The sequence below is a fragment of the Sminthopsis crassicaudata genome, chromosome 1 (assembly GCF_048593235.1).
Source record: "Sminthopsis crassicaudata isolate SCR6 chromosome 1, ASM4859323v1, whole genome shotgun sequence".
Lineage (NCBI taxonomy): Eukaryota > Metazoa > Chordata > Mammalia > Dasyuromorphia > Dasyuridae > Sminthopsis > Sminthopsis crassicaudata.
The window spans coordinates 666558627-666630715 of record NC_133617.1 but is presented as its reverse complement, the minus strand read 5'-3'; the positions used below and the strand labels follow the sequence as shown (position 1 = coordinate 666630715).

The 72089-nt window shown below is 36.8% G+C and overlaps 1 protein-coding gene across 4 annotated transcripts; it reads right to left on the bottom strand.

Moving 5' to 3' along the window:
- Positions 1-40374: 40374 nt before the first annotated feature.
- Positions 40375-70770, bottom strand: LOC141551467 (uncharacterized). Of its 4 annotated transcripts, none has more exons than XM_074283150.1 (4): positions 70495-70770; positions 52195-52321; positions 50620-50730; positions 40375-46230 (listed from the first exon to the last, which is right to left on the bottom strand). In XM_074283150.1, exons 2-4 carry the CDS (start codon positions 52226-52228, stop codon positions 44771-44773), a joined length of 1605 nt encoding a protein of 534 aa, XP_074139251.1. In that variant the 5' UTR covers positions 52229-52321; positions 70495-70770; the 3' UTR covers positions 40375-44770. The 4 variants fall into 4 exon arrangements, with proteins under 4 accessions (XP_074139251.1, XP_074139252.1, XP_074139249.1 ...); XM_074283151.1 differs by having other exon boundaries at positions 50620-50795; positions 70495-70769; XM_074283148.1 differs by lacking the exon at positions 70495-70770 and adding an exon at positions 62555-62950.
- Between the last annotated feature and the right edge of the window lie 1319 nt (positions 70771-72089).

Below are 72089 nucleotides of genomic sequence, written 5' to 3'. Positions count from 1 at the left end.
AAAAACTCCAGCCGGAACTGCTAGTACTCTCCCTTATCTTGAAGATTTCCTCGGTTCTAAAAGTATCTAATAGAGCATATTGTTGTCCCCAGAGCTTCATCAATTTTCAGAAACTGTTCTTAAAATATCTTTAAAACCACATTGAATTAATAGAAAGTTCCACAATCTACCAAGTAGCCTTAAAATACAAGTGGGATTACTATATTGCTCCCATACTGCAGAAGCCTGTAAATTGGAATGTGAATGGTTCCCTTTTGTATTCAGTTTCCTTGTCTGTTAAATTGAGGTTATTGAATTAGGTCTCTAAAATCTGTTCCAATTCCCTATAATCCTATGAAAAGTCTTTTTTTTTTTTTTTTTTTTTTTTTTTTTACCATTTATTTCATTTATGTTAAATTCCCACTGAGTTAGATGCTGGGAGAAAGTAGAAAGTTTAAGTAAGATGGAATTTCAAACAACTTTGAAAAACTTGGGAACTTTGATCAACACAATGACCAATTGAAGTCTCCAAGGACTCTTGATGAAACATGCTCCTTAACTCCAGATAGAGAAGGAATAGATCAGAGGGCAGACAGAGTTATTCTATTTAGATCTTGTTATACATAGTTGCTTTCATGTTATCCCCCCCATTAGATTATGAGCTGTTTAAGGGGATAGATAGGCTGCTTTTTACCTGTCTTTGTATCCCTAAGCACTTGGCACAGTGCTTGGAATATTATGGGAGCTCAGTAAGTGCTCTTTGACTTGAACTTTTTAGAAATGAGAAAATGGTTCATAGAGCATCAAGTAAATTAATCCGTGTGTAGAAATATGCTATAAATAAGTTTTTCAACATAGTAATCAAAAATAGGTGACAGGAATACACAGATTTTTAAAAGTAGTCCTTGTCCTCAGAAGGTTGAGCTTCTAGTTATAGATATTTTAAGGAACCTGTGTGTCCTTGGTGGTTCATTTTTTTCTGAATGATTTTTATAGCCTTTTTTCTTCCTTAATTGTGACTGTGAATACAGTACTGTGACTTAAGTATTCTTGATTATGAGCCTGGATGCCCAGAGTGGACATACCCACTTTGCCACATTAACAGTGATTTCCAGTCTCTCATTAGGTGAAATCAGTTCTGTGGAGAAACACAGGGAGAAGTTGAACATGAAGTCAAACAGTATTTAATCTGGAGGAAAAGCCTACAACTCAAGGAGGCTACCACTGAATTAAAAACCATGATGATCACAAGAGAAACTGTCTTCTGGGATTCACAGGGCAGAACGAGAATGTAGATCTGCAGGGTCAGGTTTACCTCACACATAAATTTTTCTCTTTCTTTGGCTCCCTATGTTTTTCCCCTTCCCCAAAAAAGAGCAATTGCAGGAGACCAGACAAATTCCAGGAAAGTGCCTGAGTGAAGGTGTAACTCCTTCCTGTCAATCCTGCATTTTCAGTCCAGTGACTTCTCTTTGAGAGAGATCTGAGTCTCTCCTCACCAGGAACCCAAATCTTCTTACTAGATATGAAGCTCATTATAGGATATTTCATCCCCCTCTTTTGTTGCCCAGCCCTCCAATTCATTGGGAGCTATCCCTTTTTCCTTCAGCTCCAGTGGAGTTGTATTTAGGTATCAGGAATGTTATTTCAAGATTCAGTAGTGTTGGAGGGTGGAACCACGAACTTCACCCAGAATAGAGGACATTCAGATGCTGATGTTGGAGCTTGACAGGTGTATGTTCTCCTTAGGGAAGCCCCACCTTCAGCACTCATACTTTGCTCTTGGTTTTATTCTTCTTCATAGATCTATGGCTCCTGATAAACTTTCAGTTTAGATTTCCAGGTCTCTTGTCTGTTTCTAGTCCAAAAACCTTCAGACTTGTTTTTTCCTACATTTCTTGCATAAATTTTCCTGGCCACTGAGGGACTCTTCTCTGCTTTCTGCAACTGGGCAACATGTCTAGGCCTTCACATTCCCCATCCTTCAGTTCTTGGAACCAGAACTGAGGAACCTGCTGACTATTTATGAGACTTAGTCTTGGGTTTATCCTCATTTGGCCTGTAGGTCACATAGCAATTAGAGAAATCAAGTTGACAAGTATTTATCAAATATCTTCCCTAATCATTTTCATTACATGGTTATACATAGGTATAAAAAAGAACATTTATACACATATTTATATAGGTCTTTCTTGGCAGGATTCCCAAGGACCAAGGAATTGTCTTCCATGAAAATATCATATGGGTCTTAATACAGAACAATCTAAAATTAGTCATCTTTGAAGGGGAATAAGATAGATATGTATATGTATATGTGAATGTATATCTTGAAAAATAATAATTCACAATTACCATGAAAGTGTGGAGATTAAAATTATCCCACCTACAATAAGAGAGACTGAGGCAGAGCTAATGGCACTTTATTAAAGAATCCGTGGTCCCCTTTAATGAAGTGGATCTCAAATTTTTCTCATGATCTGAGATGTCTCTTTCTTTCAGGGTCCTATTTTTATAGGGCTTGATATTTGGTCATTCTGGAATAGTTATAACAAATATAGATACCATTGAAAAAGTAAAATAATATGTCATCAGGGTCACAAGTTGGGTGAAGCAAGGAATATTCACATAAGCTGGACAGTGTCCTGTTGGACAAATGATTGGTCCAGAGGAACAAAAATATTTTGGGGGACTTTCCATGTAGTATGATCTTTGCCACCCTGGTCTTAGTCACAATGATAAGACAAAACAAGGATGGAGGGTCTTTAACTAATTTCTTATAGTTAAGCAAGTGAATTTAGAATCTGCAGCTTACGGTTCTGGGACCTTATATACAGAATTTTGATATGATGCTATCAAATTGATTAATACTTATTGGAATAAAGTCCAAAATATTTAATTTCTCTCATTCTTCCCTTCCTTTGATCCACAGAAAGACATGTCTTTCTATGAGTCATTATAATCTAAATGCATGGAGGCCATGCCATGAATAATACAAAACCAGAAGGGTTTTCTAAGGCACAAAGGTGACATTAGAGAAGAGAGAAATGGGCACAATTTATAACATATTGATCATGTTCTATTTGATTATATAGTAACTCATAATATCCTAAAGATACAATGAATATCTGAGGTGACTCACTAACAAAGAATCATGAGGAAGAAGTCCCTCTTATTAAGACATGCTTATAAGATATGAAAATTGGGAGTCCATAAGGCATTGCTAAATATGAGGTCTGGAAATCTGATTTTATGAAAAAGATTCAAGCAATTTTGATAAATAGTCACTCTCTTATGATTAATTTAAGGCCTCTGAGCCTATCTTATGGTCTTCTGGTCCATGGGAGATCTGTCCTCTTAGGAATACTGGAAGGAGTGGGGCTTCAAGTTAGCCTTATAGTGCATTTGTTTTTACAATTCAGGTCACTTGTAGAGGTCTGTTCTCTTCTGTTAAAAATTTCTGACAAAATGGATCTAAATACAATCCTAGTTTGCTATTACAATAACCAGCTCAAACCTTAATAGTACTAATATGAACATCATTAGAGCTGAGAATTTACATTTTATGTTGGCAAATTCAAATAATAACTGAAAAATTAAAAAAAACTCAACCCAGATTTTATATTTAGTATATATAATTAGCTAATCCTGTTATAACTCTTTATTAATATCAATTGAAAAAATTTCACTCTAGCTATTTTCTTTTAACTGCTCATCTCTTTCCTAGGAGGATGAGATTTTGCTAGGATATTATTATTGGAATACTTTTAAAAAATGATTATGATCTCTGATACACAGCTGAATTCATTTTAAAATTGCCAAAATAATATTATTTGTTGCAAAAAGTTCTGGGACATGGTAAATAAAAGTTTTGAGTAGTAAATTTCAAGAAGCATACAAAAATGTTTGCCTTTATAAACACAAATAAAGTTGATTTTTCCCATTTAGGTAACATAAGATATTCTGTCATTCTTTTTATTTAAAACTGAAACTAAACATGTTTCTGCTAAATAAATAATAGAACAACAATTTGGTCTCATAAACTGTTCCATCAATACTCATTCACTCTCACATTAATTTTAGGAAGAAATAAAATTTTAGGCTAATTGTCTCACAACTTATGTCTTTTTCTTATTGTAATAGTTCAGATATGCTCCCATGTAAGTATCATGTAACCTTGGTGCAGACAAAAATTACAAAGTATTTAATTTTATATTCCTAAAACAAGCTATTTTTCTTAGATAAGCTCTATTCTAAATCTGTCTTAGGTTAAGCCTTAACTCAAACTCAATATAAAAAGAGTTGTAAGAACAATAAGTATATTGAAAATACAAAATTCATGTAAAACTATAAAATTTTATTTTAAGTGCCTGAATTAGAAAATGAATCTTTATCTCAATATCATTAGGTAGATGGTTCAAACAATATTTTATAAGTAAAATTATTATTCTAATTTTGGAAGTTATGTTATATTTTTTACTGTGACATCTCCAACTAATTATATTATTATAATGAAAGAATGTTATAGGATGATATTTTATAAACTAAATAACCTACCAATTGTAAGACTTCATGGTCTTGATTATCTATGATTCAAATGACAATTCAAAATGATCCTTCACTATTCTAGCATATATCACAAATTGTCAATAGGCTTCATTTTTTTCCTCATTTTTTTTTTATAATTTTCTTTATCAATGAAATTAGCTGTGTGAAGACAAAGGCAAGGACATAGCAGCATTAGTTCTGTTTGATTTCAAGTGTGAGTTATAAGCAGCTGATTGTATGACAGGATGTCTTGGCAAAGTTCAAAATTAGCCAGGTGGAAAAATCTTCTTATTCACCAATATGAGGAGAGTTAAAGAGAATTCTATCTTCCCCTTCACAAGGTCATTCTCTTGACTGTCTCAGAGACAGATATCCACCTGCAGAAGTCCTCAGACTGCAGGGGCACATGTCATAACCTTATGCAGAGTCAAGACACTTTTATGCCAGGATTCAAGACTACCAGATTAGCAGCAAAAGCCCTGAGAGATTCTTCCTCAAACAACAAAATTTCACTAATTATAATTTAGGACTAGATAATTGTTTTTCTCACATATTAGCTTCAAAATCTCATCTAGAAATTTTTGAAATTATCATTCTTCATCTTAGTCTGCAGACAAAGCCAAAGGTAGAATGTTGGACCATTTCTAGACTAGATTTAGGATAAGACTGTGATGAGATTCCCTCAGTAGAGTCCATGTAGACAAATAGGACATACCCAGGCACAATTTCCTTGGTGAAGGCATGGTATCAGAGGGATCTTTGGCTTTAGAAGTAGAGGATTGTTCAACCTTGCTCAAGGATTGACTTGGGCACAGTCATAACCTTCTTCTAGAAGTGCTCAAAGGGGTACAAGCTAGCCCAATGTGAATTGAAAGGCAAGATGATTAAAAGCTCCACAAAGCTGGACAAGTGGATGTTGTGTGAGTTGACACCGGGACAATTATCTAAAATAACTTAATTTTGCTTAAGTCTATTATCCCATATGTGATAAGAAAACACTTTTTTGATGAACTAAAAAAGTATAGCTGATGATGGAAGTTCTAAGAAGGATTATATTACTTTCTCAGTCACCCAAATCCAAGAGACCTGTTTAGTATTGTACTGCAGTTCCTACTTCTTCAGTACAAATTCATACACAGTAAATCAAGTGATTCCAAATGACATCCATTTTATTATTCAAAAATATAATTTCTTCACTTTGGGTAGGAGAGGCCTTAGTTCCTCAAATGGCAGTGCTGTATTTTCACAATACCTTGCCAGTAGGGCTCATCCCAAGGAACAAATACGTCCTAAGAGAATTTTACCATGTTTTTCTCTTAAAAGTAAGTCATTTATTATTATTATTATTTTCTACTTTTTAAAAATGTTCTCCAATAATCAAATAATAGATATATTTAAATGTAATAGTATTCAAAATGGAAAAAGGAAGGAATTTACTTTAGTAGCTTTTCTTAACCATCTTGTTTTTAAAACATCACCAAGAATGTGATAATAATTTAATTAAAAACCTTTTAAATTTATCAATTCATAGAAAGTCACTTATCTTATAATTCCCCAGCATTTTTATGCTAATCATAGTGATTTATGCAACCATATGGCAGGCTTTTTCTATGCCTTGGAAGTTGCTTAAACCTATTTTTAGTAATACTTTAATATGTTTAGCCCATATTTTCCCAATTTTGTTAATATTCCGTAGCACTTAGAAAAGGTACCTAAAATGGGATAGCATCTTGCTCAGTTGTATTCCCACAAAGTCTGAATAGTATAGCTCTCATTCTTTATATTATAAAGCCAGATACTGTGTTAAGCACTTCATAACTGTGTGTTTCTCCCACAGTCCTAGGAGATGGGTGTAAATATTTATTATTCCCCTTGTACATACAAGGACTTATTATATTCTTTAATTTAATATCATTACAATATCTCCAACCCAGTCAATTTTGAATTATAATGACTAATGACAATAACTGAATTTCTACAAAGTTTCATTATTTTTAGTTGGCTTATATTTTAAAAATTCATGATACCCCCAACTTTCCATTACTGTTTCTTTCTTTCTTTGAATTACTCAAAGACCCAAATTCCTTTAAATTTTCTAAATTACTAATTTTAGTGTAACTATTAAAATCAGACCACAGAAATAATCCTTTCTCTAATTCATCAATACACATTTTATGAAATATATTTTATAGTCATATATTGGCTGGGGAAGCAACACATGCATGAACTATCAAAGGGTCATTGCTAAGGAATATTCTTAAATCTGATTCAGGTCAGTTCCAATGATCTTGTGATGGAAAGAGTCATCTGTACTTGGAGAGAGGACTATGAGGACTGAATGTGGATCACAACCTAATTTTTTCCATCTTTTTTTTTTTCTATTGTATTATTGTGCTTGCATTTTGTTTTCTTTCTCATTTTTTTCTTTTTTGATCTGATTTTTCTTGTGCAACATGATAAATGTGGAAATATGTATAGAAGAATTGTACTGTTTAACATATATTGGATTACTTGCTGTCTAAGGGAGGAAGGGAGAAGGGAAGAAGAAAAAATTTGGAACACAAGATTTTGCAAGGATTAATATTGAAAACTATTTATGCATGTGTTTTGAAAATAAAAATAGAAAATAAATATAGAATATTCCTAAATTTCTTCTATTTCAGTGGGATTAAGACTTGAAATTTCCTTTTCAAAACTCTAGAACCCTTTTCTTTCAAACCCTGAATTTACACTGTCAGTGCAAACTCCCAACTTTCTTTACCCATCAACCCTTAACTTTTCTTATTTCCTTATGCAACATTACTCTTTCTTTCTTCCACTTAATCTCTCTAGTAAACCAATATCTTTAAGGGCTTTTAGGCAATCAATTACAATCACAAAATTTTGTATTGTTTTATTTTTTATGTGATAGGCAAATAGACTCAGAAACAACTCACTCAGCATAAGTTCCTCACTGCAGGGTGTCGCAGATTTTAGCTAGCAGGATTATATTAGAGAAGAAAGCATCTCCTCCAAATTAACCTCTTTTATGCTGGGAAGATATTCAGCCATCTATTTTGGCAATGCCCAAGGTATTCAGCTAATGTCCCACTATAGCATAGGAATGAAACAGGGTCCAAAATGAATTATTTCTCTCACAAGGAATACCTTTTTATTATGAGAGATTTTTTAAAAAAGACATTTCTTTTCATTCAAGTAAATATTTCTGTTAAATTTGCCATCACTCTAGTAATCAGTTTTGTTGTTCTCTTCCTAAGATAATGATTACAAGTTGCATACTTTGTGCAATACATATTTGGAATTGGATAGCAACAGATGATGCAGCCTATATTTAGACCAATAAAGAAGATCCTTTTTTTCCCTTTATAATGAAATATAACAGTCTTCACTTACATATTGTCATTTTTGCCTTTGACTGCTAAGAAAAGGTGATATAAAGGTATCTATGTTTCCAAAGTCAGGTTAGAAATTAAAATACTGTTAATGTTAAATTTGGAGAATTTTATATATATTTCCACCTAAAATATAGTAACTTCTTAAATAACAGCAGGATCAAGGCTTTCCAGACTTTTGGTATTTTAATCCTGTAGGCCAGAGCAAAGTTTGAACCCTCTGATCTGTGTGTCTTTGTATAAAGCTAACAGTGTTCATTTTTCTTAGGGTTTCTTGACAAAGGAATTGAAAGAATTTAGGGGGTTAGGACATTAAGTGGTTAATTGTGGGACCTGAATGAATCACACTGACTTCCTTTTGTGACTTAATTCTGGATCTAGTTCAGTTCCCTTTCTATACAGTTATGGGCTTAAGTTTAATTTCTGTCTGTCTTACAAGAAAACTTTATTCAATTGTGGAACTTAGGAGAAGACCTTATTGCTTTGTTTGAACCTAGCCCTGCATGGCTGGGTAACTGCATTACCTCTCCTTGCTACTTAGAAACTTTTTTTTTTTTCCTGAGGCAATTGGGGTTAAGTGACTTGCTCAGGGTCACACAGCTAGGAAGTGTTAAGTATCTGAGGTTAGATTTGAACTCAGGTCCTCCTGACTTCAGGGCTGGTGTTCTATCCACTTTACCCCCTAGCTGCCAACTAGCTGCCCCCTGCTTAAGAGACTTTTAACCAAGGGCATAAATTAAGCTGACTAGAAACTCAGATCAAAAGATTGATACAAGAAATTTTCTCACAATCATGTATCTTAAGCAACCCAAATGTCTTATCTGAAAATTATCCTTGGCCCTATACTGATGGAGCAGTTGTTTTCATGTTCCTTTGATTGTTCCATGCACTTTCAGGAAGTGGGATATCTTTTTCTGACTTCAAGGGAATTGCACCCATTAACTCCACCCCTCTTAATCTGGAAAGTGCCTAATATTTTATCCAATTGAAAATCAGTCACTTAATATTGTATTGCTTACTTTTAATTAACATCATTTGATTATTTTTAATGTATAAAATCTGTCTTCCTCTGTATTTGGGGTCCAAGTATAAACTGAGGAGGTCTGGGCTTACTTTGTTAAGCAATTAGCATGCATTGATTAATATAGTTATATTCTTGGAAAACAGAACCTTTGTTTCCTCAATTGTTTCATTTTTACCCATTACACTGAGAAATTGTAGCATTGTATCTTTGGGCAATCACAGGCTAAAAGACTTTAGAGATCATGCAGTCATCTAGAGATCATCAAAGAGAAATGGATTCCTATAGGCTGTGCATACTGGCTTAGAAAACACAAATTAGCATCATCTGTTATTTTGTATTTTTATTAATTTTGTTAAACATTTCCTCGTTATATTTTAATCTGGTTAGAGTTCAACTTTGGAATTTTGTGGGTGAATTTGATACCTTTGATTCAGTCCCTTCATTTTACAGATAAGGAAACTGAGACCTATAAAAGCTTAAATAATTGTCTAACATTTTACAGCTAGTCCATAGCAGATTCAGGTCCAATTCTTCTTACTCTAAATCTGTTCTATTGCATAATGATACTTCTGTACTGGGTAAAGACTGACAATAGGATCGCAGAGATAATCTATTATATGATTATTCAAAGTTTCTTAATTAGTAGGTCATATAATTTAGACATCAGTCTGTATTAAGGCCGTATGAGTTCCATTAAGTTTTAATTATAATGATTAATTAGTATAAGCCTGTAAGCAAGATGCCTGGGGATAGTCATCTTAGTTTATTAGGGACAACAATACTTTGATGCATCCATAAACTCATCAATGAATGTTCTCCATCATCATGGGATTTCGTATAAATTTTAGTCCAGGATGAGAAGCAAAAGAAAAAAATGAATTTAGTGAAGAATTTAATGAAAGTTTCAGTATTAGCACAAACCTTATTACAATTCAGATAGTTCTTAGTTCAGGTAAGAAAAAGAAATATAATGAATGTGAAAATTCTTTACATACAAATGAACACTTTGGGGCACATTGTAAAACAGAAAAGGGGTGAAACTTTGAGTATAGTGAATGTGAGAAAGCTTTCCATTCTAAAAGAAACTTTCTTGATCAAACAGAAGATCTGCACTAGGGTAAAATCCTCTGTAGTGAATGTGGGAAATCTAACAAACATTCATTGGAAAAGCTTCACTGGACATGGAAAACTCCATACTAAGAAGAAATCTTATAAGTGTAATAACTGTGAGAAGATTTATAGTTACAATTCAAAACTTTTGGTATGTCAGAATCCACATTAGAGAAAAATCTTATGAATGTAGCAAATATAAGAAAGCCTTCAGCTGTAGCTCTAATATTAGGAGAGAAATCTTATGAATATGAAAATCTTATGAAAAAAGTGTTTCATTATCCAAAAAGTCTCATTGTACATCAAAAATTCCACATTGATGAATAACTTCATGGATGTGTTGAATGTGGAATAACCTTGATCACTAAGAGAAATCTTGTTGGCCTCCAGAGAAAACATAAAGGACAAAAAACCCTATGAAAATAATGACTGTGGGAAAGTATTTAGAACAAAAATCAATTTATACATTAAAAATACATAATAAAGGAAATGCTAACAACGTAAAGAGAAAGTTTCAAGTGTTTTCCAGTTATGGCAAACTTTTTGAGGGACAAATGATAAAAACTGAGCAGTCAATAAACATTTAGTGAGTGCCTCCTATGTGCCAGGCAATTTGCTAAGGACTGAGAATACAAAGAAAGTCACTTCCCTCAAAGAACTTACTGTCTAATGTAAGTAGGAGATGACATGCAAACTACTATATCACAGAATAGATCAGAAACAATGAAGGGGAAATACCAATCTTAAGGAGGATCAGACAAGGCTTCTTGAAGGAGGTTGGATTTTAGCTGTGATGTGAAGGAAGTGAAGAGAGAAGTAGAACATACTAAGAGCTCTATTCTAAGCATTAGTCCCTGATGCAGGAGATGGAGGCTATGGAACAGAATTTTGCATTTAAATAAAACATTCATCAATTTGACATTTAGTGGTATAATTATTGTGCTACATGATAGTTGCACCAAAATATATCAGAATACTTACATATGGGGAGAATTCCTGGTCATGGATCCCCAACTGCCCCTCTCCTTAATTTTACTAGCCCAATCCAGTATTAGCTTTCTGTCTAAATAAATAGGATTTCTCCCAGGAAACCCTGTCAGTCAGTCCATAGATACATTATTCCCACAGTTTTGACCTTTGGTAAATCACAGACTTTTTTTCAGTTTTTGTTTTCAGATCAATATAGGACAACTGTTTGTTTCCCAGCCACAAAATAAATTGTTAAGATACAGCTATTTGTAGGCATCTACTGACAATAATTAAAGCATGATAAATGGTAACCCAGAACTCCTATAATACTCTCTTAGGATTTGGGTACTTGGGACATTTAGTGAAATAGGTGAATAGGCATTTTATTCTATAATGTCTCAATGGCTCCCTTGAGCAAAGTTGTCCTCCTAATTCTGATTATCTCCTCTTCAGACACTGATTCCATCTCATCTCTTCTCTAGGTGATGTCTAGAGTCTCTTATTGTAATGATCTATAATTTGTGCCCTAACAGTCAGTTGCTAATGTAGTGCAGAGAAAGCTAGCCATGGTCCAATATTCTACATCCCAGTTTTACCTGTGACTTGTGATATGAAAAGTCACAACTTTTCAATAATCCAGGAAAATTTCTAAGACTATAAATTTCATAACTATTGCAGATTTACATTGGAAATGAGTATTTCCTCAACCAAGAAGAGGAACTGCCTTTGCTAATGAAATTACAGGCTTATACCAAAATAAACATGTGAGCACACAAATGAATAAATAAATGCCCCACAATAACTTTGATGGGCAGGATAAAAGATTTGCTCAGGAGTCCTGGATCACCCTTTGAAAATAGCTTGGAGCCACCGGAGTGAAGTGCCTGCCATAAATATTATTTTTCTCTTTTTTCCAACTATCGCGGGAGTTCATGGGGAACAGCTTCCTCTAGTACCTTCATAAGAGGTAGCCGGTGACTGAGGAGGTAGGGTGACGATGCCAATGTTTGTCACAAGGGGGAGCTACAGTCCAGTCTTCTTGACAATGAAAAGACCATAAAAAGGAAGTCAAAGTTGGATATACTGAAAAGCCAAAAGGCTTGTGCAGAACAGATCTTGAATTCCCCAAAATGGGGAAAGCTTCTAGGACAGGGTGTAGGCTAATACTGTCAGTGGCAGCTACTGTATCATATATTTTTGCTACCTTGTTTTTCTTTGTCCCAAGAGACAAAATGCATTAACAAACACTACATAATATTAGTACCCTGGGTAGCAGGTGGCACAGTGGATAGAGCACAGTCAAGAGTACCTTCATTCAAATTCAGCTTCAGACACTGACTAGCAGCCGAGTAATTTTGGAGGGCTAAAGAATCTAATAAAATCTACTCATTTCTTTGTTGTCTATTCAGTTGAATTTTTAAAAATTTATTTATTTTAAATATTTTTTGTTTTATGAATTATGTTGGGAGAGAAGAACCAGAACAATAGGGAAAAGTCATGGGAGAGGAAAAAAAATAGAAAAATGAACATAGCATGTATTGATTTACATTCAGTCTCCTTAATTCTTTTTCTGGATGCAGATGGCATTTTCTTTCTAAAATCTTACTGGGATTGCTTTGTATCATATTCAGTTTAAACTTTAAATGTTATTGGAATATTCCAGCTTAAAGGGAGGGTCTCAGTAACCTTTTCTAAAATTGTTTTTCCTCCCATTTCTCACAGCTTCAGAGGTGATAACACTTATCTTTTTTCACAATCTCCTTTTTTGTTTTGTCAATGATTCTACATTCCGAACCAGCATTAACCCTTGTCTGCCATGCCTCTCCTCTTGCCAACAAATCAAGTAATAGATCTTATTGCAGTGGGTTCTAGGCTCTAAGTCTCATCTTTGAAGTATGTTAAACTTCCATAAGAAATTTTGATAATAGGTATCTCCACTTGTTATTTATTTCATGGATTGTCAAAGCAAAATCTTGAATGAAATGAAATTTAGATTTATTTTTTTCTATTCCCTATTTTTTTGGTGCAATAAAGAGGGCAGTGTGATGTAAAGGAGTTAAGAGTTAGTTCTCTGGAGTTAGAGAAGTTTTGACTTCAAATCCAGGTACTTGAATCACCTTGGACAAATTAACATTTTTGGGCCTCAGTCTTTTCATCTATAAATAGTTTGAATTAAATGAGTTCAATCATTCCAGAGAGCAATTTGGCTCTATACCCAGAAAGTTATTAAAGTGGTATTTCTCATAATACCACTACTGAATCTATTCACCAAAGAGAAAAAGAAGAGAATTCATAAGTACAAAAGCTTGTATAGCAGTTCCTTGTATGGTGGAAACTCACAGAGTGCCCATCAATTGGAAAATGACAAGTTATATGAATGTTATAGGATACTGTTGTCCTGAAGTGATAGTCTCAGAAATGTGGGCAGACGTGTATGAATTAAGGCAAAATGAAGTGAGCAAAACCAGAAGAACAAATTGTACAATTATAAGACTTAGAAACTCTGATCAACAAAATGACCAACCACAATTTCAAAGGAGTCATGATGAAACCATGGCACCAATCCAGCCAGAGAGGTGATAAAGTCAAAAGTACAAAGTGAAATTTTTTTTGGTATGGCCAGTGCAGAATATATTTTCTGGATTATACATGTTGGTAATGATTTTTGTTGCTTTTGCTTTCTAAATAGATGGGAGAAGAGGTAGGAGGGTGAAAATGTAAACTTAAAAATAAAATGAAATTGAATTTTTTAAAAATCATAGAGACAAAAGATAGATGAAGTATGCAGAATAAAATAAAATACAGTTATTATGAATGACTTGCAAAAAAAAAGTCTGTTTCAAGACCACTTCCATACCACTATGAGCCATAAGTACAGGACTTTTATAGAGGTAAAGTGACTTCTTTTTCAATTTTTTCATTGTAACTCATATATCTTCTTTGCATTTTTAAAGTGCAATATTGGGCATACATTTTTACAGGATTTCAGAAAAGAAAGAGTCTTTTAGTACTTGTACAGTCAAAAGAAAGGTTCATGGAGAAAGTGAGACTTGAAGGTACTGAAGGAAAGATGGGACTGCAAAAGCAAAGAGGAAAAAAAAGTTAAGCTTTTTTGATAAAGGGATGTGGATCTAGATATAGAAGCTGGAATGTGTATTTATATTGTATCATATACATTGAGAATATACCAATTTGACCAGAACAGGTTCATATGATAGAGTACAGAAGTGCTGAACTCCCCCAAAATACATTGGAGTTCTAGGACTCTCCCCATATGGGCCAGAAAATATTAGAATTCAGGGATTGGACCCCAAAACACATTGGAGTTTCAGGCTGGTGTCACAAAGTGTCTCAAAAGAATTTAAAGGCTTAGACCATCTCCAAATCAAGAGGAAAGTTTTTTTTATTATTACACTGCTGGCAGTGGACTAATTTCCAAAAGTGAGTTTTAGCTATTAACAAGGGAGAAGATGACATTATGTAGACTAAATCCCAATGAACTAGCCACTGGGATGCTTACCAAGCAGGTTAATCCCAAAAGAAATTAGTAATTATGATATTAGACAGTGGGGCAGGAGCCATTAACAAGGGGGTAATAGGGGTCCTAAACTTCCCCCTAGTCTATCTGGCTGACTATTGGGGGTGCTGGCAGTAAATGAATTTACCTTAAGTTGGAGAAGTGCCAGGAATGTTGGGGGTATAGCAAAGGTGTTGGGGCATGGGGTGTAGGTTACAATGTCATTTCTGAAAGAATTCACACTTGAAACATCTCCAAATCAAACATGGGCATTTACTTGGGCACTTACTTGGGGCAAGGAGGGGCATGCCCTATGGGCCTCCTTCTTAAGGGAAAGGGGCTAATAGAAGGATATGAGCTGTAATGATGTTAATCTTGTCAATTGTTTTTAAAACTTGTAAAATCTAATTATTTCTTTTTTCTTAAAAAAATTTTCTACAGAGTGGTACCTCAAAACTTACTAAGAACTTTCAGAATTGAATGAATTCCTGAAATTACTCCATAGTCTTAGGAGCTCTTTCGTGAAATCTTAAAATGACTTAATTATTGATCATTAATTATTAATCTCAAAACTTCCAGAAACTGCTAAAATGTTTTTAGTGGTTCCACTTTAATTATTTAGCTTTTTTTCTGTAGCCCCAACTTAACCAATGTTTGTTTCTCCTCCCTCCCCACCATGTCAAGGGAGCTATGCTGAGCACAGAGCCTTCCTAGGTGCTTGGAGCTTCCCAGCTATAGAAGAACAATAAAGAAATGGGGACTTACCTTGAACTGGAAGAAGTAAAAAGCCAGACTCTTCCCACATGGGTCACTAATGACAGAAGTACAGAAACTCTGAAGCCCCCCAAATATATGGGGTTCCAGGAATCTCCTGTATAGGCCACCCAATGTTGGATTGTGAGGGCTGGACCCTCAAAACATATTGGAGTTTTAGGCTACTGTCTTGAGGTGTCTCCAAAAAATGTGTGGGCTTAGACCATCTCCAAATTAAGAGGCAAAATTTTTATTTTGCTGCTGATTGTTGGCTAATTTCCAAAAGGGATTCTCAAGTATTAATAAGGGGAAAGATGCCATTTAAGGAGAAAGATGCCAAAAGGCAAGAAAAGTTCCTAGAGAATTTGGTTGTCATAAAATGGGCAGTTTTTAATAAATCCACTAGTTGTGTGACCCTAGATAAGTCCCTTAACCTTTCAGAGATTTGGACAATTCCCTAAGATTTATCTGTTAAGCTTACTTAGGTTAGTGGAAGAGTTCCCAAGTCAAACAGTCTTCCAAATATGAAGAAATCAATGATCCTTTGAAAATTTACAAGTAAGATAACTGATGCATCCTGTGAGTTTTGCTGCCTACTTTCCTTTTTTTTTTCTGTATTTTTTTCAAGTATGATTATTCAGCCAGATGTAGTTCTTGTACATACTGTCATTTTTCTTGACACCTCCTCACTTCATTTGAATTTGAATTTTTTCTTTAGATAATGGGGAGCCAGTGAAAGTTCTTAATATAGCCCTACTTTGGGGACATTCAAATTCCCAGATTGCCTGGCACCTGATGTTTTGGAGAACACTCCAGAGGCTGAGCATGTGTATAAGAGTGTGATTAGTTCTTAGTCCCTCTGAATGTAGGCACTGTGGAAGCATATTAGGGTTGTAACATAATTCATATGTCTCTTTTTTAAAATGAAAGGCCATTTGATACAATGGATGGGGAGGGGGAAAAGCCCTCTTCAGACTTGGCCCTTTTGAGAGCTTAAATGGCCCATTTGTGCCTGTACTTCTGACTACTTGAAATAGAAATTGTGGTGCGGGTTGTGAGCTAGTTTTAGCAATGCAAACCCAAAGAGTACCCAGAATCTAAGGTAGTTATCCTTTGGGGGATCTGATCTATATGACTTGAGAGGGATCCCCCAGAAGGATGCTATATGGATTAAGGAACATTTTGTGAAGATTAATTGAATTGAAGCAAGAAAAATTATAGAAAATAGACAAATTAAAAGACAGTTGTAATTCTAAGCATGAGGTATGAAGCTTCATAGGATTAAGAATCAAATCAGGGAACTTTGAAATTATCTAATCCAACATTCATTTTACAAATGAAGAAACTTAATACCTAGGGAGAGGAAACTGAATTGTTCAAGGACAGAGTTGTCATAAATTGTGGAGTTGGGACTTTTACTAGATCCTCTTACTCCAAATCCATTATTTATTTCACTACAATGTGGTCTGCTCTGTAGGTGCAGCAGAAAAGTCAAAGTGGGGAAGGCAGAAATAGATTATGAATGAAGACCAGTTGTGCAGGTCTATGTGTCCAAATGTTTCTTTACACATGAAACAATCCAAGGTTTTCACTTCTTAGAGCTTCTGTCCCTTATATTTCATGGCATTTCCCTTTGGCAACTTCAGGCAAATTGAACTACTGTTTTCTAATCTCATTCTGCCTTCCTTTCTCCATCACTGTCTGCCTTCCTTTCTCCATAACTGTCTCTATATTCTCTATCTCCTTGTGGAGATGAGGAGTGTGGCATAAGCATTCTCCTTAACTTCTTTATCCTCTGAATACCAGGACACAACCTATCTATCTCCTTCAAGGTCTGGCTTTGGTGCCATTTCTGTCACAATTGGTTTCTCCAGTTACATATGATCCCTTTCTCTTTGGTTCAATTCAACAACCATTTCATTTTCAGTGAATTTCAAACAACAAACAAAACATAAAGTCATTACTTTTAAAAAGGCACTGTGCTACAGAAGAGATAAAGGAACGAATATAAGTCTGTTCTCAGCAAGTTTATTGTCTATCTAAAGGGGTCATTCAGTAAGTATTTAATGACTGCCTGTTCTATCCCAAGCACTATGTAAAGTAGTAGAGACCATAAATATATAAGTAAGAATCTAATCTGGACTCCAGAAAAGAGTCTCTGCCATCAGGGGGTTCACATGCAATATCATACAAGTTACAAAATGTTTATATTGTTTGAGAATCCCTAGTTCTGTCAATGTGGATATCCATTAAAACTCAAACTGCAAACTCTTCACAATGTTATGATGGGCTTGGAGAGTTGAACCTATCATTGCTCTGTGGGGAACCTCTTGTGATAAGCTTCTCTGAGCTGAAATGACTAGTCTTTAAACATGAAACCTAGAGTGAATCACTGGACCCATGTTTAAAGTGTCCTTCAAATTTGATGGGATCACACAGAGCTTTTATTGTGCTGGCAAACTTCTAAGAAGCTAGTTCTAGTGCCATAGAAGTCTATTTGAGTACCTTCTTTTTCTACTGTTGAGAAAAACTGATAAGGTCAATATTCATTGTTCTTTTTAAAGTTTGATTGAATTATCTTATAAATCTATTTTTTTGAACATGGGGATTTGTTTTGCTTGACTATATATCTGCTGCAAGGATTTTATTTTTCTTCTCTCAACTGGAGGCAGGGAGAAGGAAGGGAAAAATAGGAGGAATGGATAGATTTTGTCAATTAAGTATAAATAAAGAATGTAGTTAACTTGAAATTATCTTTGCAGCATACTTATCTGAAAAAGGTGTTATTCCCAAGATATATAAGGAATCTGTTACAATTTATAAGAATAAAAGCTATTTCCCAATGGGGAAAGGCATCATTTGGACTAAGGTTAAACAGACTGTCACTATACAAATGTAATGAAACATCATAATGCCATAAGAAATGACACAAGGTTAAGTTTCAGAGTAAATTGGGAACTTATATGAACTGATGCAAAGTGACATAAACAGAACTAGAACAATTAATACAACATTGTAAAGACAAATAACTTTGAAAGACTTAACTCTGTCCAATTCAACAACCAACTACAACTCCAAAACATATAAAGAAGTGACACATTTTTAGGTATAGAATGAGGCACTTATTATATAATCAGTGGGGGAATGTGTCTTGCTTGAATATATATATTTCTTAAAGGGATTCTTTTTTTTTTCTTTTTGCAAAAGGTAAGGGAAGCAGAAAAAGAAAATAAATGCTTGTTAAATGAAAAGAGTTGGAAAAATTTTAAACCTAATTAGTAGTGACAGAAATTAGCAGGATGATAATTATTACAGCTGTTAAGCTATTACTCTCATTTTTCTCTAAGAACAAACAAAACCCTAATGTTTATATTTACATTTATGATCACTTTTTTTTTCAGTTCTGTATCATGTCTAAATATTTTGTTCAATTAGATTTTTTAAAAGGTGAGGTGGAACCAAGAAAGGAGGAAAGACCTGACAACTGAATATATTGCATTCTTTATTCATGATATTTAAAAGATTTTTCTCATGTGGATTTTCTGAAGGAAGGTTTTGGCTATGTCTAAAGGCATTTCCACTTAATATATTCATATGGTTTTAATGAGGTATGAATTCTCTGATGACCAATAAGATTTGGTTTTAGTAGCAAAGGCTTTTCCACCAACTCATTACAATTATAAGGATTCTCTCCAGTGTGGATCCTCTGATGGCAAGTAAGATCTGAGCTGCATTTGAAAGTTTTCCCACATTCTCTACATTTAAAGAATTTCTCCCCAGTGTGAATCCTCTGATGGCAAGTAAGATCTGAGCTATTTGAAAGTTTTTTTACATTCATTGCATTTAAATGGTTTCTCTCCAATGTGGATCCTCTGATGGCAAGTAAGAATTGAACTACGTTTGAAATTCTTTCCACACTCACTACATTTAAAAGGTTTCTCCCCAGTATAGATTCTTTGATGATCAATGAGATTGTTCATATGAGTAAAGGCTTTATCACAATTTTTACATTTGAAAACTTTCACTCCAGTGTGAATTCAGTGGTATACAAGAAGTTTGTATCTATAAATATTTTCTCAAAATCATTACATTCATACAGTTTTTCTCTATTTCTCTGATATCTAATGAAACTTTTCCTCAAAATATACATTACCCCACAATCACTACATCTGTGGGGATTTCCACCAATGTGGATTCTTTGATGATCAATAAAGTTACTCTTATTAGCAAAGATTTTGTCACATTTATTACATTCAAAGGGGTTCTCCCCAGTGTGGATTCTCTGATTAGAGACTAGATTTGTAACTGAATGCCTTTTTACCCTCATTACATTTATAAGATTTCTCCTTACTATAGAGTCTCTCTGGTGGCCAATAAAACTCTTCTTCAAAATGAAAGATTTCCCACAATCACTGCATTCATAGGGTTCTCCTCCAGTGTGGATTCTTAGGTGGTCAAAAAGACTGCTTTTAGTAGCAAAGGCTTTGTTACACTCCTTACATTCAAAAGACTTTCCCCCAGTATGAATTTTTTGATGGCAAATAAGAATTGAGCAATGTTTGAAAACTTTTCCACACACATTACACTGATAAGAGTATTTCCCCAGTATGGACTGTTCGATGATCAAGAAGGTGTCTCTTACTAATGAAGGCTTTGTTACAATCATCACATTTATATGATCTTTCCCCAATGTGGATTCACTGATGTGCCAGAAGTTTTGATTTTCCACTAAAGACTTTTCACAGTCATTACCTTTATATGCTTTCTCCCTGTACAATGAAACTTTTCACTAAAAAGAAAGTCTTCCCACAATTGTTACATTCATATGGTTTTTCAGCTGTATGGATCCTCTGATGATCAACAAGGTTATTCTTATTAGGGAAGGCTTTGTCACACTCACTACCCTCATACAGTTTTTCCCCAGAGTATTTTTCTCTGATGTATTAGCAGGTATGACCAGTAACTGAAAAGTGCCCCACAATCATTACACTTATATGAATACTTGCTACTATGAATTTTCTTACAGCTTACAAAATGAAGATTCTGGTTGATATGTTCCACATGCTTCATATTCATAGTCTCTTTGACCAGAATTTTTTGATTTACAGCAAGATTATAACTGAAAGGAAAATCATCCTCAAACTCCTCACAGTCAGGATCTCATTCTTCTTTGAGGCTCTTCTTTTCCTTAACTGTACAATGCATGAAATCTCTCTCTTCTTTCCTTGCTTTCTTCCATTGTTCATTTCTTTGTTGTTCTTTTAATCTTCTTTCCAATTCACAGATTTTTTCCGAATTCAGGTGCCAGAAAAATATTTCTTTGCAGTTCTTTAACTGTTATTTCCTGGAATTTTGCTGTTTCTGAAATTTCCTGCTTTGAAATAATTTCATCTTTCACAGTTGTAATTTTGAATTGTGATAAGTAAAATTAAAAATATAAATATCACCTTTTTCCAGTTTTAATTAGGGAGTTTAATCAAAATCTAGAGAATGGCTTAATAATTTTGGGAAAATGTGAGATTATCTGTTGCAATGGGCAAAGTGCTATTTTGAAGCTTTTTTACTTTGTAGAATATGAAACCAAAAGAAGATGGAAAAATAAAGACATGTTCAAGAAAGGAGAATAGCCAGATTAATTAGGAAGTATATATAAATATAGAGTGATAGGCATAGATATATACACACACATATATATGTTGTGTGTGTATGTATATATATATATATATAGACAAGCAGACATATATATACACATATATATATACTGTTTGTGCACATGTGTGTATATATATGTTTATCTATATATAAAAGCATTTTAAGCCAATTAAAGTGGAAAATGGCAATGAAGGAATTATAATAAAAAGGAGAATTAAGGATTATAGTTATGAGGATTCTCATCAGGATTATGAGAAGTGACCAAAAATTGTCAAGGAAAAAAGAAGTCCTTGTTTGAAAGGAATAAACAAGGATGACCAAGAAATAGGAATCATAATTAGGTGAAAGATGAAGATTTTGTTTTGTAGATATTCTGCTACTTCCTAAAAATAGCAATATTCTTAAAAATAAAGTTCTTGCCCTCAGTTTTCTACAAATACATTTTTGAGAGGAAATCAGAAGAGTAGGTGAATTTTATTTCTTTTAAAATGAGTTGAGTGAATTTGTGCAATGCTGCCTAAATTCCAGAGGTTGAAAAACTAAAAGGATGACTTCTATCATTTTCTTTATTTCTATGAAGTGTATCAAAATTTCTAGGTTTTTTGTTTTTTGTTTTTTTGTTATTCCTTGAAACACAGCAGACAGTCAAGTCCTCATTGATGTATTAGCTTATCCATTATTAAATGATAGAAGTTATGTATGGCAATGGAGTTGTGCAGCAAGTTTTTTCTCACCTGTACATATATGTCTTCCCAGGGTTTCTAGCAAATCCAGCTTGCATGGCCCTTTCCTTCTTTCTAGGTGAAATAACAGCATGTTTTGGAAATGGAAGTTTTGCTGTAGGGGGAAAATGGTATTAAATGAAGAAAAATACAGAAAACTTTCTGTAAGATTCTGTTTTTTCTACATACAGGAAGAAAGGAAATATCAAAGGAATATGTAGAAAAAAAAATATATGTATATGTTCCTATGTAGGTGACTCAAAATAGTGCCCACTGGAAGGCTGCAGCAATGAAGTTAGGATGATTTGGCCTTAGAATCAGAATTCCCTTTTTGTTTTCTTTGTCAAGAGAAATGAGACACTATCAGAAATAAGAAAACATCACGTATTCTAGGAGAATCTTTTTCTTTCAAAAGGTGCCAAAACCCAGAAAACAAAATTGAGAATCACAAAAAAAAGCAAATTTTAACAAAATAATAGCTATATATAATTATTATAAAATTAAAGTATACATGTATATACATGTATTACTATAATGTCCATATTTAAATAGAAGAAATAACTATCCTAAAACTGAAATATATGTATGTATTTGTGTACACTTTAATTTTACAATATACTCACTGGTAAAAGGCACAAGGAGAAACTGAAAAAAGAAACAAGGAAAAAAAGATATAAAAAAAGGATAAAAAATTAGCAAAGATATCACAACATGAGCAGAAAAAGGTGATTTGGGCTGAAAATATTCATATTTAGTCCTGCTATTCACTAGGACTAAGGAGGTTAGAATAATTAATCATCTGTTATAACTATCCTTAGCTCATCACTTTAAAAGTGATTTTGTTATAATTTTAATACTCATCAACAAAATGATCAAATAATGAATAAAACTATAAATATCAAATTACTTACAGTATTTTAAAAATACAAAATATATTCATCAAATAAAAACATGTTTTATATGTTGAGTCTCATTCTCTTCTGTCTGTGCATATTGATACATTTTCTAAAAATACACTTTCTAAAAACAAATCTTTGCATAAAAATGGTTGGGTTGTTATTAAACAAAAGCACATGCTTAAAAGCATGAAATTTATTTTTATTTTAATAAATGAAAAATTATTTTTTGATGAAATTCTAAAGGAAAGAACATGTAGGATTTATTTTCAAATTTACTATTAGTCATTTACTAGTTAAACTGAAAAGCCATTCTGACATATACCTCAATAAGATAAATAGCTTTAAACTTGGTAGGAACCTCACAGGACAACTAGTTCAACTTACACCAAAACAGGAGTCAGCTCTATGACATCTCTGACAAGTGGTCATCCATCCTTTGGCTGAAGACCTCCAGTTAATGAGGAAACCAATATCTCTTGAGGCAGCCCACTCCATTTTTAGAGCGAAATATAATTGGGACATTTTTCCTATGTAACTAACTGAAATCTGCTTTTCTGTAACTTTCCCTCATTGTCTACTTCTGCCCTTGTGGCCAAGTAGAACAAGTCTAATCTCTTTTCCACATGACACACCAGAACATTATGAGTCCCCAGCCAATACACAGCTGCTTCTACAGGTGCTAAAGAGCTTTTAGGAAAGAAGTTTCAGTATATAGTTTCTAAGTCATAGGGGCAGAGAGGCCTTACCCAGGAAAACTAGATTTCCAAAATTCTCCAATATCACATCTCTGCATAGGGTCCTCTGAGCTGGGACCAGATCTGCCCATTCCTTCTGGGTGAAGTATCCAGCCACATCTTCAAATGTCACCAATTCCTGAAACATGTTCCTGTTATCCCAGGGACAACCTGATCAAACAGTTCCTATATGAGGTATAATATCATGAGGACCAGGTTGTCTATATGGGGAAATTAAGAGAACAGGGCACAGTTCAGAAATTATAAAGATCCAGGTAGATTTCAGCTGATGAGCAATGTCTTAGATACTGTAGAAGTACCTCTTCTAATGTTTCAGGATGGCTATCACTACCAAAAGCATTTCTTGTAGCTAAGAAAGGAATGGGAAATGTAAATATATGGGATATGCTTATAAGGAAACTCTCTCTCTAAAATTAGCCTCTAAACCTCAGAGAACAAATGGAGGATAGGAAAGGGAAGGGAGGAGACATGACTCATGGGACCTGGGTAAGTCACTTGATTTCTATTTACCTGTTTCTTAATCTGTTAAAAAAAAAAAAAAAAAATGGAGAGAACCTTTTCCTCTAGGGTTGTGGTAAGGATAAATAAAGCAAGATAACTGTAAAGCACTTTGCAAACTTTAAAGTACCCTGTAAGTGCTATTATTATTATCCAATCTAAGAGACTACTTAAACTATTAATACTGTGTAGCCTCAATCCACCTCCCTCTAGTTTCTTCTGGGTACTTACCCTGGCAATAATTTCTTCCACTTCAGTTTTAATAGAACTTGCTCCCACCTACTAGTTATAATTATGTTCATGACTCCTCCATGCTTAGTAAATTTGTGTTCATCCATTTGACCAATTCTGCTTTCCAAACATTTTTCTCTTCACTGTTTTTATGCCTTTGTACAGTACTTAAGACCCTCCCTTATCTGGCCCCCTATCTCCTTTTGTTTTTTTATTGCATATTACTCTTATGCATAAAACCCATGTGTCAGCCAGAGGCCTACTTCCTTCCCAGTTCCTCACTAAGCATGTCAACTTCAGGGTTACTTCCAGGTTCCATTGAGAGCCAAAAGAACTTCAGTAGCAGAACTTATCAAAGAAGGCAAAATTTTTTTAAGTGGCCAAAGAGTATACTTCATATATCCCTTTGAGCTTTGGCCCCTTATAACTCTATTATTTAACATTTTATAGATTTCCATGTGGAGAGTATTAGGATTATTTCTTGAAATGCAAAGGAACAAAATGAAATAATTCCTTGTCCTGCAGGAGCTGGCATATTTCCTAGGCAGAGTGATATATAAACATGTATAATATAAGGTAAGTATATTAAGGTAGGAGGTGAGAAAGATTATGAGATAGAATACTCTAATAGGAAAATTTGAGAGAAAGTACACTAAAAATGATGTGCAGGATGTGATCTGGAAATACTTCATAGAGAAAGTGAGACCTAGGCTGGATCTTGAAGGAAGAGAAAATTTTTCTGAAGGGCAAAGACAAAAGTAATAATAATACATGTTTATATATATCACTCTGCCTAGGAAATATGCCAGCTCCTGCAGGACAAGGAATTATTTCATTTTGTTCCTTTGCATTTCAAGAAATAATCCTAATGCTCTCCACATGGAAAGTCTATAAAATGTTAAATAATAGAGTTATAAAAGGGATAATATTGTAAAAAAAAAAATTTACCTATGCATATGTACTGTCAAAGAAAATGTTATAATTATAAAAATTAGTAAAAAAATAAAATTAAAAAAAAATAAGAGTTATAAGGGGCCAAAGTTCAAAGGGATATATGAAGTACACTCCTTGGCCACTTAAAAAGATTTTGCCTTCTTTGGTAAGTTCTGCTACTGAAATTCTTTTGGCTCTCATTGGAGCCTGGAAGTAACCCTGAATTGCTCAAAGGTTCTGCTAGCACAGCAAAAATTCAAGCAGCTTTTACCAAAAAGATAAACTTTAAGGCCAGGATTATATCAAGGGTATTGTTACCAGTATCTGTAACATCTTTCCTTCCCCTTGCCTTTTTGTTTAATCCCTCACCAGCCCTTAACATGCCGACCATCTATCCTAGGAATCCTTTGCAGCAATCTTTCCCTTTTGTCAAGACTTTAATAAACACTACTATGTTGATATAAAGGGAGATATCACAAGAAAATTAGAAGAATGGAATATATTATCTATCAGACTTATGGAAAGGTGAACAATTTATGAATAAATGAGAGCATTGTGAGGCATAAAATGAATAGTTTTGATAATTTGATTAAAAAATTTTTATATAAACAAAACTAGTCTTATCAAGAACAGAAGGAAAGCAGAAATTTTAGGGAAAGTTTATATAGTTTCTCAGATAAAGAAAGGTCTCCCATCTCAAATAGTTAAAGAACTTCTTCAAATCTATAAGAATATGAATCAATCCTCAATTGATAAAATAAAGGATACAATCAGGCAGTTTTCCAATGAAGAAATCAAAACAATTTACAGTCATATAAAAATACCCTAAATCAGTAATTAGGCAAATGTAAATTAAAACAACCTTGAGATATTATTTTACACTTATAATTCCCTAAAATGATAGAGGGGGAAAGCAACAATTGTTGAACAGAATGTGAGAAAACTGGGACACTAGTTCACTATTGGTGGAACTGTGAATTAATATAACTATTTTGAAAAGCAATCTGAAATTATACCCAATTATTAAACTATCTATACCCTTTGACCCAGCAAGACCAATAGTAAGTCTGTTTTCCAAAATGATTAGGGGGAAAGGAAAAAAAAGGGGTTTTTTTTGGTTTTATATATTTATAAAGTTCAAAATGAATTAAAAACATTATTGTGAATCTCTTACATGCATATCATGGTCAATTTTGTTTCATTTGTCTAAACATGCACGGTGTGAGAGCTATAGGGAGAGAGACTGAGTCAATCCCAGGTTCTGTTTCCTTCAGTGTCTGGCACAATGATCTGTCAACAGTGGGCATTTTGTTTAAAAGCTTGGTAAGCAGGTGAGCTGCTGAGGATCCATCTAGCTTAGGAAGGCTTTACAAGAGATAACCAGAATACAAGATGCCATTAGCTAAGTTGGGAAGACTGTGGGTCTTAACAGTGGAGGAAGCACCCACATGGAAATAAAGTTCTAGAATTCTGAAATTTGAAAAGGCAGGTTGCTTCACATTCAAAGTTATTGTGTATTTTTGGCTGAAATGAGTGTTCAGCAAATAACTAGTACTTCCTAAAGTAATTGTTTTTTTCTCCAATCTCACCTATTCTGACCAGTTATCTCTGAAAGTCATCTAACAAGCTAATTTCCTTTCTGACAATAACAGAAAGACCCAGGTATGAATGTCTCCTGGCAGGATGGTCAGGAACTGTTCTCACATCAGGCAACCCACACCCTCTGACTTTGTGTGCTTGTCACATCTCGGCTACCTTGATAAAGGTCTCCAAGGTGACTCCAGGCCTCGGGAGTCCCATAATATGTCTCCTGATTTTGAAACTTTCAAAGTCATTCATGAAAGATCTCACTAACAGTAATGCTATTTCCTCAAAAGTTGGATCTCTGTTTCCATGACTGGTTATCCTTCTAGACTTGGGTACCCAAGACTTTAGAAATCAGGGCTGCAACTTAAATAGTAACTAGTCTTACTCAGGTGCTAATGTTCTCCCTTTGGCTGGCTTCTCCCCAGCAAAGACATAAGCATTAGATTCCAGGGGCATATGGAAGCCTATGTCATCTACACAAAAGATATAAGAACACGCATCATGACAATAACCGTCAAGGCCTTGGTTCTGATAAAAAAAGCTTCTGAAACATTAACTCGAATCTCTAAAGCACTTTATGGTCTACAAAACTTCTTATCACCTCTGAGGTGGGTAGTAAAAGCAGCACTACTCCCCCTTCATAGATGAGCAAAGTGGGACTCACGGGGGACTTGCCAGGCTCACAGGGCTAGATCCAACTCAGGACCTCAGCCATCTGCACAGTCCTGCCCGGACAATGGAGAATTGTGCTTGGCAAGGTGAGATAGACCCTCCAGTTCTGAAAGTCCTCCCCAGCAGGAGGCCACGCCTCTCGGGCTTTCATCATTTGCACTATGAGAACATACCTGGTTACCGCAAAGATTGGCATCTGGCTTCCTCATCTCTTCCATCCTACCCTTCTTGCCCGGGCTATCAAGTCCAAACTTTCAGATTTTCAAAGACTGAAACAAGCTGGATCCCACTGCTACTTATTCCACCCCCCACCTCCACCCCTGTTCCATGCCCATTCTATGTGGGGCATTCTTTCCCTTGTTCCCACAGTATGTACTTAGGACATTAGAACTCTCACAGACTTTGTACATCATGGAGTCCCACCCCATTATTTCATAGATAAGGAAATTAAAACCCGGGAGGTGAAGTGATTTGCAGATGGTTCTGTCAGAACAAAAGGGCATCTGGGCTTCCCGTTCCCTGCCGTGTTCTTCCACCTCGGTGTCTCTGTGCACCCCCACTTCTGTAACCTTCCCCTTTCCTGGAGTATCTCCTCCTCCACACTCCATCTTGTTCCAGCGTGCCCTCGTCCACACGACCCCCAGGTGACATTGTCTAGTGGTTCTCGTTCTTCCGTGGCTGCGTCCTCTTCACTTCTCACTCCCTGGTCTCCTCAAAGGCAGTTTGGCATTAAAGCAGGCGAGGACACCTGGCCGAACTTCTGGGACTCTCACTGGTCACTTCCAAGTCCAAGTCCCCTCCGACCTTTAACTTCCCATGGATCCAAAGGGTAACTCCTTGGAGTCCGGAACCTCGTAGTTCTAAAGAAGTGAAGGTCTCCCCCCTGCTCTGTTCCCTGCACTCCCCCTCCTGACCCGCCACCCCGGGCTCAGTCTCCCAACCCCGGAAAAGGTGCCCCCCCCTCCAGTGGTCTGTCCTCTCTAGGCCTGCCCTCGTGGGTTCCAACTTTAACTCCCAAGCAACCTCAGACCTAAGGCTGGGCCGTCTCCCCAGAGAACTCCAAAGGACGTCTTTTTTGCAACTTTCGGAGGAGTGTCCAGAACTGACAGGCAGGGGCGGGGCCGAGCAGCTCTTCCCAGCAGCCTTCGGGGCGCCCTTCCTAGGCCTCCTGTTTCCCAGACCACGCCGCCTGGAGACTGCATCCATCCCCACTTTCCCTGGCTCTGCCCCTCCCCTCCAGGTCCTCGAAGTACATCCCGAGACTCACCCAGGGGTGGGGAAAGCTCCGAGAGCCCGGGCACTTTCCCTACCCCAAAAAGCACCGGGGTCGCACCGGAAGCGCGTGAACCCTGCTTCCCATGGCTGATTCACCAGCTGTGTTCTTGCTAGGAAGTTGGCTGGCGTGGGCGCAGAACATGCGACTCTGTGATTCATTCTGACCAGTCTGAAGACTGCGAGCCAAAGTGGGGCTCTGGGAGCTGGGCCCCCAGTCCTCGGGCAGGGGGCGGTCCCCTGCCTCACTTTGATGGCCCACCTTTCCGACCTTCTCTCAACCTCACTTATTATACCTTCCCTTTCCTCTCCCTGTATATCCCTACCTCTCACCCGCTCCCTCTTTCCCCACCTTCAGCAGAGTCTGACCCATAATAAATACTAAATAAATGCCTTCTTACTCTCTGGCCTCCCCTGAGAAGGAGGCGAGTCCATGGGGAAGGTGTGAGCGCCTCCTGAGAATAGAACCGCACAGCCTCGCCACTCCTTCAGCCCTCAGCTCGACTCCTTTGCTTTGGGACAACGGTTGTTTTTTTTTTCTTCCCTTTTTTCTTTTATTAAAGCTTTTTATTTTTCAAAACAGTGGGTAATTCTTGCAAAACCGTGTGTTCCAATCCCCCCCTTCCCCACGTCCTCCCCTAGATGGTAAGTAGTCCAATATATGTTAAATATGATAGAAATATATATTAAATCCAATATATGTATACATATTTATAAAATGATCGTGCCATACAAGAAAAAAAAAGTAAAATTCAAGCAAACAACAACAGAAAGAGCGAGGATGCTATGTTGTGGGCCACACTCAGTTCCCACGGTCCTCTCTCTGGGTGTAGATGGCTCTCTTACATCTGCAACTGCTCTGAATCATCTCATTGTTGAATAGAGCCATGTCCATCAGACTTGATCATCGTATAATCTTGGACAGTGGTTATTTTTTAAAAGATTTTTATTTCTATTGATTAGAGAAATATAAGACAACTTTGGGCTATTACTGAACATTTCTCAGACTGGCCAAAATGACAGGAAAAGAGAATGATAAATGATGGAGGGCAAGTAGGAAAACTAAGACATGGTTGGAGGAGTTGTGAACTGATCCAGCCATTCTGGAGAGCAATTTGGAACTATGCCCAAAGGGCTATCAAACTGTGCATCCCTTTGATCAAACAGTGTTTCTATTGACTCTGTATTCCAAAGAGATCATAAAAAAGGGGAAAGGATCCACATGTGCAAAAATGTTTGTATCAGGCCTTTTTGTAGTGACAGGGAACTGGAAATTGAATGGATGCCCATCAGTTGGAGAATGGCTGAATAAATTGTGGTATATGAATGTTATGGAATGTTATTGTTCTGTAAGAAATGATGAGCAGCTGATTTCCGAAAGAGACATGAGCTAATGCTGAATGAAGTGAGTAGAACCAAAAGAGCCTTGTACACAGTAACAAGAAGATTATGTAATGATCAAATGTGATGAACTTGGCTCTTTTTAAAAAAAAAAAGCTTTTTAATTTTCTTAGAGGAAAATAGGATAGTTTACCACTCAGACTTGTGGAGGAGGAAGGAATTTGTGACCAAAGGAGAACTAGAGATCATTATTGATCACAAAATTTTTGATTACATCAAATTAAAAAGCTTTTGTACAAACAAAACCAATGCAAACAAGATTAGAAGGGAAGTAACAAACTGGGAAAACATTTTTACAGGTAAAGGTTCTGATAAAGGCCTCATCTCGAAAATATACAGAGAATTGACTCTAATTTATAAGAAATCAAGCCATTCTCCAATTGATAAATGGTCAAAGGATATGAACAGACAATTTTCAGATGATGAAATTGAAACTATTTCCACTCATATGAAAGAGTGTTCCAAATCACTATTGATCAGAGAAATGCAAATTAAGACAACTCTGAGATATCATTACACACCTGTCAGATTGGCTAAGATAAGGAACAAATAACGAATGTTGGAGGGGATGTGGGAAAACTGGGACACTAATACATTGTTGGTGGAGTTGTGAAAGAATCCAACCATTCTGGAGAGCAATCTGGAATTATGCCCAAAAAGTTATCAAAATGTGCATACCCTTTGACCCAGCCATACTACTACTGGGCTTATACCCCAAGGAAATACTAAAGAAGGGAAAGGGACCTGTATGTGCCAAAATGTTTGTAGCAGCCCTTTTCATAGTGGCTAGAAACTGGAAAATGAATGGATGTCCATCAATTGGAGAATGGTTGGGTAAATTATGGTATATGAATGTTATGGAATATTATTGTTCTGTAAGAAATGACCAACGGGATGAATACAGAGAGGCTTGGAGAGACTTACATCAACTGATGCTGAGTGAAATGAGAAGAACTAGGAGATCATTTTACACTTCAATAACAATACTGTATGAGGATGTATGCTGATGAAAGTAATATCTTCAACAAAGAGAAGAGCTCATCCAATTCCAATTGATCAATGATGAACAGAATCAGCTACACCCAGAGAAGGAACAATGAGAAATGAGTGTAAACTGTTAGCATTTTTTATTTTTCTCCCCAAGTTATTTTTACCTTCTGAATCCAATTCTTCCTTTGCAACAACAACAACAACAAAATTCGGTTCTGCACATATATATTGTACCTAGGATATACTATAACATATTTAATATGTATGGGAGTGCCTGCCATCTTGGAGAGGGGGTGGAAGGAAGGAGGGGAAAAATTTGGAACAGAAAGGAGTACAAGGGATGATGTTGTAAAAAATTACCCATGCATATGTACTGTCAAAAAAAATGTTATAATTATAAAATTAATTAAAAATCACTAAAAAAAAGCTTTTTAATTTTCAAAACATATGCATGGATAATTTTTCAGCATTAACCTTTGTAAAACCTTGTGTTCCAATTTTTCTCCCCCTTCTAACCACCCTCTCCCCTAGATGGAAAGTAATCCAATATATGTTAAATATGTTTAAAAACATGTGTTTAACATATTTAACAAATATGGGACTACCTGCCATCTAGGGAAGAGGATGGAGGGAAAGAGGGGAAAAGTTGGAACAGAAGTTTTTGCAAGGGTCAGTGTTGAAAAATTACCCATGCATATGTTTTGTCAATTAAAAGCTATAATAAAAAAGTTAAATATAATATATGCATACATATTTATACAATTATCTTGCTGCACAAGAAAAATCAAATCAGAAAGGGAAAAATGAGAAAAAATAAAATGCAAGCAAACAACAACAAAAAGAATGAAAATGCTATATGATCCTCTCTCTGAATATAGATGGGCTCTCTTTATCATAAAATCATTGGAACTGGCCTGGGTCATCTCATTGTTGAAAATGACCATCAGAATTGGTCATCATTTAATCTTGCTGTTGCCATGTACAATGATCTTCTGGTTCTGTTCATTTCACTTAGCATCAATTTATGTCTCTTCAGACCTTTCTGAAATCATCTTGCTGCTTCTTATAGAACAATAATATTCCATAATATTCATCTACCACAACTTATTCAGCCATTCTCCAACTGACGGGTATCCACTCAGTTTCCATTTTTCTTGCCAAGGGCTGTCACAAACACTTTTGCATATGTGGGTCCTTTTCCCTTCTTTAAGATTTCTGGTATATAAAGCCAGAAGAAACACTGCTGGATCAAAGGGCATTCACATTCTGATAGCCCTTTGGGTATAGTTCCAAATTGTTCTCCAGAATGGTTAAATCATTTCACAACTCCACAACAATGTATTAATGTCCCAGTTTTTCCACATCTCCAATATTTGTCATTATCTTTTCCTGTCATCTTAGCCAATCTGAGAAGTACCTCAGAGTTGTCTTAATTTGCATTTCTCTGATTAATAGTGATTTAAAGCCATACGACTAGAAATGGTTTTAATTTCTTCATCTGAAAATTGTCTATTCATATCCTTTGACCATTTATCAGTTGGAGAAAGGCTTGAATTCTTATAAATTTGAGTCAATTCTCTATATAATTTAGAAATGAGGCCTTTGCTTTTCTTCCCAGGTTATTTTTATCTTCTGAATCCAATTCAGTTGGAGAAAGGCTTGAATTAGAACCTTTGAATGTAAAAATGTTTTCCCAGTTTATTGCTTCCCTTCTAATCTTGTCTGCTTTAGTTTTGTTTGTACAAAACCTTTTTAATTTAATATAATCAAAATTATCTATTTAGTGTTCAATAATGAATTCCAGTTCTTTGGCCACAAATTTCTTCCTTCTCCATAAATCTGAGAGGTAAACTATCCTTTGTTTTTCTAATTTGCTTACAATATCACTATGTCTAAATCATGAACCCATTTCAACCTTATCTTGGTATACAGTGTCAAACTTGGCTCTTTTCAACAATTGAGGTGATTCAGGCCAATTTCAATAGACTTGTGATGGAGAAAGCCATCTGCATCCAGAGGAAAAAACTGAAATGTGGATCACAATATAATATTTTCACCCCTTTTGTTGTTTTTGCTTACTTGGTTTATTTTCCCCTCATTTTTCCCCCTTTTGATCTGATTTCTCTTATAAATGCAGAAATATGTTTAGAAGAATTGAACATGTTTAACCTATATTAGATTGCTTGCCACGTAAGGAAAGGAGGAGAAAAATTGAAACACAAGGTTTTGCAAGGGTAAATGCTGAAAACTATCTTTGTAAGTATTTTGAAAAATAAAAGCTATAATTATGAAAATAATTTTAAAAGACTTTTTTCTTACAATGGCTTCAAAATGTGTCCATTCATTGCCTACTTATGTTCATAGACACATTAAGAAATTTATTGCATTTAAGAGTCAGGAGAGCTAGATTTATATCATATACTAGCAATGTGACCCTGGACAAGCACCTTTACCTCTGGATCTTGATTAAACCTGGAAGGAACCTTAGAGAATACTCTGATAACAAATGACCAAAGAGTCACAGAGATTTTGCAACCATTGTTAACTCCAAAAATATCAAATTGTTCACATAGGTTAAAAGCAAAAAGCTTTCTTTATTCCATTGTGAGGGAAAAATTAAATATATGTGTTAAAATCTCCTCTAGGAGGAGACTCTAGGCAGTGGGACAAACCTTGATTATGTATTTCTGACTAGACAGAGATGCAAACAGGGTAGCATAGCAACCATGGTGAGACATAACAGCCACAATGAGGTAAGGTTGCCTAGTGACAAGAAGTCCATTCACAGCAGGTTAGTCACATGCCCTGAATCCTTAAAAAACAGCCTTTGTTACTGGGCAAAGTTTCATTGTTGCTGGGCAAATTTTCCACTGGGCAAGGTACAAGGCAAACGTTATAGTGAATCCTATCAGAAAAGAGCTTGCATAGTATAAGCAGACAAGTATAAATGGCAATCTGCATCATTGAAGAGAACAATCAAATTGATGACACCACAGATCCATTTGATTATTTAAATGTGTCCAAATGCCATGCTAGGAATAGGGATACAAAAATGAAAATCCCTATTCACAAGGAATTTATATTTTATCAGGGACAAGCCATATACATATAAATAAGTAGATATTAAATGTATACACATCGGAATTACTTTAGATCACAACTTTGATTTTAGAAAAATTAGTCTTGAAATGTGTAGATGAAGTAGACAATTGGAAGGAGATTATTGCAATAATCCAGACAAGTGGCTGTGAGAACTAGGACTAGGATCATGACAGAAAAAAATAGAAGCAATCTCATGTGAGAAATGCTGCATAGGAAGAATTTGCAAGTCTCAAGTCAACTCCTCTGTCATTTTTCTTGAATCAATCTCTTCTTTTTCCACTAGCTCCTTATCATCAGGCATCCTCTCATTATTTTGGTTTTGAATCCCCAGTTTCTGGAATATAGTAGATTGCTATTGGAGTATTGCTATTGATTGCTTGTTGATTGATTGATTTGCCTAAAAACATATTCACTACAGAATTTTAGTTCCAACTGAGTGATGGATATCTCCACCTGATTGGCCTCTAGGTATTTCAAACTTAATATATCTCAAAATGGAACAATGAATATTTCCCCTGAAAACATAGATATAGCTCAAAAATCTTCAGTGGCTTCCTAATCATTCTAGAATAAATTTTAAAATCCTCAGCCTGACATTTAAAGCCATCCACAATTTGACTCCCATCCACCTTTCTAATACTATCTAATTTCATAACACTCCACAATATTCTATCACCTACTACTATTACCTTTATATATGTAGTACTTCATTTTGCTTTTCTATTGAGGAGGAGAGGAAGGGAAGAAAGAGGGTAGTATCAGAGCTATCAAAATGAATAATGAAAGGAAACAGATAAAAAAAATTTAAAGTCCTTGAAGCACTTTAAAAATTAACTGAACAGAAGGATGATTAGTTGGAAACAGACAATTTTGAAAATAAACACATCAAAGCTGTTATATACTTGGAAGGAGAAGCAAGCTATACAGGGTGCAGATTCACAGCTGCATGTTCAATCCTTTCTGTTCTGCTTAGCCCTTACTCGAAGAATGAATGTTGCCCCAGACAAACTGAGACCTGGGGCAGATCAAAGCTTAAAAAGCCCAAGATCTCTCACTGCATCCTGAGCCATGGCCAGTCACCTTAAGTTTTGCCACTGCCCTCTCCCAAGAGAGATGACTTTCCATAGCTTTGCCTCACTTAAATCCAATTCATTCAAAAATCAAGACATCTTTGGTCCTCTTCAAAAATGAACAATAATACCAGAAGAGGGACTAGGTTTAAGTCTTGTCTCTCATACATAACCCTCCAGCTCTCTCTCCTTAACTTACCTCCCATGTCACTCCTCTTTGGAAGAGGATTGTCCTCCACTTCTCCTATAAGATCTCTCCTTTTTATTGTGCCCCACAAATACCCAAGGCTCAATCTGTAGTGCTAGTCCTTGGTATAGGTAGTTCCTACATACATGTACCTTTCTCTTGTAATAAATCAAGTTATTGCTCATGCCTTGTGGAGTGCTGATTTAACAATCCCTTTTGCTTTGCTCATATTACAAAGTCCTAGATAAATGATTTTTAAAAATTGAACTGGATAAAGTACCCTAATCCTACTATCTATATTCATTAGAATGTGACTATGTTTTTGCTCTTTTTGTTTGTTTGTTTCTGTAAAGTTCAGCACATCTGGCACATACTAAGTGATTAATAAATACTAGTTGCCTGACTACAGCCAGATGCTGTGCTAGGTTCTGGGAATACAGATATTTAAAAAATGACACAATCCCTGCTCTCAAGCACCTTACATTTTATGGGGGAAATAAGAGTGTGTGCATGTGTATATACATATACAGGAAATAAAGTAAAAATAATATAAATATAAATAAGTATAAAATAAATAAAACAATTTTAAAAGTCAGACAATACCACTTAGAGGAATAAAAAAAGGCTTCATGAAAAAAATGAGGCTATATTTATATATTTATATATTTCTATAAAATAGAAATCAGGAAGAAATGCATTTTAAGTGTGGAAATAAATGACCAGTGTGAAAGCAGGAAGATGGTAGAGGGGGTGCCCTCTGTGAGGACAAAGTAAAATCTGACAGGATTGGGAGTGCCAGAAATAACCTAAAATGAAATTAGAGATACAGTTTGGGGCAAAGTTGTAGGAGGCTTTAAAAGTTAATAAAAATGTTTATCTTAACCTGTCGGTAACAGAAAGCCATTGGAATTGGATGGGAGGTAGGGTGGGATTGGATGGAGAACACAGAAAAAAAAATTTTAATCACTTTGCCATTACTGATGGAATAAATTGAGTTCACACTGGAGTGAAAAAACACTGAGAAAAGATCATAAGTAAGTGAGAGCTTTTGTTGAAGTAGAAACAGCAAGAGTTGGCTGATTGGATATGTAGCATTGAAAAGGACTCTAATGGATGAGCTCTTGCCTCATCTTGCCCAGAAACACATCTCCAAAATTTCCAGTCCATCTTTATACCCTAACTGGTACCCTTCCCTCCCCCCTCAAGCTCCTCTTTTTGTGTTATCATCTCCTATTAGAATCTAAATTCCCCGAGGGAAGAAAATCTCTTATTTGCTTGTGTTTGTATCCCTATATGTTACAAATTCTCTATAACCAAGATGAGTTTTGGAGGAAAAATAATGAGTTCTGTTTTTGACCTGTGAAGCTTAAAATTCCAATAGGAAATTAGTCATAAAGGACTAAATGTCAGGTGAGAGAAAGGATGGACATACAGATTTGTGATTCATTTTCATAGAGATGATAATTATGTTCATGGAGCTAATGAAGTTATTAAAAGAAAGAATGTAGGGGGAAAAACACAATTCCAACAGAACCTGGGTGAATTCACAAGAGTCTATTTAAACTATAATGCCCAGACTTCTTCTGAAGCATATTTTTTATGCTGATTTTCCCCTCTTCCTTTTTTTCCTTTTCCCTTTTTGTCTTTAAAAATACTGTTTACTATATGGGATGGCTCTTGTGAGGGAGAGGGAGGAGAGGAAGGCGTGCTGGAAAAATATGGACATATAAAAATACATCAATAACATTTATTTTAAAAAGAATGCTACTATGGAAATATTTTGCATGACCATCTATATCAAAGTGCTTGCTTTCTTAAGGAGATGGTAGAGGAGAGAGGGAGAGAATAGGGAACACAAATGATAAAATACAAATGTTAAAACTTGAGAAACTGAAAACAAAAACATTCTTCAAAAAAGACGTGATGAATTCTCAAAAGTTAGGAAGGATGTGAAGAGAGCTGTGAGTAAGGATTGGAAATAGAGATTGGGGATAATTGACTTCTATTAGATCCCCGTAATTGACTAATATTAGAGGGGAAAGAAGAGAATAATACTAGATATTGTTAGCCTTAGGAATCGTAGCAGGTGACAGATGAATAGAAAAGCTGTTAGCCAATCCATCACAAATAAACAAACATTAAAAACTTAATATGAACCAGGAATTGTACAGTATACTGTCTTCAAAGAGCTCATATTTCAGAGGGAGAGTAAGCCTGAACTGACATCATATCAGACATCATATATGACATCAAAAGACAACTCTTTTTTTTGGAATTAATTGGAGTTAAGCGATTTGCCTAGGGTTAACTAAAACAGCTGGGAACTGCGCCATATCTGCGTTATTTATACGCTACATAAGAGAGCAAAAGGAAGGTGATGGGAGGGAGTGATCGAGCGACTGGAGTGTCTGTCTGCTCCGCCTTGTCTCTGAAGGGGAGACAGTGCAGCCTTCTGTCCTCTGTCCAGACTGCTCCGAACGGACGGTGGTGAGGAAGGCCCCCGTCTGTGTCACCCAAACCTGCTCTTCAGTGTGACTGGTCAGAGGAGGCAGCTCCTTCCCGGGAGAGAGCACTTTTGGGGGCCAGGGGTGCTGGCTCTGAACATCTTTGTCCCTCTGCTCCCTCCCTGTGTGCAAGCACTTGCAATCTCCTTCTTCCTCTCTGAATAAGGAGGGGGTTGGATTAATGGCTCCTCCTTGCACTAAAGTTTGACTGTGATGAAGGCCGGAGGAAGTCAGCCTCCTTGAGAACTGCTCTCATTTTTTCTCTGCCCATTCCCAGAGCTCAGCACAGTGACTGGCACACGATAAACACTTGAGACTTGTTTTATTCAACTGAAAGCCAGTGCTTTGTTACAGATTGACACCAGATTACAGGAAGGAATAACTGTTTCCTTCAACTCAATGCTACGGCTGTCAGCCCGGACGTTTACAGGCAGCACTCCAGCTCTCAGGCAGGTGCGGGTATTCAAACAGTTAAATCTTCCCCTGACAACCAGAACCTGTTGCTAAGGACCGGCTTGGGAACCCAACAGCGAGGCCCCAAGCTGTGCACCTGCGCAGAAGCCTCTCCTCTGCTTTAAGCCGCCCCTCCTCTCTCAGCCAAGAAGTGCACCTACGCAGAGCCGCTCCCTCCCCCCTCATCAGTCTGGATGTACATCTGCGCAGAAGCGCTTTCCTAAGTCCCCTTCCCCTCTCTCACTGTGATACAAATATGAACGTTTAGATTCGTAGTACCCTTTTTTCCACGAAGTTAGCATAATTATATTTTAGCTAAAGCTAAATAATTTCGTTGGCCTAGCTCCCCCTGCCCCCTGCTTCCCGGCAGGCCCTGCTTCCACCCTCCGAGGTCTTTCCCCCCCGCCACTAACACTTTGTCGCCGTGGACAAAGCGCAGGCGCAAGCGCGGGGGTAGAGCGGATTCTCTCACCGGACCTGGTCCGGAGCTGCCCCACCCTTTCTTGAGTGCACTTGACCTCAAAGTATAAACTGTAACTAAAATATAACAAGCATCTATTAAGCTCTTACTGTGTGCAGTTCTCTTCGGAGAAGGAATGGGGGGGGGTAGGGAAAGGCGGGTAGTAGTGGCATAAAGGCAAGAAGGAAATTCACTGCTGTCCAGGGGCTGGCTTTACTTTTTAAAAAACTATTCATATTTGGAAGATCGAGTGGGGAAGGGAACAAATATCTACCGAGCTCTAGCCGTGGACCAGGCACTTAAAAAGTATCTCATTTGACCTTTTGGAAGTAATTTTAGGGGTCCCTCCAAGTGTGGGATTCTTAACTTGGAATCTGAGAACTTGATTTTTTAAAAACGAGTAATTGCTTTTCTTTGTAATTCTGTGCATTGTTTTAAGCATTGAACCTTATTCTAAGAAGGGGCACCCGACCTCACTAGATCTAAAGGGATCCATGACAGGAATTTTTAACCCCTGTACTAGTTGGTGCCTTCATTTTTCAGAACAGAAAACAAGATAAATGAGGGGATGCAAAGTGACTTCTGGGGGAGGAACACCTAAAGAGTAGAGGGAGAAGCTTTTGTAACCTTGAAGGGAGCTAGGGAGTCTGGTTGAAGAGGATGCAACCTTGTTCGAAAGAATGGACATAGGCATGAGGGGGATGGAATGAGCAGCTCTGAGAAGAGTGTGAGAAAGATAAGGGAAGAATTTGGAGACAGTTTGTGAAAGCTAAAAGTCAATTTTAAAAATTAGTATAAAAGTAACTTTTAAATTCTGGTTTTCCTAACTCCAGGCCCAGCACTTGATCATAAAAGCTGCATGATGTAGCTGCCTAGTAAGGCAGATATCTTTTTGTTACATCATAGTTTTGGTTTTATGGTCACTCCTTTTAATAGAATTCTAAAATGGAAATCCTGGGCAGTTAACTCTCCAGATTGTGAGTGATCCAAGGGAACATAGAGCTTTGCCCTTCTATTTACAGTCCCATTAGGAATGACAGACCAAACTTTCTATCTGTATATTCCTAAACCTTCTTAGAGTCTTTGGACTGTGACAGAGGAGACACGCCATACTGAAAACGATACTTTGATTGCCTCAGTAATAACTAGGACTTCTATAAAATTTCCCCCCTTTTTAACTGACTTTCCTCTTGCTCTTTCACTTCCAGAAGCAAATCTAGGAACCATTTCAAGAGCTGAATTTTTTTTTTTCCTCATATACTTACAAGTGTTAATTCCAGTACTCTCAAGACATTGTTGGTTTGGAAGGGTTTTGACTCAGGTTTGTGGAAGATGACTTGTTTTAATCCTTTGGGCATTTGTCAAAACTAAGTACATTTAAGGTTTAAGGTGTATATATGTATATATGGTATAGCAATCTATACAAGCAGTTCTGCCATGAGACAGAGTAACATAGAAGCCCTTGTTTCACATTATCTTGCATATTCTTTAAGATCAGACCATTACTTCAGTTTAATACCATGTAATTAATGCTGTAATTGATGTAATTTTAACATCAATAATCTAATTTGATACCCTGAGCACCTTATATGTGGTATAAGGGAATGTAGGGTTCTGCCCCACAACACAGAATCCTATTCCATGATATTGGGAAGCTGGGCACTGTCAATAGTCTATACAATGACTGGAGAGAGACAAACCATGCAGAAAGCATTTAATTTGAAATAATTGATTTAGCTATTCTCATATATTAAAAGGGAACAAGATATAGTGAACCATTTGCTTTTTGGCTTTTAGGGTTTTTTTATTTTTGTTTTTTGGTGTCTGTTGGATTTTGCCTTTTTACTGTAAATTGCATATTTTGCTAGTGGTACAGTTTTCTAAACAAGATTTTATTCCCTTAGAATGAACTTTACAGGGATACTGGTGGTTGTGGGAGTTCCACTTGTCCCATGAAAACAATTTTAACCAGAAAAATAACTTGTCAAATTTGGAAAACATAAGAGAACCAGTAAAAACCATAAACAGCCAAAACTTAGATGTTAAAATCTCAACAAGCCTTATGTTACAGCAATAACCTATTAAGGCATTACTAAATTAATAGAGTAGCAATGCTTTTAAGGAGACTGCAACATCTACTGGAGATTTTTGAGCTTTACTGTTGGAGTCCCTGGTTGTCCCTGGTACCTCTTAGGAACTTTAATACACAGAATAATTGGCCCAGAAGCCATAGATTATTTTAAACTGGCACTTCTTAGAACTAAAAGGTCTAAAACACTAAATTAAAAAAATTTTAATTAAAAAATAAAGGGTCATTGGCCTGGACTTAAAGAGATCTAGTAATAGAAATGAGATATTTTGATAGCCATCAGACGTTTGGGTTGGTACTTTATAAATTTTACCTAAAATAAAGGAATTGGTTATAAAAATGGAAGGACCTTATCTTTACAATATAAAGAAGTCCTTATTGAAGGTTGGGAATAGAATTTGTTCATTTAGTAATAAAACATTTTATCTTACAAGAGTGCAAATGCAGAAGGGAGACTTGAATCTCATTTTTTTTGTTGTTCCTTCTGAATACATAATACTATCTGTTTAAGAAAGTATTTGATTACTTCTGTTTTATATATGCAGTGAAGGGAAAAAAAACATGTTCTTTAAATAATGAAATTGTCTTGTAGAGACCCAGATTAACCTGAATTCAGACAGTTAGATAAATGTGTTTCTGGGACCCAAACATATTTTGGAATTAGATTTGTCCCAATTTAGTCTTAATGAGGATGCCTTTCGGTGAGAAGATAAACTGTTAAAAATGCTAGGGGATGGGGAGTGAGCTCAAAATCTATAAGCCTTTGACACTAACAGTCTTCAAGTAATTAGCAGAGCTACCATGTAGAGAATATTCCCCCAGAAAGGCAGAATCAGAGCAATGTGTAAAAAGAGCAGCAATACCAAAGAATGTTTTATAACTTTCTGATTTTTTTTAAGATACACTGCTGCAGAAGGACTAGGGGTCATTTTGTTTCCAAGTCAAAATGAGGCTGTAGTAGTTTATAAATGAAATATCTTAAAGATGTAAATTAACCCAATGAGCATTGCTAATTGCTTTTTTTCTGAGTTGTGATTTAAATCAGATATTTAGAGTCAGAAAGAATGTAGAAACATACACTGAACAAAAAATTCCTCACAAAAAATGTGAGTGCATTAGTCTATATTCTAAAAATGTGTATATTGATGCCTGGAGATGGCAATAATTCAAACAATATTGAGCTAACATAACTCCTAGATTTATTGCACAGATAGCTGATGAACCTGATATTAGGCTCAGAAAATATGAGTCACCAACTATAACAATATAACTTAAATAAGGCTGGGGGGAAGGCTAGGATAGAGGGAGAAAGGCAGGACAAAAACAGCCTTTTGATTTAGCTTTGAATGGAAAACTACTATAATTTACTCAACAAACAGGTTTCTAGTCTCCATGTGAATATCTAAAAAGGGAGAACCTCCTCCTAATTACACTGTAGTATTACTTTGTTAGGAAGCTTTTCCTATAATCAATTCTGATCTAAAATTTGACACTTTGCAATATTTACCCACTACTTTTGTTTTGCTTTCTAGGATACAATGAAATAAACCTATTTTTTAAAAAGTTTTAGTATATATTCTGTTTAGACAACAAATACCATGGACCAAAAGTAGTATGTCTGCCAATCAAGGAGTATCATTATGTAGTGAAGGCTTCACTCTTATGTTCTAAGTGCAGAACTATTTTATATGTGTCCATCAATACCCTAAGCCATCACAGTGTGGGAGAAGCTAGAGCCTCAGCAGTGGTTATGAAACAATATATTTTCTCCTCACCTTCCCCCTTTCTCTAATAAAAAAAAAAAAGGCCCATCACAAACAGGTATAGTCAAGCAAAACAAATTCTCACATTGGCAATATAAAAAGTCTCAATATGCAAAATAACTGTTCTCCTTAAGACTTTCAGAGTGGGAAGAACTGCATAGAAATGATGAAGACAAAGGATTTTGTCTGTGCTTTAACTTGGTCTGTTCATAAATATGTTATTTGTATCCAACTAGGCAGACAGACATGCCCACAGCACCACAGGAGCAGAAAATATTGCCATGGAAACAGCAGAAAAATACTGCCTGTTTCCCTGAGGAATATAAATCTAAGTGAAGAAATATGGAATAATGAAAAGGGAAGGAAGTAAAACCAGGATCAGAATCCACTCAATTTATAACAGGAATCACTGACAAAAACAGAAGACAGAATATCTAAAAAAGATCTTTAAAACTTAATTACTTGTAAAAAGTAAATTTAATTGACTTTTTTTTTTTTACTGTCTAAAACAGTGGTTTCAAATCCAAGTAGAATTGAAACCCTGTCTGAGGGTCACATATTGATTTGGAAAGCCATTTATTTATTACCATTATGTTGTTATTTATTTATCTTGTTAAACCTTTCTCAATTATATATTTTAATCTGGTTCCGAAGCACTTGGGAATTTTGCAGGCCTGCTAGCCAGACTGACATCTCTGGCTAAAATAATTCTGTCCATTTTTCTAGTGGACAAAATGAGCACTATTCATGGAATATTGGTTATTATGGTTCTGTGTATGTCTCATCTCTTTACAAATATATAAGTTCCATCAAAATAGGGTCCATGTTTATGTAGTCAATTCAACTATCATTATTAAGAGCCTGAGGTTATAAAGATGAACAATTATACAAGACATCCAGACAAAGCACTCTATAAAATAAGGACAAGAAGGTAAGTAAATTTAAAAATAATAACAATAAAAAATAAGGTAATGTTCTTTACCATAAAGGCCAGTTGATGCCCTGTGGCCATTCCACACATAAAAATGTCCTATGACAGAAAATTTCCAGTGTAATGCGGATATGGAGTCCACCACTAGATAATCACACTATTATAATATATTAATATTATAATGTTTATTGAGGATCTTGATTGTCAATCATTGCCTAAGTATGATGGGAAAGGGGTAGTCCTTTCCATCAAAGAACCCACACTCCATCTGGGGCAAAAAAAATATAATTAATTACATGGAAAATTATCAGCATTTGTTGGGTCATATGACAAGCAAAGTGCTGGACTTGGGGTCAGGAAAACCTGCTTCAAATCCTGTCTCTTGATACTGTGTATTCCTAGGTTAGACACTTAATGATTATCACAAAATTCTCTAAGATACCTATTAAATTTCAGGTAAGTTGCAATCTGTGGATATCACAGACAAAATCACAGATTTTTGAAGTAGTGACACAGAAATAAAAGTACAATCTTAAAAACATTGAAGATCCATTGGTGGGAGAAAGGAAATGAATATTTCTACCAAAATATAGGTTGTGGACTTCATTTTTAAAAACCTGAAGAGGGGCAGCTAGGTAGTGCAGTGGGTAGAGCACCAGCCCTGAAGTTAGGAGGACCTGAGTAAATCTGATCTCAGACATTTAGCACTTCCTAGCTGTGTGACACTGGGCAAGTCACTTAACCCCAATTGTCTCAGCAAAAAACAAAACCAAAAAACTCTGAAGAGAGAGTGATGAAAAGAAGAAAAGGCCCAGTATTTCAAGGGAAGAAGGACCCCCAACTCTTGAGCAACTTCCTATATGACAGAGGCAATAGGCCCAACTTCAGGGATCACCCATTCTAATAAAATTTAATTAAATGTACTAAGTATTTGGCCTCAAATGATAGAGAAATAGACGTGGCAAAATAAACCAAATAAGTGGTTCATATATGCATTAAAGGACAGCAGTCTGAATAAAGGGAGATTTGCCAATGCAGATCTTAAAATGTGTTTGAAGAGATAAATCAGAAATAAAGAATTGGATAGGAGATATTTAAAAAGCAAACCAAGAGTGTTAAGTTAATGTGTTGTCCATTTTCCATCAGTATGCTCAAGCCATCCACATTCCACTGATCTCCCAGTAAAATAAAAGCAAATATTTTTGAAATTTTGGATCAGTTAGATTTAGAGTTTTCATGTGAAAACAAGGGTGAGGTTTTTTCTTATAAAATTAAAATCTTCTGTTGTTCTCCATTATGAATACCACAATCTAAAAGGCTGAGTGGACTAAAGCTGAGTGTTTCTCTCCAGAGTGAATTCTCTGATGATGGTTAAAAGTTGAACGCTGACTGAAAGCTTTCCCACATTCCTTACATTCATAAGGTTTCTCCCCAGTATGGATTCGCTGATGTACAATTAGTTGTGAGCTGTCACTAAAAGCTTTTCCACAATCATGACATTCATAAGGTTTCTCCCCAGTATGGGTTCTCTTATGTACCAAAAGACTTGAGCTATAACTGAAAACCTTCCCACATTCATTACATTCATAGGGTTTCTCCCCAGTATGAATTCTCTGATGTATGATAAGGTGTGAGTTCTGATTGAAGGACTTTCCACAATCATTGCATTTATAAGGTCTCTCTCCAGTGTGAAGTCTCTGATGTCGAATTAGGCTCTTGCTCAAGCTGAATGCCTTGCCACATTCACTACATGCAAAAGGTTTCTCTCCAGTGTGAATTCTTTCATGATCAATAAGTTGAGAACCCTGACTAAAAGTCTTCCCACACTCACTGCATTTGTAAGGTTTTTCCCCAGTATGGAGGCTCTGATGTCTAATAAGGCATTTGCTCCTGCTAAAAGCCTTGCCACACTCGTTACACTTATAAGGTTTCTCTCCAGTGTGAGTTCTCTGATGATCAATAAGGTTCCTGTTAGAACAGAAGGCTTTCCCACATTCATTACACTTATAAGGTTTTTCACCAGTGTGAAGTATCTGATGTCGAATAAGGCTTTTACTACGACTAAAGGCTTCACTACACATGTTACATTCATAGGGTTTCTCACCAGTATGGATTCTCTGATGATCAATAAGTTGAGAACTCTGAGTGAAGGCTTTCATACACTCATTACATTTATAAGGCTTTTCACCATTGTGTAGTCTCTGGTGATGAATAAGATGTGAACTGTGACGGTAAGCTTTTCCACATTCATTACATTCATAGGGTTTCTCACCTGTGTGTATTCTCAAATGTACAATAAGCTGAGAAGTCTGTCTGAAGCTTTTCCCACATTCATTACATTCATAAGGTTTCTCTCCAGTATGAATTCTCTGATGTCCAATAAGGTGTGAGCTCCGATTAAAGTATTTGCCACATTCATTACACTGATAAGATTTCTGTCCTCTAGGAATTTTCTCTTGTGTAACAGTGTTTGAGACAAGACTAAAACTTTCCCAAAATTCTTTACATTTCTCATCTCGCTCTTCAATAGGGATTTTCTTATTCTGGACTATCACTTCCATGAACTCATTGTCAATTGTCCTAATTTCTTCCTCTGGAAATGTTCCTTGTTGCTGCTCTAACATGATTTCTTTTTCAGTGGCTTCTCCAGCTTCAGATGCCTGGGAAAGATCCTTCTGTAGAACTTCTGATGAACTAGTATGTGATTCTGATTGACCAAAAATTCCTTGCTTTGAAGTGGATTCTTCGTTTTCATTAACATTATCATATTCTAAAAAAAAAAAAAAAAAAAAAAAAAAGAAAATGTAACTGTCACCATTTCCAGTCTGGGAATAGGAACAGAATTATACCACATAATATTAAAGTATTTTAGGAACTCATGAATTCCATAGATCTGAAAAAAAAATGATATCAATTGAATGGGCAGGGAATGAAATGATACAGCAGAACAATGAAAAATAGAGCTGGGATTTGTTCACAAATAGACAGAAATGTCATCAATAGATGTAAATAAGTCAATAATGAGACAGGAAACTGCAGGGATTAGACAGAGACAGAAGTAGGCCAGGCAAAAGCACTAAAGATTAAAAACTTTGTCCACAAATAAAATCAATGCAATTAGAAAAATAAGAAAAGAGGAGGATGGGGGAAGGAATGATATTTCCATCAGATACCTTGCTCACATCATGATGATAGTGATACTAGTATCAGTAATAATGACTAGCAATAATATAGTGCCTATTAAGTGCCAGATACTATGCTAAATACTTTACAAATATCTTATTTGACTCTCACATCTGTCTGGGAGGTAAGAGTTATTTTTATCCTCATTTCTATAGCTGAGGAAACTGAAGCAAAGATTAAAAGACCTGCCCAAAGTGGTGCAGCTGGCAAGCACCTGAGGCTGCATTTGACACTAGGCCCAGAGCTCTATTCACTGTGCCTCAAGATACTCACTAAGTATCTAAATGAATTTATTAAGGGTGTACTATATGCTTAGCCCTGGGCTCAGAGCCTAGTTCTGTTCCATAGAAAAAAGGACACAGAAATGTCACCTGCTGACTGAATAATGTTGGATCCCATGGGCAAGGGATGTGCTGTGAATTAAAGATCTCTGCTGTATATTGCATGAAGCACTGAATTTGCTAAATGTGGAAACAGAACCCATGGATTAGAATTCTGGCTCTATACCAATCTGAATGGCCTTGGACACATCATTTAATATCCCAGTTTCCTCATCTGCAGAATGAGGGGGATTTTCATTGCCCTTTGAAGTCTCTTCTGTTATAAATCTATGATCCTAAAACCTCTAATAAAAGTCTGATATCTCCCATGTACTTGGAATCGATGCAAACAGATGATTAAGAGCTACTGCCCCAAAAATAAGTGGTTAAGGGATATGAACAAATTGTTTTCATTTAAAAAACGATAAATTATCAACAACTACATTTTTAAAATACTATACTTCATTATTAGAAAAATTCAAATGAAAACAACTCTGATCACCCTATATTCATCAAATAGCAAAAAGGATTTTTAAAAAGATCCAGATATACTAAACGGCTCTAACTGTTCTGTACAACCACTTGAAATTACATGATAAAAATCATAAAACTAGTCATAACCTTACTCTGACCCATCATTCCTACTATCCTGCAGGTATCCCCAGTGAGTTCAAAGACAAAAAGAAAGCTTTTACACATTTACAACATTATAGTAGCATATTCTGTGAAAGCAAAAAATTTGGATATGGAAGAAGTCAGTGCCCACCAATTTGAGAATGACTAAACAAATTATGGCATATTTTACTGTACTAAAAGGGGAAAACCAGACAAAAACAAATTTTTTTTAATATGGAAAGACCTATAGGTACTGATGGACAATGAAGAAAATAGATTGAGGAGAATGATATGCAGTATACAATGATTACAATAAAACAAGAAAAAAACAACATTAAGAGACAGCTGAACTCAGATTAAAGACAATTACTAATACTGATTCCACAGGAAAGATGATGATTGGAATATACCTCCTTCCTCTCAGCAGAGAGCTAGCAGACCACAGATATGAAATATTACAACAACTATCCAGGCATGGGCACTCCCTTGGTTGGTTTTACTTAACTATTTTCCTCTGTAGCAAGGCAGGGTTTTAACTGGAGTATTCCAAAGAAAGAACAGCTTGGTGAGGGTATTCAATTACAAATCCTAATTAAATATAGCTGAAGGAACAAGGTTTAGCTTGGAAGAGATAAAACTTGGGAAGAACATGATCCATTTCTTCACCTGCTAGGAGAACTACTTAATTCCAAAGACATAAACTAAAAACTAGTAAAGAGAAGTAAGTTATAAGAAGGCAGTCTTCCATTATTTTTAAACAAATTCTAACAATGAGAGTTGTCTGGAATGAGCTGCCTTAAGAGGCAATGTAATTCCCTTCACTAAGAGTGAAATAGAGCCTATTTTTAAAAATTATAAAAAGGGCTTATAAATCAGAAGAGACATAGGATTTAGAACTAGAAGAGACCTCAGAAATCATAAGATCCTCTCCTTGCATTTTACAAAGGAGAAGCCTGGAGCCTAAGAACCCCAGATAAAATCAAACCCAGGTTCTCTAGCTCCACATCACCTACTTATCCCACCACACCAAACTGTCTTTAATTTGTACAGGCTATGACTTTCTCAGTAATGTATTTTCAACATTTTAACAAATGAAAACAATAGCCATTAGAGTAGAAAATAGAAAAAAAAATAAAATTCCAGGTTGTAGCAGCAATAGGAGAAGAGGCATCAATATTACAAAGAACCACAGACTGAGGAATTGGAAGGGACTTCATGACTCATCTGTGTGCCCTCTTTCCTTTTCCAAAGAGATGAGATGAATTGTCTAAGAGGCTACAGAGCTGATTTCTGCAGAACTGAAATCCAGTGCTCTCTACCCAGCCCCACGCTGCCTTTGATTATATTGTGAATGGAACCACAGACTAGAGCAAACATTGTGGAGAGCAGAGTAGCCATCAGCATCATCCTCAAACCAATACCTTTCTCAGCTGGCCTGTAGCATTAAAAAATATGCAAAATGCTTCACATTTTTTAATTTGATTGATACTGGTGAGTTAGGCCTTTCAGATATTGTCCCTTTTATTATTTGGGAGAAAATTGAGCCTCACAGGCCATATAATTAGCCCAGATCCTGGGGCCCAAATACAGTTTCTCCTAATTCCAAATCCAAGAACACTAGATTAGACCCTGTTGCCTTCTGTTTCTGCTTCTTACTTGATATCTTCTCTGCACTTCAGTCTCCTAAATGAAGGGCTAGACTAGACAGTCTCAAAGCTTAAGAGAATTCTAGCACTATATCTAGGTTAATCTTGTCTTTTGATCCAATGACTTAAAAAAAACTTAATTTTATCCTAATCAATACCATAAAAAGGACCTATCTGTAAAAAATTTTTTACAACTTCTTTATTTGTAATAGTAAAAATTTGAAAACACTTAAATATATGAAATGAATAATGTCTGAATAAGTTATCATGCATTAATGTAGTGGAATATCAAAGTGTCATAAAGAATGATAAATCTGAAGCAGAAAAGGAAACAGATTTAACTTAAATGACGCAAAACAAAAAATCCCAAGTCATTAGAACTAGTTCTTCACATGTCTCTCTCTCTCTCTCTCTCTCTCTCTCTCTCTCTCTCTCTCTCTCTCTCTCTCTCTCTCTTTCTGAAGAAATATATACTGGCAAAAATTATATATTAATACCTGTGATTTCATTAAGGTAAAAGAAAGTTTCTCTCCCAGTGCAGATCAGCAATTATTTTGCAACTTCCAAAGTATGAAGGAGGCAATGAGGGGTTAAATGTTTTGACAAGTTCATAGTATGTGTCCAAAGAGGGCCTTGAATTCAAGTCCTCCTGACTTTGAGGCAGGCTTTCCATCCCTGATGACATACTGCTTCTCATGTGCTCTTATATTCAGTCCTAACTCTGGAAATAGCCTGAACCAGTTCCTTCTTTTCTAATTCCAAAGTCAGTTCTACCTATTAGGTTAAGGTCTCATGCAGACACACACACACAGCATCAAAAACATGTGAATTTGAAATGTAATTTCAAAAAGACACAAAAAATTTTCTGATTGCTAATTAAATTCTACTTTGTTAAGTACAAAGAGTAATAAAAACAGTTTTATGTCTTTTACGCCTCTTTCTCTCTTCTCCCTCCCTCCCTCTCTCTCTCTCTCTCTCTCTCTCTCTCTCTCTCTCTCTCTCTCTCTCTCTCTCTCTCTCTCTCTCTCTCTCTCTCTCTCTCTCTCCACATATGTACATACACACAGATACACATAATACACACATATTTATTTGTCTTTGTTGCTGGCTAAGTTTATGAGACCTAGCAAGTCATTGTGGATGTAGACAGCTTGTTTTTGAGTCAATAAGATACAGCTTTAAGTTCCACTTCTGTCATCTACATGGACAAGTCACAATCTCTCAGTGCCATAGGCAACTCTTTAGGACGGAGCAATGAAGATATGCATTTGTTTTAATGGAGAGTTTCCTAATTGGGAGTGCTAATGAAATCACATCTGGTCCAGAAAAAGAAACAATTCAATAAGTAAATGTGAAGATATAATGAAGTAAGAAGAGGAGAATCCTCTCACTTACCTGTACAGGTGCTTTTCCCATCTTCCAAGGTCAGAGGTCCCTGATGATTTAGGCCCTTTGGTTTTTCTTCTCTCTGGGAAATCCCCATAGGTTTTGAAAATGGAAATCCTGCTTATGGAGAAGAAAATGGACCCGAATAATGATTGAAATCACAGACAGCCATTTAATTCCTATATCTGGAAAGAACACATAGGGAAAGCAATTAAATGTCCAGATAAAGTAAAAAGGAGGTGTACCACCTCCAGAGAGGGGCCTTGGAAACCAAGAAGGCTGAGGCAGAATCCAATGATTTTTAGAACTACACTCAAAATTAGCTTTTATTATTTTCTCCTTCCTAGTTAGGTAAAAAAAAAAATCAATAGCAAACTATTTGAGGATAGTAGGGACAAATAACAGCTTAGAAAAGCTAAGAAAGGGTACCCTAATGAGGTCTTTAGGAAGGGAGAAGGGAACAGAATTTATGTATAAGGGTAGACCATTTATGTATAAAGTAAAGCTTCCAAATTATTAAAACTTTTACATACAGAAAAATTTTAAGAAATAATTTCCTGTGATTTCAGAAAGGCCTGCAGAGACTTACATGAACTGATGCTGAGTAAAATGAATAGGACCAGGAGATCATTATATAACTCAACAACAATACTATATGCTGATCAATTCTAATGGATGTGGCCATTTTCAAACAATGAGATGAACCAAATCAGTTCCAATAGAGCAGAAATGAACTGAACCAGCTACACCCAGAGAAAGAACTCTAGGAGATGATTATGAACCACTACATAGAATTCCCAATCCCTCTAATTTTGTCCACCTGCATTTTGGATTTCCTTCACAGGCTAATTGTACATTTCAAAGTCTGATTCTTTTTGTACAGCAAAACAACTGTTTGGACATGTATACATATATTGTGTTTAATTTATACTTTAACATACTGAACATGTATTGGTCAACCTGCCATGGGGCGGGGGGGAAGAAGGAGGGGAAAAATTAGAACAAAAGGTTTGGCATTTGTCAATGTTGTAAAATTACCCATGCATATATCTGGTAAATAAAAATGGAAGGAAGGAAGGAAGGAAGGAAGGAAGGAAGGAAGGAAGGAAGGAAGGAAGGAAGGAAGGAAGGAAGGAAGGAAGGAAGGAAGGGAGGGAGGGAGGGAGGGAGGGAGGGAGGGAGGGAGGGAGGGAGGGAGGGAGGGAGGGAGGGAGGGAGGGAGGGAGGAAGGAGGGAGGGAGGGAGGGAGGGAGGGAGGGAGGGAGGGAGGGAGGGAGGGAGGGAGGGAGGGAGGGAGAATTTCCTGGGCCCTAAGAAAGTCTTTAGAAAGGGAGAAGGGTAGAGAAAGTTAGACTATTCTTGCATAAAGTAAAGCTTCCAAAGGGTCAAAACTCTTACATACAGAAAACTTTTTTTAAGAAATAATTTTCTGGGCCATTATTTATTTCTCTATGGATCTGGAAAGCCTTGAAAATAGAGGTTTAGAACTTCCTGATACTTATTAACCCTTAAAAGAATTAACAGACATGAAACAACAGCAAGCTCCCAAATAAAGATTTATAAGTGGGTCAACAGAATCATTACCCAGTGATACTACATCTCGATAATTCTCCAGCATCAAATCTCGAAAGAAGGCCCTCTGAGCAGGTGTTGAACTCTTCCATTCCTTCTGGGTGAAGTCCACTGATACATCCTCAAATGTTACCAAATCCTGAAACAATAAGTTCTTGGTGTTCTAAGTATTATTTAAGGTTTTAATTCCTTTCTACTGGCCTAGGGAAAAGAAAGGGTGTGTGTGTGGCACTTCTGCTGGTAGACATTCTAAGTGGGTACAGAAGACATAACACACAAGAAAAAATCAGGCTCATATGGAATTATTGATCAAGAGAGGTCCAGGCATTTGGGGAAGGCAACTGGACTCCAGATAGACACCTAGATGGGCCGTTTGTGGGAAGACCAAATCAAAGAATGTTAGAAGCCAAAAAAGACCAAATCATGATGTACCACATATCATACTGCCAAATAAATGTTATTATTCTACTGGACTATACACATACTAGACTCACATAAAGGTGAGAACTCTTTATCTTATATCAACTTTGAGTCTCCTTTAGTATCAAAGAAAGTGCTTTCTACATAGCTGGCAATTAATAAATTCTTGTTAAATTGAATTTTGTTTTTTAAAAATGGAGTCTCCCTATATCATCCACACTAGAAGTCTATCAGCTACTCATGGATTCTTTTCTAATACTAATCAATGCAAAAGCTTAATTTGCTGTTTTTCTACCCTGAACAAGTTTACCCCTCCTTAGTAGTCTTCTGCTTCTGAGGACTCACCCTATTGGTGACAAACTGTATAGACACTTGGTCTGCCTTAACCCTACTGCAAATTAAGTCTCCCAAATTCAATAGATCCATCAGCCTTCACCTCCCCTGCAGTAAGGACTGTAGGGGTGCAATACCCCATTAATCTTAAACAAAATATCAAAAGGTGAATAGTTCTACCCAGGTGACAAGTTTATCAGGATTCTTCTTTAATTCCTTCTTATTAATTCTCATGACAAACTGCCATGAAAACTACCTTTTCTGAAAGGAAATGCAAAATTTTATTCTTATATTTGTAGAATTCTAGTTTTTCTTGTGTATTTTTTAGTTAATTTATTTCTCCCTCACAATTATAGGTAAAAACAATTTTTAATATTTGTTTTTAAAATTTTTGAGTTCCAAAATCTCTACCTTTCCCCCTCCCCAGCCCCACTCTCATTGAGAAGGCAAGCAATTCAATATAGGTTTTACATGTGTAGTCATGCAAAACATTTCTGTAATAGTTCTGTTGTGAAAGACAACATAAACCAAAAAAAATTTTTTAAAAAGGCCTCAAGAAAAATAAATTTTAAAAAGTAGTATACTTCAAGTTGTATTCAGACATCATTAGTTCTTTCTGAGGTGGATAGCATTTTTCATCATAAGTTCTTCAGAGTTATCTTGTATTATTGTATTGATGAGAATAACTAAATCATTCATAACTGATCTTACAATATTGCTGTTATTCTGTACACAATACATTTCACTTTGCATTATCAGCTCATCTAAGTATTTCCAGATTTTTCTGAGAGGATTCTGCAGTTGATGGGAGTCCCCTCAATTTCCAACTCTTTATCACCAAAAAAGAGCTGCTTTAAAATATTTTTGTATATACAGGTCCTTCTTCTAATTTTTTATCTCTTTTGTGAAACAGACTTAATCATAGTTTTGCTAGATCAAAAAATATGCATGGTTTTACAGCCCTTTGAATATAGTTTCAAATTACTCTACAAAATGGCTGAATCAGTTCCAAAAACAGTGTTTTAATGTTTCAATTTCCCTACATCTCTTTTCCCATTTGTCATTTTCCTTTTCTGACCTATTAGCTAATCTAATAGGTATGAGGTAGTACCTCAGAATTGTTTTAATTTGCATTTCTCCAATTAATAGTGAGTTAGAGCATTGTTTCATATGGCTAACATTAGTTTTGATTATTTCATCTGAAAACTTTATATCTTTCAATCACTTATCAATTGGGGAGTGACTCTTACTTTTATAAATTTGACTCAGTTCTTTATACATTTGAGAAATTTGTTTCAAAATTTTTTTCATAGTTAAAAACTGCTTAAATGTATTTCCCTCCATCCTACCCCTTTGCCCTATTTATTCTACTCTTTCTCCTTTTACCCTGTCCCTCCTCAAAAGTGTTTTGTTTCTAACTACTCCTTATCAATCTGCCCCTTCTTCTATTTACCATCCTGTGCCTTTCTCTTATTTCCTTTCCCTCCTACTTTCCTGTAAGGTATAGATTTCTATACCCAACTAAATGTGTATGCTATTGCTTCTCTGAGCCAATTTTGATGAGAGTTTAAGGTTCACTCACTCCCCCTCACCTCCCTCCTCTCTAAAGGCTTTTTCTTCCCTCTTTTATGTGAGATAATTGAATTCTGGTTTTTCAAAACATTTTCACCATGATTATCTCATTCAGCTCTCATCACAATTCTGTGAAGGGAAGTAGGGCATATGGAGAGATTCCAATTTTTGCTATGAGAATCAAATAATGTTCCTAAGTCCTAAGACTTCAAAGTGAAACCTGCCTTTATGGTAGGAGAAGAGGGGATCAAATTTTACTTCTATCACTGACTGGCCCAAGTGACCATGAGGAATACTGTGGATTTCTTCATCCACAAAATACAAGATGTCAACACTCATAAGCATCTGCTTAACAGGATCACCTTGAGGAAAGCCCTCTGTAATCATTAAAATGCACAAGAAGTGTGAGATTACTAAAGCACTATATAAGCATCCACTCTCCTCCCCACTCCTTAGCCCTGCAACCAGAGGGCAGCTGAGGAAGCCGAGTTCCCAGGGGATGACCTGACTTACTGAGAAACTGACAGGAGGAGCAATGTCAGATAAGAAGCCTCTAGATTCTCCAGGATCCTAGCCTGTGATTTTTTTCCCTCTGGGTCAAACATTTCCTTAGCACCTAGATGAGTAGATCTGACTGTGGCCTTTCTTCTCTGCTAGGCCCATAAACTAGACTTTTGGTGTCAGGCAACTATAATCTAATTTCAGCCCTACGTTGTAAGATAATTCAAAGCATATTGAAAAATTGGTTTTGTTCCTGCCTTATGCAAGAAACCACTCATCAACAATAATTTTTGCCTTGACTTGCCTTAATATAATAAGAACAATAATAAGAACAATAATGATAACAAACAATTATATAGCACAGGTTTGTAAAGCACTTTGTAATAAATATTATCTCATTTTGTCTTTGTAACAACCTTGTGAGATAGAGGCTATTATGAATCCATTTGAAGTAACTGTGACAGGCAGAAGGGAAGAGTCTAATTGGTTAGAGCCTGGGCTGGGATTTGAACTCAGATCTTCCTGACTCCAGATCCAGAGCTCTGCCCATTGTACCGCTCAACCATCCATAAAATGAATATTTATATCTCTTTGTCCATATGACCTCCAGCCATGATGACACCAAACCGTAACTAACTACCCTGAAGCCAGACAACAAACCAGCTCTGAATTGGTCAAACTTCAATACAGGTATGTATGTGTGTTTGTATATCTTATCTCTTCTCTATCACATACATACTGTGTGCTCAAATATAAATTATTCTCCATCTTAACATCTTCCTTCCCTGTTCTCTCCATCCATTTCCCCCTGGAATCTTGCTCCAATTACATTACTGTCTATGTTTGGTGCATAGAGCACCAGGCCTGGAGACAGAAACATTCGAGTTCAAATACTACTGCAGACACTGACTAGCTGGACAAGTCACTTTATCCTCTTTGCCTCAGTTTTCTCATATGTAAAGTGAGCTGAGAAAGAAAAGTATTAGTACCTCTCTGCCAAGAAAATCCCAAATGAGGTCATGAAGAATCAGAATGGCTGAACAATAACAACAAATATATTTTGGAAAACTTTTGCAAATAACAAATGAGGGAGACATTTCCATGGTTCTAAACTAAACTATTTGAACAGCTAAGCAAAATATATTTGTAAATGCAGGAAAGATTTTAAATTCTTGCAAGAATGAATATTTTTTAAAAAGTTTCATGTTTTAACAATTCTTTACATTGGAGAGTTAAGAATATATTACATATTGGTTTTCTAGAATGGGAAAAAAATCTTGAGGGAGGAGTAAGAAAATCTGGTTTTCAACAAGAATGTGGCCCAGGGGCATTGGTGTTTAGTGTTAGGAAGACCGGCTTTCACATTTTCACTCAGACATCCACTTAATCTCTTTGAATCTCCGTCTCTTGGTCAGCAAAATAGAGGTGATTCCTTAGTAACTAACTTCACAGAATGACTCAACACAAATCTAAGAACTGGAAGCAGCCCAGCAGTAATCGATTTCAACACATCCATGAAAGAAACCCCAACAAGAACAAAGCCAATAAGTGGTCATCCAGTGTCAGCTTCTATCCCACTTTTGATCCCTTAATCGTTAAGAGACTATTTCTCACCATTAACTCTATAGTGCCTCTTTGCAACTGTCCCTGGTTGCTAGGGACTAGGCAGGGGCTCTGGGGCTAGACAGAACAAGTCTGATGCCTTTTCTACCACATCTCTTCAAATGCCTGAAGATGGCTATAGTGCCCCAAGATACCAGATCTGGAGATGGAAAAGACACTATATAATGACAATAAGAACAGCTGAAGTTTGTATAAAGCTTACTACATGCCTGATAACTGTTCTAAGTACACTTTACAATTATAATTTCATTTGATCCTCACAATAACCCTGTAAAGTATGTGCTACAATTATCTCCATTTTACAGATGAGGCAAACTGAGGCAAAGTGACTTGCCCAGGATCATATGGCTAGTAAATTTGTGAGGTCACATTTAAACTTAGGTCTTCTCACTCCAGGATGGAGCTCCATCCACCAATCTATCTGGTTACTCCAAATTTTCCAGATAAGGATACTAAAACTGAAATGTTAAGTGACTTACTTATGGTCACACAGATAATATCAGAGGTAAGATTTGAAACCAGGTCCTCCTGACTCTAAGTCCAACATGCTGTGTAATCTTGAGCCTTCTAAACTTCCTCAGACTAATCATCTTCATCACCTCCAAATGATTCTCCTAGGATATGGACCAATTTTGTCTTCTTTAAGTAGGCCCTCCCTACTTGTTCTAGACCTAAAATCATATTATAAAGCAATGGTCATCAAAACCATTTGGTACTGGCTGACAAATAGAGTAGTCAATCAGTGGAATAGGTTAGGTTCATAAGACACATTAGCCAATGACTATAGTAATCTAGTGTTTGATAAGCCCAAAGACTCCAACTTCTGGGATAAGAATTCACTATTTGACAAAAGTTGCTGGGAAAATTGGAAATTAGTATGGCAGAAACTAGCCATTGACCCACACCTAACACCCTATGCCAAGATAAGGTTAAAATGGGTTCATGATTTAGACCAGCGGTCCTCAAACTTTTTAAATAGGGGGCCAGCTCACTATCCCTCAGACTGTTGGAGGACTGGACTATAGTAAAAAAAAAACTCTCACTCTAAGTCTCCACCCCTCAGCCCATTTGCCATAACCCAGTGAGCTGTATAAACATCCTTAGCGGGCGGCCATAGTTTGAGAACCCCTGATTTAGACATAAAGAGTGATATTATAAGCAAATTAGAAGAACAAAAGATAGTCTACTTTTGAGAACTGTGGAGAAAGAAGGAGAAAGAAGGCCAAAAAAGAACTGGAGTACATTATAGAATGCAAAATGGATACTTTTGATTATATTAAATTAAACAGGATTTGTATAAACAAAACTAATGCAGACAAGGTTAGAATGGAAGCAATAAACTGGGTTTTGATAAAGGCCTCATTTCTAAAATATATAAAGAACTGATTCAAATTCATAAGAATTCAAGCCATTTTCCAATTGATAAATGGTCAAAGAATATAAACAGACAATTTTTGAAGAAATTTAAATCATTTCTAGTCATGAAAAGTTGTTCTAAATCACTAATGATCAAAAGAATGCAAATTAAGACAACTCTGAGGTACCACTACACATATCTACACTACTACATTCTCTCAGAGGATGTGGAAAAACAAGGACACTAATGCATTACTGGTGGAGTTGTGAATTGATTCAACCATTCTGGAGAACAATCTAGAACTATGCTCACAGAGCTATCAAATTGTGTATATCTTTTTATCCAGCAGTGTCTCTACTGGACTTGTATCCCAAAGAGATCATAAAGGAGAGAAAGGGTCCCACCTGTGCAAAAAATGTTTGTGGCAGCCCTTTTTGTAGTGGCAAGAAACTGGAAACTGAGTGAATGCCCATCAATTGGTGTGACCACGTTAGCACCCTGGATACTTTAGAATCAGCTGGAGTCAGGATAAGCAAAAATCCTTGGTCTTTATTCTTGGTCTTTAGCGGTAGAAGTGAAGGAAATGGATAAGCAGGATCTCCATCACCTCACCTCTTCTCCTACCCAGAAGTGACCCTGGCTAGTCTTACTCCACTCCCTAGTCCCTCCTACAATTCTCTGAATACACCAAACAACTCCGCCAGCACAGGATAATGGGAAGGGTATTAACTCAAGAGTTTCAGCCCCTTTACAAGTTGGAGAATGGCTGAATAAATTGTGGTATATGAACATTATGGAATATTATTGTTCTGTAAGAAACGACCAGCAGGATGATTTCAGAGAGGCCTGGAGAGACTTACACAAACTGATGCTAAAAATAAGTAGAATCAGGAGAACACTGCACACAACAGCATTATTATATGATGATCAATTCTGATAGACATGGCTTTTTTTCAACAATGAGGTGATTCCAGGCAGCTAGGTGGTGCAGTGGAGAGAGTACTAGTCCTGAAGTCAGGAGGACCTGAGTTCAAATATGACCTCAGATACTTCACACTTCCTAGTTGTATGACCCTGGGCAAGTCACTTAATCCCAATTGCCTCAGGGGAAAAAAATTAGGTGATTCAGGCCAGTTCCAATAGACTAGAGAGAGTCAGATGCACCCAGAGAGAAGACTATGGGGACTGAGTGTGGATGAAAGCATAGTATTCTCACTCTTTTTGCTGTTGCTTGCATTTTATTTTCTTTCTCATATTTTTCCTTTTTGATCTTTTTTTTATGCAGCATGATAAATGTGGAAATATGCATAGAAGAATTGCACATATTTAACATATATTGGATTACTTGCCATCTAGGGAAGGAGGATGGAGGGAGGGAAAAAATTTGGAACACAAAGTTTTGCGAAGAAGTGAGTGTTGAAAATTATCTATGCATGTGTTTTGAAAATACAAAACTTTAATAATAAAAAAGAGACAGAGACAGACAGACAAGAGAAACAGAGAGAGACAGACAGAGAGATAGTGTGTGCCCTTGTAGTGGCCTCTACTCCCCTGGGCTCACTAGGAAGGCCCTTGAGGCCCTTCACCATTATGCCTGCCCTTCTCTGATAATTGCCTTCTTAAACTATGTCACCTAAACCCGAGCTGAAAATGGAGATAAAGTCTGAGGGAGTCCAGAATCCATCCCTCTGTTCCTGGAGGTTAGACCTCTCTTAAACAAGCCCAAAATACTGGCTGCTACATCACACCACTGACTCCTATTGAATATCAAGTCTACTCAAATCCATAGATCTTTTTCAGAATAACTTCTAATTAATATTATTTTTTTCTATGACATATAAAGTTAGTTTTAACATTCACTTTCAAAATATTTTTGAGTTTTGTTGTTTTCTCTTTCCCTCTCTTCCCCAAGACAGCAATCTGATATAGATTATACATGTACAATCATAATACTCACATTTCCACGACAGTCATTTTGTGAAATGATCAGAACAAAAAGGAAAAAATCATGAGAAAGAAGTGAAAAAGAAGAAAAAATGTGAAAATGGTATGCTTTGATTTGCATTTAAACTTCACAATTCTTTCAGAACTTCTAATTATATCTCCCCCACCTTGTAAGACTTCACAATATCCCTAATGAATTACTGTTAGATTCAGCCCAATATTCTGGCCTGTCAGGATCTTTCAGGATTCCAACTCTGCCATTCAGTGTGAGCTAGCTTTCTTGGCTATGTATATATAATTTTTTATCAGCAGCAAACTTAATAAGCCTCCTAAGGTTGTATCCAAGTCATTCATTTAAAAAGAGCACAGGGTTATTCACTGGGTATTTCTCTGAAGACCCCCTGCCATGATGACAATTAACCATAACCAACTAGTCTGAGGCCAGCTATTCAACCAATTCCGAAATTATCAAATTGCATTATTATCTACTACTGTGAGGCTCTGTACTTAGCAGGAATAATAAAGCCCTTGAAATGGTGGCATTATTCAAATTCAGACTGTATATTTCCATTGGGCAGCACCAATTACCATACTTTACATAATCATAACATCAAATAGTGCAAATTAGAATACATGCAAACACTTCAGGGGATTCATTACTCATACTAACCTGAGCCTAGCTATACACATCTGTTCTCTCCATAAGAATACAATGAGATAGTTATCAAAAGCTTTAATAAAATTGAGCTCAGATATGCACAGCATATCCTTATCTACTAGTTTGTAATCTGGTCAAAAAAGGAAATGAGATTAGGCTGGCATGAGCTGTTCTGGATAAAACCATGCTAGCCAGTTCTCTAAAGAGACTGTTTTTCTTTACAGATGTCTGCCAATGATCAGAATTTAATTATTCATTCTAGAATATTCTCAGGAATCAAAATCAAGCTCACTGATTTATAGCCTGCCCTATTATCTTCCCTTTTTGAGAATGCGGACATTTGCCCCTCTCCCACCCTGTGGTCCGTCTCCAATTATCCACCATCTTTCCAATATTACTGACAGTGGTTCAGCAAACATAGCTGCCAGTTCTTCCTGAATCCAAGGACGCAGTTCATCTTGATGTCAGTGAGGTTAAAATTCACCAAGGGCAACTAGGTGATTTCTTACTATTTCCTTAGTTATTTGGGGCATTAATTCTTTGTTAGCCACTTTTGTTTAGTCATTTTTTAGGGCAAAGGTCATTCTTCTTGACAGAGAAAACAAGTCAAATAAGAATGAAGCAGCCATGTGTCTCCCTGTTGTCATCCCACCATAAAAAATGTCCTGTCCTTTTTCTGACCCTTTTCCCCCCACATAAACTGAGATTCAAATGAACTCATGCTTATAAATCACTTTCTAAATCTTAAAGTATTACATAAAGGTCAGTTGTTATTACAATTTCAGTTTAGACACTAATGAGTCCACTGACTTTGAAAACCCAACTCCTAGTTTCTTCTACAAAATGGAGATTATATACTACTCCTGTCCAACTCACAGTATTTTGATCAGAACAAAATAAGACTGTATATACATAACATTTTTATAGTACTTTAAGCTTTACCAATCACTATCTTCACAAGTCTTAATCTTTCTGAGCCTTGGTTTCATCATCTATTCCATATCGGGCTTGAAAGAGATAATTCTTCAAATCACTCCTAGGTATAAGTTCTAAAAGGTGGCTACAAGATTATTGCTATTTTATAAATCAAAAAGTGGAAGCTCAGAAAAATAAAACAACTTGTTAAAAAATACACAGCTAAAGATTGTTAATAGCACAGACACAAACCTAAATATTTTTAATTAATATCACAATTTTTTTCAAACACCACAGTGTCTGCAGTAAAAATAGAATCCTATGTAAATGTAAGTTGGTAATACTATTTATTGTCATCAAGAGCTATGTTTGACAGAGGCAAAGCTATCTCTTTCCAAATTGACTGTGAAATCTCCTACTTTGGAAAGTACTATATATCTAAGCTAAACTATATGATGCTTCTGTAGCTATGAGTCTAGAAATGTCAGCTACAAAAACCAATTATTATGCATAATAACTATTGCTTATATTATGAACTTTTAGACAGTTACCACTTTGATCCTTATGTCAATAATACAAAGTAGGTAACAAAAGTATGACTCTCCTCATTTTAAAAATGAGAGGAAATGGCTAATGTGGGAATGTTTTGCATTTCTTCATTTGTATAATAAGTATTGTATTTTTTGCCTTCTTAGTGGGAGAGGGGATTGAAGGAGAAAATTTGAAACTGAAAATACACTTTTTAAAAATTAACAATTATTAAATGTTTATAAATGTAATTATTAAATGTTTAACAAAATAAAAATACAATATAATACAAATAGATAAACGAGAGGAAAATGAGCTATAGTTTCCTCAGGCATACACAACTAAATGACAGAGCTAGGACTCAAATATAGGTTTTATGACTAAGGCATGCAGCTGGTCCAGAAAACCTGAAGGCAAAATGTCTTTCAGCTGTGTTTACAAAGGGCCCCTGTAAGTCTATCTGTTAAGAAAGCAGGTCTGGACTACACTCTAATACTGCCATGAATGGTTCTACTTCTTACTTTCTGTCCTGGTCCATCAAGGTGTCTCTGGAAGTCCTCCACCATGGCCACTGCCTCCTCTCCACTTTCTGGATGATGCAGCTGCACCCACATACGGATCTCCCCGGGCAGGATGGTGATGAACTGCTCCAGGACCAGCAGCTCCAGAATCTGCATCTTTGTGTTCATGTCTGGCCTCAACCACTGTCCACAAAGGTCCCGCAGTTGGCTTAGGGCCTCCTGTGGCCCAGAGGTCTCATGGTAACACAGCTGCCGAAAGCGCTGCCGAAAGACTTCATAGCTGGTCTGGCTGTCCTGATGCAGGCTTGATCCCGGTCCCCAGGGATCGTCCCTCTTCTCCTGGACACCCAAGAGCTGAGGGGCCAGACACATGGCTTTCCTGACCTCTGCAGTCATCACAGTCTCTCACCAGAACCTGGATACGCTGAAGCTCAAGCAGCCAAAGGCCCTGATTATACGTCTAATCTCAGAACTTTGTCTTGAATATCTCAAGTCTGAGTTGATGTCACCTACAGAGACATCAGAAATCACTATTAACACTGAAAAATAATCAACAGAGAGTTTAAATCCAGACAAACAAAGTCATCTTCATTGGAAGGAAAATAATATTTTCCAAAAGATCATGGATTTAGAACTGGAAGAGACCTGACAAGACTATTTAATCTAACTCCCTCATTTGACAGAAGAGAAAACTGAGGTGGAGTCTATTACCACCAGCCTTATAAAGGCAGGAATGGCCTGAGGACAGGCCCCCAGGCCTCTTGGCCAAGACCAGAAAGTTCTCTGGTCACTGAGCCCAGCTGGCTCTCACTCTGTTCATTCCTTGCAGAAGGGCAGGCATGTTACCTAGCCTTTGCCAATGCCTGGCAAAAGCCAGTCTTTCAACATTATTCACAATGTCTCAACTGTGTTCTCCTAATTCTGACAGAACCATTGAACAGATGTTTACACCATATACTATGAATAGGATGTGGGAATTAATCAAGGGAGTTCAATGTGATAACTCTCCCTCTTCCTTCCCCTAAGAGAACCTCTTGTTCCTAAGAGAACAAAGAACTGAGTCTGACTCCCTCATTGTTTGTGTTAGACCAAAGAAAAGACAGAGCATGGGATGAAAGTACCTACACCTGGAGAAAGGAGATTTCAAAAGGTTTGGAATGAACTTAGAAAAACCTCAAGAGAGTTACATGAACTGACGCTGAGTGAATTGAACAGAACCAGGAGAGCATTATACACATCAACAGCAACATTGTAATCAACTATGATAGACTTAGCTTATCTCAGCAATTGAGTGATCCAAAACAATTCCTATGGACTTGGGTTTTATTTTTTTCCCAATAGTATTTTATTTTTCCAAATCCATGTAAATTAGGTTTTTTTTAATTAAAGCTTTTTATTTTCAAAACATGTACAGTGATCATTTTTCAGCATTGACCCTTGCAAAACTTTGTGTTCCAATTTTCCCCCTTTTCCCCCATACTCTCCCCTATATGGGAAGTAATCCAATATATGTTAAACATGTTAAAAAATGTTAAATCCAATAAAGATAGTTTTCAACATTCATTTTTGTAAGATTTTGTGTTTCAAATTTTTTCTCTCTCCCTCCTTTCTCTCCCCCAATATCACAAGCAATCTGATATAGGTTTTACAAGTTCAATTCTTTTAAACATATTTCCATATTTGTCATGTTGTAAAAGGAAAACCAGACCAAAAGGAAAAAGAAAAACCACAAGAAACAAACAAAAAGGTGAAAATATTATGCTTCAATCCACATTCAGTCTCCTCTCCACGGTGCTCTCTTGCACATTTTTCAACCCAAGGAATCAATTTAAATCAGATGGAGCTGAATGGTGGATGACTCTCCAATGTCAACTTAGTAGGTCTGCAGAGAATTGCTGCAGGGACTTAAGCTTAGTTCTTCTTAGTATTACATTTTAAGCCAATAAGTTGGATAAAGACATGGATGGCAAGTTCATCTGATTTGCAAATTAGCTATCTCAACACAGGGAGGAGGGATCCCTAACATTCTGAGTGACTGCACATAGTACCATGACTTGGGAAGTCTGGAGGTGGAGACTTATATCTACTTTCCTTCTCTCCTTTCACTTGGGGCAGAAGTACAAAGACAATACAAGTGCTTCCCTCACTATTTACTTGCCTGAACAGGAGAATTTTTGAATGTGGACTTTAACTATGTAACTATGTATGTGTATATATGTATACGTATATGTAACTATGTATAATGTGATATACAAATATGTAAAATATAGAACAGCATATATAGATATATATCTATATAAATATAGAACAGAAAGTAATGAGATTTCTCATAGAAATGCATATGCTTGCCACTCTGTACAAGAAATCTCTTGTACAATATTTTCTGACCCCACATTTTTGTGTAGGGGAGAAAGTTTCCTAACAGCATTATTGTAGAATCTGGCCTTTAAGACAGAGAAGAGAGATTTTTGGGGCAATAGCAGTATTAGAGGTTGCCAAATTCAAAAGGCTTCTAGAGAAGGGCAGGAAGCTCCTAAGCAATATCTCCCTTGGAAAAATGAAAAAATTGTTCATGTGGTTCCTTAAAGTCAGAGGTACAAAAAAAGAATAAAGTCCAGTTTTACTAATACAATGAGCTAACAATACCAAGGACTGATAGCCCCTAGTGTTTCCCTTCTCTAAAAGTCCAAGACCCCAGAATAGTACCAGAAAATTGAGTGGATAAATTCCTGAGAAGTTAAAAGAGAAAATTCACTAAAATGTTTGTTTAACAGGCTCAACTATTTGCTTTTGGAGGGAAATATAAAACTAGTAGTGTCAAACTCAAATAGAAGTGCATCTCTGCAGTTATGCAATGATTTAGAAAATGATAAACTAGTATGATCTATATTGATACCACTGGTTAAATCATAGATTTGCACTACAAATCTGGGAGCACCTTGGTAGATCTCCAGAGGAGAAAGGGATTTCAGTATAATGTCAAAACGACCTGATAACAATCTTCAGTTCACATCCTTTGAGAGGGGAGCTTCTATGAAGGCCTTATGGTTTTCTGTCTCTGTTTATGGCCTCCTCTGAGTTTTTTTACAGCTTTTGTATTTCCAGTAGGACATGAACTTATACCTTTGAGTGCTTATCCAGGAAATGGCAATAACTCTAGACTTCTATTACTGCCTCTAAACCTAGAACAAGAATTTTCCCATCTTTTATTTTATTACTCCTTATATTTTGAAATCAAATAGTAAAAAGTAAAAATAATACATTATTTCTAATAAGTATCCCAAACTTTATGAGAATGATTTTTCCCCCCTGGACTATCCTGTTCAGTAAAATTATCTGATACCCCTTTTATAGAATACTTTTAAGAGGCCAGTTTTAAAGAGAGATGGGTTATTGGGAAGAGATGGTGTGATGAGAACCCTGGCCTAAAATTCAGAAGACCTAGGGTCTAGTCCCAGTTTCCTTGATCTAATTTTGAATAAATTACTTGACTTTTCTGAATCTGATTTTCCATTTGTAAAATGGAGTAATTCCTAGAAGTTCTTTCTCTTCCTGGGATTTCGTGAAGCTAAAATGAAACAAATGCATGTGAAAAGATAAAGTACTATATAAATACAAGATATCTGTTCTAATACCAGAAATCATAGTCCACATTTACATGGTGCTTAACATCTCATAAAATGCCTTCTTCATGGCTCTGTGAAGTAGAGCCCCACTTTAAAAATGAGGAAATGGACTCAGAGAGGTTAAGCAGTTGGTCCATGAGCACACAGCCAAGAATTATACTAGGACTCAAAGCCAATTGTTCTGCCTCTAAGTCTTGGGCTCTTTCTATGATAAGATGCTGCTGCTGATCTTCTAAAAATATGGGTAGGAGAGATTTACCAATGTAATTATACACAAAGGGTCTAGTAGAGGCAGTTTCTCACATCCTACAGTCACCTGCTTCCTTGGCCTGGGAAATTCTCTGCCTAATACATACAAAATAAAGATCTTTGGTTAAAGGATATGAACAATTTTCAAATGAAGAAATTAAAACCATTTCTAGTCATACTAAAAAATGCTCTAAATCTTTATTGACCAGAGAAATTCAAATTAAGACAACTCTCAGATACTACTACATACCTCTCAGATTGGCTAAGATGACAGGAAAAGATAATGGCAAATGTTGGAGGGGATGTGGGAAAACTGGGACACTGATGCATTGTTGGTGGAACTGTGAATGATCCTACCATTCTGGAGAATAATTTGGAATTATGCCCAAAGGGCTATCAAACTGGGCATACCCCTTTGATCTAGCAGTGTCTCTACTGGACTTGTATCCCAAAAAGATCATAAAAAAGGACCCACATGTGCAAAAATCTTTGTAACAGCCCATTTTGTAGTGGCAAGGAACTAAAAACTGAGTAGATGCCCATCAACTGAGGAATGGCTGAATAAGTTATAGTATATGAATGCTATGGAATATTATTGTTCTATAAGAAATGATCAGCAGGATAATTTCAAAAAGGTCTAGATAGGTTTACATGAACTGATGCTAAATGAAGTGAGAAGAATCAGGAGATCATTATACATGGCAACAACAAGATTATATGATGATCATTTCTGATTGACCTGGCTCTTTTTAACAATAGACCATGGGGACTGAATGTGGAACACAAAGAACATTTTTACTCTTTCTGTTTGTTTGCTTTTTGTTTTCCTTCTCATTTTTTTTCTTTTTTGATCTGATTTTTCTGGTGCGTCACTATAAATGTGGAAATATGTGTAGAAGAACCGTACATTTTTAGCATATATTGGATTACTTGCTGTCTAGGGAAGGAATAAGGGAGGGAGAAAAATTTGGAACACAAGATTTTTCAGGGTGAATTTTGAAAACTATCTTTGCATATATTTTTAAAATTAAAAAGTTATTTAAAAAATAAAGATCCTGATCATCCTTTAAAAATCAGCTCCTCCTGCATTTGACTTCTGTTTCAGTCACCCATATCTCTACCCTCCCAATCAGTATAAACTCCAGACATCTTCAATTAATCTCTCTCATCTTCCACATCCAGTTACCAATTTTTTTTAATTTGCCTGAATTCTCCCAAAAAGTCTAATATGACAATTAATTTGATTCCCCTGCTCAAAAAACTTTCTTATTTCCTTATTCCTGCAATACCAAAATCCAAATTCCTTATCTAACAGCCAAAGCCTTTCACAATATGACATTAACCTGAGTACACTATGTGCATTCTCACTGCTCTGTATTTGCTCAACAATCTATCTTCTTGAAATGTCCTTTACCACCCATTCATAATCTTTTTCCCAGTTACTGCTCTGATCATTTATCTGAGAACCCAAGAACTATCTGGTTAATCCATCATGAACACCTTTAGGAGCTGTCCCCTCAAATTAGAATGTGAGCTCCTTGAGAGTAAGGGCTGACTCACTTTTCTATAAGTAATCCTTGCACTTAGTACATTATAAGAGTTAACTAAATGCTTTTCTATTCCTAGGCCACTACAACCCAAATATTCTTGAACTTCTTCCCTGAATGTTTCCCAGTTCATTCTAGTGTAAATTATCTCTATCACTTCTAGATTCTTATCATACCTTTCAGTATCCTATAGTTATTACATTCTGCCCTTTTACATTTGTTTCTATATAAAATTTAAGTCCCCCAGAAAATTTGAGTCTGAAAAAAAAACAAAAACTATTATTTCCTTTTCCTCTTCATCACAATCTACCAGTTATTTGTGTATACCAGTAGCTATTCAACAAATACCTTCTGAACTGAGTTCCCTTAAATGGTTTGAGATATCTGGGGATCCAGGTTCAAGGAACCCAAGAATACCCAGTATTAATTGAAAAAATTAATTGAAAATTAATTGACTTACTCTCTCAATTTATCTTCCTTGTCAGTTCTATGAGAGAAATAATTCATTTTGGACCCCTACTCTATTGTAATTAGTATTAATCAATTTACAGCTGTGAGCTGCAGATTCTAACTTCACTTGCTTAACTATAGAAAGTTAACTAAAAGTCCTCTACCCTTGTTTTCCCTCGTGAAGATGACCTCGACCAGTTTGGCAGAGGTACAACTTCTTGGAAAGTTCCTCCAAATATTTTTGTATCTCCTGATCAATCATTTGTCCAGTAAGAGCAGATATCTATCTTACAACCACTTAGGTCACTGACAGCTTGCAACATTTCCTCCTGCCCAAATTAAGAAGTCTGGCATCTTATGGAGATATTCCTTGCTTCACCCAATTTGTGACCCTGTTGACACATTGTTTTGCTTATTCAGTGGGATTATTCTGTATTTGGTATAGCTCTTCCAGAATGACCGGACATCTAGCTTTATAAAAAACAGGGCCCTGGAAGGAAGAGGCATCTTAGATTATGAAGAAAATCTGATGTCCACTTCATTAGACTCATCATGGACTCTTTAATAAAATGCCATTGGCTCGGATCTAGAAGGCCTCAGTTTCTCTTTTTGTAGGGTGGGATAATTTTAATCTTCACATCTATCTTACTAGAAAACGTCATTTAAGTGCTGCATTTACTTAAGTCTTTTGTTTCTTGTTTTTAAGTATTTTTTTTCTAGCTGGCACAATGCCACTCCTGTTTCTAGCTCTACAGCCCAAAAAACCTATTAAAGGATCCCTTCTTGTAAACACTTTACAAAATGCTTCACTCCACTCCATCCTCCCCAAAGTGCAGGGAGGCTGAGACAGTAACTGGAACAGAGCAGTCAAGAAGAGGAGGGCCTGATTGTAAAAGGATGGTGACCTAAGTCACCCCACTACTCAATTAACTCCAGCGGCTTTCCATCAACTGCAGAAACCAGGGAAAATTCTCCACCTGGTCCCTTCCCTCCTTTCCAGTCTTCTGGGAACCCTACTTCCTCGGCCAGGTGCTCCGCCTGTAGGAACACGGTCTCTTTTGTAGTCCCGTTCCTTAAACAAGGCATTTTCTTCCAAAATACAGTATTTATTTATCCTAACTTTTCATTTCTGGGGAAAATTTTGAGTTCGGAATTCTCTGCCCAATTTACTTTCACTACTGATCAACTTCAGGCATTTTCAATGCCTGTTCCGTCAATCTTAGACTATTCTCCCTCCTTTTTCCATCTCACTTTTCTTAAAGTCCCAGCTAAAATCCCATTTCTTGGAGAAGCCTTTTCTAATCTTCCTTTAATGGAGGGGCCTCCCCCCGTTGATTGTCTCCATTTGGCCCGTACATAATGCTTATTTGCACTATAGTTGTTTGCATTTTGTCTCCATTAGACTGAGAGCGCCGAGAGTGCAGTTTTCCCCACTTAATAGCGTTTTATTTTTTCCAATTACATGTAAATAGAGTTTTCAACATTTCCTTTTATAAGATTTTGATTCCCATTTTTCTCTCTTTCTCCCTCCCCTCTCCCAAATTCAACGAGCGTCTGAAGTGAGTTATTCCTGTATAAACGTATCCAACGCCGTCTTTTGGCTTTCTTGGAATGCCCCAGTGCGAGGCACACAGTTAGTGCTTAATAGATGCTTACTTTAGTTTAGACTGACTGCCAAATGACTGCTTTGGCAAAGATCAGGAGAGCTGACGTCCAGGTCTCCTCCGAATCGCACAAAGGACCGGGGGCAGCGTGAAGAAGGACAATGTCGGTTTCTAGGGTGGGGGTGGGGAGGCACAAGCGAGAACAGGGTAAAAGGAAAAGCGGATCTCTCCACCCCGCCGAGGAAGGTGATGGGGTGGGGGTGGGGATGAGCGGAGGCTAAAGCGAGAGAGCGGCTCCTCCCAGCAGCCCCTGCGGTGCCTCCTCCGCCGTCCTCCTTCAATTCCTCCCCACCCCCGCTCCAGACGGGGGAGGAGGGAGCGCTTGGGCCCGCCCCCTAAAAGACCAGGATGGAAGCCGCCTAGGCGGCGGACGCGCCCTTCCCTGGGACCCGGACCCCACTTACAAAGAACAGCGATTGAACGACCTCCTAGGTCCCGACGGGGAGGGAGAGGGAAGGGCAGGGTACAGGACCGAAGACCTCCGCCATTCACGGGAGGATAAAAAGAACAATGGCTGACCGGAAGTGGGTGCCGGTCATCGCCTGGCTCCGCGGTGGCTTCCGGCTGCGCTCTAGGAGCCCGGGAGGTGCTGGCATCTCGTTTGCTTTTTTGGATGGGAAAGGGGAGAGAAAGAAGGGTCTGTCGTAGGGGAAAGGCCTTGTAAGGGTCCCAACAAACACTCTGCCCCATATGAAGCCTCAGTTTCCCTGGCCTGGACCAGATGTTAAACCTTTAGCATCCTGCTTGGAAACAAACACGCTGCGCCCGGAGGTGGGGGATGGGTGGCCACGCTTCGTGGCTTTGCAGGGACAGATTTTTGCATAGAAGTTATGTTAAGCGGGCTTGGTCTCAGAGTCCCTGAAACAGGCTGTTTCACTCGGAGCTCCTCAGGCCCCACACCTGCCCCTTCCTTTTGCAGGTCTCCCAAAAGCTTGTCTTGGACCCCTTTGGCAACCTATAGTACCGAGGGACCCTTTCCCAGAGTCACGTTTTAAATAAAATGTGTAAAATAAAGTACGTGGAGTTACAAAAGAAGGCAGTTAAACTGAAAAGTAGCTGTCCAAATGCTTAAAAACAAAACAAAACAAGTTTACTACAAGATTTAAGAGCCTTTGCAGCGGTCCTCAGACTTTTTAAACAGGGGCCAGTTCCCTGTCCCTCAGACTGTGGGAGGGCGAGACTCTACTAGAAACAAAAGCTCACACTGTCTCCCCCCTCAGCCCATGGTCCAAACCCCGAGGGCCGCAGTTTGAGAACCCCTGTCTCAGTGTCACAGAATGGCTAACCTCTTGGTGCTTCCCTGACTGCCTCCAGTTCCCTGTCCCTCAGACTGTGGGAGGGCGAGACTATACTAGAAACAAAAGCTCAGTCTCCCCCCTCAGCCCATGGTCCAAACCCCGAGGGCCGCAGTTTGAGAACCCCTGTCTCAGTGTCACAGAATGGCTAACCTCTTGGTGCTTCCCTGCGTCGGAGGCAGTCAGGTGCCTGCTATCTTCCCTCTCCCCTTGTTGTCAGCAAAGTCTTTTAGAACCCTGAAAGACTGAAAGTCTGACCACAGCAAAAGGCTGCACCAGAAGTTCGCAGAAGGCTCAGGACCCTGACACCTGTTCTGTATAATAGCCCCCGCCTCTTCCCACTCTGCACTAAAGAGATAGAAGTCCTTAGAATCCAAACATTTCCCCAAATGCAAGGTAAAACAGGTGCCCAGGGTTTGAATGAAGAGGCTGTGGTGGCAGAAGTGGGGGAGGGGTGTAACCACTCAGCTACAGATGGGCACAGGGAAGCTAAGTGCTTTCTCTCCTTAACTAAAGAGGCCCTCAGCTCTGAATCCAAGCGCGCAGGGGCCATATTCAGTATTACCCTCTAAAGAGAGGACCAATTAGCCTCTTTATGGAGCTTTCTGCCTCTTTACATTCCCACCCCAGAGTCCTAGAGGAAAATTACTTAAAATTAGCTTTGGCTCATGACCAGGGTCTCTCCAAAAGGGAATGGAAAGGTT

What these genes read in the sequence shown, in the direction of transcription:
- LOC141551467 (XM_074283148.1), bottom strand. Translation starts at nt 62,950, where the DNA reads ATGACTGCAGAGGTCAGGAAAGCCATGTGTCTGGCCCCTCAGCTCTTG. An exon ending in TTGATGGACCAGGACAGAAA is followed by an intron (nt 52,322 to 62,554) that starts GTAAGAAGTAGA and finishes TTATTGTTTCAG; the next exon opens with GATTTGGTAACATTTGAGGA. An exon ending in TCGAGATGTAGTATCACTGG is followed by an intron (nt 50,731 to 52,194) that starts GTAATGATTCTG and finishes CTTCTCCATAAG; the next exon opens with CAGGATTTCCATTTTCAAAA.